The 71,460-nt window shown below is 44.7% G+C and overlaps 2 protein-coding genes across 3 annotated transcripts; one reads left to right on the forward strand and one right to left on the reverse strand.

Annotated features, from left to right (window-relative positions):
- Positions 1 to 16,612: 16,612 nt before the first annotated feature.
- Positions 16,613 to 30,239, reverse strand: LOC148044023 (endonuclease domain-containing 1 protein-like). The gene is made up of 3 exons (XM_087722698.1): positions 30,085 to 30,239; positions 18,469 to 18,781; positions 16,613 to 17,176 (listed from the first exon to the last, which is right to left on the reverse strand). The coding sequence occupies exons 2-3, from the start codon at positions 18,748 to 18,750 to the stop codon at positions 16,634 to 16,636; spliced, it is 825 nt and encodes a 274-aa protein (XP_087578824.1). The 5' UTR covers positions 18,751 to 18,781; positions 30,085 to 30,239; the 3' UTR covers positions 16,613 to 16,633.
- A 15,899-nt stretch (positions 30,240 to 46,138) lies between these two features.
- JOSD2 (Josephin domain containing 2) lies at positions 46,139 to 51,630 on the forward strand. 2 transcript variants are annotated; one of them, XM_087722699.1, is made up of 5 exons: positions 46,139 to 46,259; positions 47,808 to 47,991; positions 50,009 to 50,136; positions 50,535 to 50,729; positions 51,266 to 51,630. In XM_087722699.1, the coding sequence occupies exons 2-5, from the start codon at positions 47,851 to 47,853 to the stop codon at positions 51,366 to 51,368; spliced, it is 567 nt and encodes a 188-aa protein (XP_087578825.1). In that variant the 5' UTR covers positions 46,139 to 46,259; positions 47,808 to 47,850; the 3' UTR covers positions 51,369 to 51,630. The 2 variants fall into 2 exon arrangements, with proteins under 2 accessions (XP_087578825.1, XP_087578826.1); XM_087722700.1 differs by lacking the exons at positions 46,139 to 46,259; positions 47,808 to 47,991 and adding an exon at positions 49,498 to 49,672 and having other exon boundaries at positions 50,011 to 50,136.
- Positions 51,631 to 71,460: the final 19,830 nt, after the last annotated feature.

Consider the following 71,460-nt stretch of genomic DNA (forward strand, 5'->3'; position numbering starts at 1 on the left):
CTTACCTGGAACCTGGCCCTGGCTCATCAGTATCCAGATCTCCACTCCCAAGGGACCAAGGCATTCTTGTGATGGAGCCATCCTTGACAATCTTTGGATCCTTACGGCATCACACTGTTTCAATGCAAAGAAAAAGTAAGAAAGAAACCAGCATCTACTTGCTGAGTATTTGTGGAGCAGAGAAGACCTTGGTTTCAGTGGTGCGCTGGCCTAGAGGTAGAGCTCTCGCCTCACAATCAGGAGGCTGTGGGTTCGATCCTGGGTAGAGGCCGATATTTCTCTCTCTGGGCACGATGCGAATATATCTGCTGAATATAACTCCGCATTGGTGACAGGAAGGGCATCGGGCCAGTAAACACTCAGCTCCATTCAGTTGCCCTGACTCCACCCTGCAGGGGATTATGGGGTCATTAAATAACAAAGAAGAAGAGAGGCTGTTGCCTTCATTTATTGTAAGCTATCCATCCAATCCCCAGAGCCTAGAGTGTTAGAGGATTATTTATCTTAAAGGTGCTTTTTCGAAAGGAAACTGGAGTTTGTTTTTCCTTGATGTGTTTAATGGGGTTTTTTTGGCGGGGGGGGGGAACTGTTCTGACCCCCCCTTGTCCTACACCAGTGGTCCCCAAACTTGGCAACTTTAAGACTTGTGGACTTCAACTCCCAGAATTCTCCCCTGGAGAAGTCTTAAAGTTGCCAAGTTTGGGAACCACTGTCCTACACCAAAGCACGCCGAGACAAAGATACTGCAAGGATTTATTGATACACAGACAGGACCTTGGCAGCAAGCCAGGACAGTCCAGGCCTTAGCAGCAATCCAGCCTGCCAAGCTAACCCCAAAAGTTCTACAGCTCAAATGAATACGTTGACTCCTGCAAAAGGGCATGTGCACAATCATTCCTTTTATAGTCTTGAGAAGAGCCTAATTACCACCAGCTGAGTGCAATTATCTCCTGTAACTGCGCAACTGTTCCTTATGCCTATTAGCTCTTCGGTTCCGGGCATCCAGGAACAACTCCCTTGGCTCGTCCCCACTGCTCCAATTTATGTATTTATTTATTTATTTGACTTATATACCGCTTCATAGGACTTTCAGTCCTCTCTAAGCGGTTTACAAAATTTTTTTTAGCAAATTGAGTCAGCAACTTGCCCCCACAGTCCGGGTCCTCATTTCACCCACCTCGGAAGGCTGAGTCGACCTTGAGCCGGTGAGATTTGAACCGTTGAACTGCAGATCACAGTCAGCTAAAGTGGCCTGCAGTATTGCACCCTAACCACTGCGCCACCTCGGCTCCAATGCATGACGCCCGGATCACTCTCCCTTGTCTCCTCCCCACTGGTCCATGGCTCAGGCGCCTCCTGGTGGCCAACCAGCCTCTCTGCGCCCTGCTCAGAGTCAGAACCCTGTCCAGGGTCCTCCACATCCTCCAGAGCCGACTCATAGGGCCTCTCGCTGTTGGAGTCTGGTGGCAGCTCCAAAGAGTCCTGCTGGGCCACAACAGGGAACTAAGCACCATATTAGGCTGAGGGCTGGCGCAAAATGGGTGGAAGAGTTTACCGTTGGTCCCCACCTTACAACCACAATTGACGCCAACATTTCTGTTGCTAAGCCAGAAACTTGTTAAGTGAGTTTTGCCCTGTTTGTTACGTGAATCACAGCAGCTGCTAAGTTAGCAAAACGCTTGTGTGGACCTCAATATTTCTAAGATCCTCCTCAGATCTTCCAAATGGTTATGGAGACCACGTTATGGCTGAGTACCGATCGGGGAGGTTCAGATGCTGCATGGTGGGGAGGAGATTTTTCTGCTTGGAGAGGGGGATAAGCCAGGGTGAAATGCTATCAGTTCGGGCCAGTTTGCCTGAATCAGTAGTGAAAAAGGCTACTGGTTCACAGAACCGGTAGTAAAAAAATGCTAAAAAAAAGTTTTTTTTAAAAAAAAGGTCCAAGGATCATATGTCGCACAGTTGATCTTCAGAACTTTTTTTGTAACTTTTTCAGCATTTTTGTTACTACAGGTTCTCCAGAAACGCAGGGGGTGGGTCCGTTTTTACTCCCAGCAGGCTTTTCTGAGGCTTGCCAGGCCAAAAATGGGGGGTGGGGGATGCTGAGAAAGAAAAGAAAGAAAGAAAGAAAGAAAGAAAGAAAGAAAGAAAGAAAGAAAGAAAGAGAGAGGGGGGGAGGGAGGGGGGGGAAAGGAGAGGAAGGAAGGACTACAAACCTGGCACTAGACACAGCTTTAGAGGATAATCCAGGGCTGGAAGGGACCTGAAGGTCATCTAGTCCAACCCTGCTCCAGCAGGACATTGTTAAAGTGAGTTTCTGTCTACATAGCCATGCCCACCCAATCATATGACACCTACCTAGCCATGCCCACCAAGCCACGCCCACAGAACCGGTAGCAAAGAATTTTAGATTTTACCACTGGGCACAGGGTTCCACATTTTTAGGAATCTGATATAACTCTATCTGAAAGGTTTCTTTGGGTGTCCCAAAGGTGCTTTTTTTAGGAGGCAACTGGACTTCCTTGTTTTTTCTTTGAAGATGCTTCGCTTCTCATCCAAGAAGCTTCTTCAGCTCTGACTGGATGGTGGGGAACGGAAGGATTGATATTCCTTGCAGACAGCTGGTCATTTGCATCCTTTTAGAGAGTCCTAGAGGCCACTTGAAGGTTTATCTCTGTCCTCAGGATCACCTGAATAGTGCAAAGCCTGAGGACACAGACAAACCTCCATCCATTTAGATAGTCATTGAGGCCACTTGGAGGTTTGTCTGTGTCCTCAGGCTTTGCACTATTCAGGTGACCCTGAGGACAGAGATAAACCTCCAAGTGGCCTCAATGACTATCTAAATGGATGCAAAGGACCAGCTGTCCGCAAGGAATATAAATCCTTCCATTCCCCACCATCCAGTCAGAGCTGAAGAAGACTCTTGGATGAGAAGCGAAACGTCTTCAAGGAAAAACAAGAAAGTCCAGTTGCCTCCTAGAAAAAGCACCTTTGGGACAACCACGACCTGGAGGACCGAGAACCTCTACAGATTTCTTTAGGTGCTACAGATCCAATCCTCCATTTGTTTGTTTGTGTCTTTGTTTTATTTGCAGATCTCTAAAAGTCTGGAAGATTGTGTTGGGCGCCACGGATCTTTCTCGGTTGCCTGACATAGCCCAGGTACGCTCAATAAAACGAATCGTCTTCCACCAGGATTACAATCCCACCACAAAGGTCAACGACATTGCGTTGATAGAACTGGACAATCCTGTGGTTTTCAACGACTACGTGCAGCCCATCTGTTTGCCGCCATTCAGCTTGGACTCCGAAGCCTTCTCCATCTGCTACGTCAGTGGCTGGAATTCAAGCGGTGAGGGAGTCGGAATGGAGGGACACGCCCGGTGGTGGGATCCTCCCAGTTTAACAACAGGTTCGGTAACCGCGTGATTTGTACACGTGCCCCAGTGGTGGGCTCCGGATCCCATCTCAACCGGTACACTGCACAGGGTGCTGGACGTCCTAGTTGTGCACGTGCGCTGCGCATGCCACCGCCCTGCAACACTCCGCTGGTTGGCGGATGTCGCGCAGGTGTCGTACACTGTGTGCGCATGTGCAAGTGGCTGGTTGCATTATAAACAGCTATGGAACGCAGGCGGGCGGGCAGGCCAAATGAGCCACTGTACTGGTACGGTGGCTGCTGCTCCCAGCTACTACCGGTATGGTCACACCAGGCTGTTCCGCCCGGAACCCACCACTGGCGCGCCTGCTCTTCGGGCACACCCATGCCTGGTGTGCGCAGTTAGAAGAAATCTTCACTTCTGGGTTTCTTCAGAGGAGTAACACAGCTGATTCACGTGACACTCTGCTCTGGCGTGCAAATCAGCTGAGAAGATAAAGGTAGGAAAACAGTGTGGGCAGGCAGAAGGGGCCAGCTGATCGTCGGGGCGAACTAGTTTGCTCCCAGCTGATCATCGGAGCTACCTGTTCACCCGAACCGGTCCAAACCGGTAGAATCCCACCCCTGGAGACACCGGAAAGGGTTGGTTCATATCTCAAAGGTGCTTTTTTTTAAAAAAAGGAAACTGGACTGTTTTTTGTTCCTTGAGGAAGAAGTTTCACTTCTCAGCCAAGAAGCTACATCAGTTCTTGAACAATGGCGGTGTGTGTGTGTGTGTGTGTCATGGAAGGATTAGTTCTGATAGGATGGGGATTGGTTCTTATACAGGTAGTCCTCGGCGTACGACTACAGCTGACCCCAAAATTTCTGTTGCTAAGCAAGGCATGTTAAATCAGTTTCTGCCCCATTTTACAATCTTTCTTGCCAAATCTCTGAAGTGAATCACTGCCGTTGTTGAATTAGTAACATAGTTGGTTAAGTGAATCATACTTCCTCCACGGATTTTGCTTGTCAGAAGGTCGCAAAAGGGGATCACAGGACCCCAGGACACTTCCACTGAAATATGAGTTAATTTCCATAAATATGAGTCAATTGCCAAAAATATGTCAATTGCCATAAATATGTCAATTGCCATAAATGAGTAGTCAATTGCCATAAATATGAATCAATTGCCAAAAATATGAGTCAACTGCCATAAATGAGTGAGTCAATTGCTATAAATATGAGTCAATTGCCATAAATATGAATGAGTAAATTTCCACAAATACGAGTCAATTGCCAAAAATATGTCAATTGCCATAAATATGTCAATTGCCATAAATGAGTAGTCAATTGCCATAAATATGAATCAATTGCCAAAAATATGAGTCAACTGCCATAAATGAGTGAGTCAATTGCTATAAATATGAGTGAGTCAATTGCCATAAATATGAGTCAATTGCCATAAATATAAGTGAGTCAGTTGCCATAAATATGAATGAGTAAATTGCCATAAATATGAGTGAGTAAATTGCCATAAATATGAGTGAGTCAATTTCCATAAATATGATTGAGTCAATTACTATAAATATGAGTCAATTTCCATAAATATGAGTGAGTCAATTTCCATAAATATGAGTAGTCAATTGCCATAAATATGAGTGAGTCAATTGCCATAAATATGAGTGAGTCAATTGCCATAAATATGATTGAGTCAATTACCATAAATATGAGTCAATTTCCATAAATATGAGTGAGTCAATTTCCATAAATATGAGTAGTCAATTGCCATAAATATGAGTGAGTCAATTGCCATAAATATGAGTCAATTGCCATAGTCAATTGCCAATTTTGATCATGTGCCCATGGGGATGCCGCAGTGATTGTAAGTGTGAAAAACCGTCATAAGTCTGCACATGTGCAAGATCTAGGTAGTGTATACCAGCACCAAATAATTGTTTTCTATGGAACAGATCACTGTTGTCCAAAAGTTTGGGGATCATTGCCTTAGAAGACTTCAGGTACTCCTCGACTTATGACCACCATTGTGTCCCAAATTTCTGTTGCTAAGTGAGACAGTTCAGTGAGTTTTGCCCCAATTTACAATCTCTCGTGTCACCGTTGTTAAGCGAAATGATGCAGTTAGTAACACGGTTGTTAAATGAATCTTGCTTCTCCACTGACTTCCCTTGTCAGAAAGTCGCAAAAAATGGATCACATGACCTTGTATTCTATTATATTTTCTCCTCAACTCAGTGTCCAGTTTCCAAGTGTCTAAGTTTGATTGCATGATCATGGGGATGCTGCAATGGTCCTGTGTGTAGAAAATGGTCAAAAGTCACTTTTTCCAGTGCTGTTGTAAAACTTCAAACCGTCACTAAATGGATGGTTGTAAGTCAATGACTACTTGTAAGGACCAAGTAATACTAGGATATTCTGTCCGTCTGTCTCTGTCTCTCTTTCTCTCTCTGTTTCTTTGTCTCTGTCTCTCTCTCACTTTCTCTCTCTCTGTCTCGCTCTCTGTGTGTGTTTCTCTGTCTCTCTCTTTGTCTGTCTTTCTGTGAGTGTTTCTCTCTGTCTGTTTCTTTGTCTGTGTGTGTGTGTGTGTTTCTGTCTCTTTGTCTGTCTTTCTGTGTGTGTTTCTCTGTTTCTTTGTCTCTCTCTCTCTCTCTCTGTGTTTCTCTGTCTCTCTCTTTGTCTGTCTTTCTGTGTTTCTATCTCTCTCTCTCTCTGAGTTTCTCTGTCTCTTTCTGTTTGTCTGTCTGTCTGTCTGTGTGTTTTCTTTGTCTCTGTCCCTCTGTGTGTTTCTCTCTGTGTCTCTCTCTCTGTTTCTCTCTGTCTCTATCTCTCTGTGTTTCTTTCTCTGTCCCTGCGTGAATGTGTTTCTCTGTCTCTGTGTGTTTTCTCTCTCTCTCTCTTTCCCTATCTGTCTCTCTCTGTTTCTCTGTTTCTCTCTGCGTGTGTGTGTTTCTCTCTCTCTCTCTCTCTCTCTCTCTGTTTCTTTGTCTCTCTCTCTCTGTGTTTCTCTGTCTCTCTCTTGGTCTGTTTTTTTCTCTGTATGTTTCTCTGTGTGTGTGTGTGTGTGTGTGTGCTTCTCTGTCTCTCTCTTTGTCTGTCTTTCTGTGTGTGTGTTTTTCTCTCTCTCTCTCTGTGAGTTTCTCTGCCTCTTTCTGTTTCTCTGTCTGTGTGTTTTCTTTGTCTCTGTCCCTCTGTGTGTTTCTCTGTCTCTCTGTCTCTGTGTCTCTTTCTCTCTCCCTGCATGAATGTGTTTCTCTGTCTCTCTGTGTGTGTTCTCTCTCTCTCTCTCTCTCTCTCTGTTTCCCTATCTGTCTCTCTCTGTTTGTGTTTCTCTCTCTCTCTCTGTTTCCCTATCTGTCTCTCTCTGTGTGTGTTTCTCTGCTGTCTGTCTCTCTCTTTCTGTTTCTGTCTCCATCCAACTGAAGTCTGTGCTTTGCCCACAGGTATCTCCGCTGTAGTGTATGAAGCCAGAGCAAACATTCTCGAGACAACGACATGCAACAGCAGTGAGTGGTATCACGGGAGGATGAATCCACAAACACTCTGTGCAAGTTTGAAGGACAAGGATGGCCACAAATGCCAGGTAAATATCATTGCCCATCTGGTCTATACTTCATGGCCTTGAAACCGGATCACCGTTGGCTTCAGTGTTGACATAACAATCTCTGTCCAGTTAATACGTGTTCAAAACAATTATTTGGTTAATCGCTGAAGTTCTGTGATCAATGAACATCAAATGGAGTTTATACTGTCCCGGAAATAATCTTATCAGAGCTAAATTCATACAACATGCTTAACTTGGCAAGGAATCTACTGTTTGGCTTTTCCCAATGCTTTGAGCCACGTGATGCTTTAATGTGTTTAGTTTTACAGTTTTAATATTGTTTTGTATTGTTTCCACTTTTGATTGGGTGCCACTCAGAGGTGGTATTCAGCCGGTTCAGATTAGTTCGGCCAAATCGGTAGCAGAAACTGCGACTGGGCTTGCCCGCCCACCCTGCCTCTATGCCGTCCTATTTAGGCACATTTTGGAGGCCAGGCGCATGCGTGGAAGGTTGAGCGCATATGTGGAAGGGGCGCATGTGCCCGGGAAGCGAGCAGGCATCCGGGGTGGGGTGGGGTGAGAACCGATGGTATCAAAATGTGAAACCGAATGCTGGTGCCACCCAAAGTTGTTGAGAAGATGATGAGGATATACAAACCATATACTAAGGAATCAGATCATGTTGGCGCAACATAATAGCAATAGCAATTAGACTTATATACCGCTTCATAGGGCTTTCAGCCCTCTCTAAGCGGTTTACAGAGTCAGCATATCGCCCCCAACAACAATCCGGGTCCTCATTTCACCCACCTCGGAAGGATGGAAGGCTGAGTCAACCTTGAGCCGGTGAGATTTGAACCGCTGAACTGCAGATAACAGTCAGCTGAAGTGGCCTGCAGTACTACACCCTAACCACTGTGCCACCTCGGCTCAGCTAACCTCTCCTTTGAGTTGTGCTCCATTCGGGGTAACAGTCAGCAAGTCAAGTAATGCACTCATAGAAAGCAGAACTCCGAGGCAGATAGATTCCGCAAGGAACAATTTATTGGACGCAACAATCATATTGGCACAACTGGCTGAAAGCTGACTCTGAAAGTTCCCACGGTTTTCACCCAGTTAAAAGTGAAAGTTTCCCCTTTCCCACAAGTCATCCGTCACATTGTCCAATAGAGGTGCTGGCTGGTTGCTTGGTTTCTCTCCTCCCTCCTCTTCCTCCTCCTTTTCCCAGCCACTAGTTGAATGTCCTTGGTTCCCACAGGAAAACTTGTTGTTTTGGCTACAAACCACCAGCTATCTATTTTCCTCTCCCACTCCCATCCAACCCTGAAGCTGTAAAGATGGCCTCAACCAGGTTCGCTTCAGGGTTGACAGTAACTTCACAGCACATAGAATATAGAATAACAAGAGTTGGAAGGGACTTTGGAGGACTTCTAGTCCAGCCCTCTGCTCAAGCAGGAATCCCCCATACCTTTTTAGATAAATGGTTGCCCAGTCTCTTTTTGAAAGCCTCCCGTGATGGAGAAACCAAAACTTCTGGAGGCGACTTGTTCCATTGGTTGATTGTTCTCACTGTTAGGAAATTTCTCCTTATGTCTAGGTAGCTTCTCTCCTGGGTTAGTTTCCATCCATTGTTTCTCTTCTTGCCTTTTGATGCTTTGGAAAATAATGTGGCGTTAGGAGCCCCTCAAATACTACGTCACCCCCAGTGGTGGGTTTCAAAATTTTTTAGAACCTCTTCTGTAGGTGTGGCCTGCTTTGTGGGAATGGCTTGCTGGCCATGTGCCTGGGTGGGCATGGCCAACTTGTAAAATGTGGTGAAACTCACTTAACAACGCTCTTGCTTAGCAACCAAAATGTTGGCTCAGAAACTCTGGCATTTGAAGCATGCAAGTCTTAAAGCTGTCAAGTTACAAGACCCTTGCACCCTTAACCCTTTAGGGAAAAAAAAAACCCAGGGGTGTTCAAACTTGACAGCTTTAAGACTCGTGGACTTCAATTCCCAGAATTCCTCCTCCAGTCATGTTGGCTCAGGAACTCTGGCAGTTGAAGTGTGCAAGTCTTAAAGCTGTCAAGTTACAAGACCCACGCACCCCTAACCCTTTGGGGCAAAAAAACCCCCAGGGGTGTTCAAACTTGACAGCTTTAAGACTTTAAGGTTTAGATAGGACTCTTAAGAGGCGGGCGGGGGGATTGGTGAGCCAGCCAATCGTGAGCGGTGGGCGGGGCAAGCGTTGTGTGGACGGGCGGGGGGAGGGAGCTAGAACTGGTTCTAAACAGCACAGTAGATTTGTGGAACCTCTTCTATAGAAGAGGTTAGAACTGGCAGGAACCCACCCCTGGTCACCCCTAATTCTTCTTTCCATTAGACTAGACCAGGGGTCGGCAACCTTAAACTCTCAAAGAGCCATTTGGACCCGTTTCCCACAGAAAAGAAAACACCGGGAGCTACAAAACCCTTCCTGTGTTAAATGTGTTGTGTAAAGAAATGTGGGACGTGGGGGGGGGGGCTCAGGGGGAGATGATGTGGCTCAGTGGCTAAGACGCTGAGCTTGTCGATCAGAAAAGTCGGCAGTTCGGCGGTTCGAATCCCTAGCGCCATGTAACGGAGTGAGCTCCCGTGACTTGTCCCAGCTTCTGCCAACCTAGCAGTTCGAAAGCACGTTAAAAAATGCAAGTGGGAAAATAGGGACCACCTTTGGTGGGAAAGTAACAGCGTTTTGTGCGTCTTCGGTGTTGAGTCGTGCCGGCCACATGACCACGGAGACGTCTTCGGACAGCGCTGGCTCTTCGGCTTTGAAATGGAGATGAGCACCGCCCCCCTAGAGTTGGGAACGACTAGCACATACGTGCGAGGGGAACCTTTACCTATAAACAAATTCAAAGTAAAAGCATTCACTATTAAAAGCACCCTGATGGTTTTGCCATACCGTTGTAAAAAAAAAATGTAGTTGAAACCTCCTTTATTTTTTTTTATTCCCATAGACACACGGTGGAGGGCTCTTAATGTGCAAAACATTGTCAAAGTCACCGTACTACATCATTGGCATTTCCAACTCAAAGAAGAATTGCCACAGGGCAGAGTACCCGCAAATTTACACCTCCGTTCAGCAGTTCCTGGAATGGATCGCCAGAAAGATGAGAAGCCAAGGGATCCCAAAGGAGAAAACAGACCATACAACTGAAGACAGCAGATCCCTTCCAACCACCGATACCACTAAGGAAACGTTTGTCATCGAACCGCCGTTCGTCCCTCAAGAAACGGTTCCCATGGTTCTAGAACCTCCGTATGTGCCAGAAGAAACAACTCCATCACCTCCAGTGTCTCCCTTTATTCCCACAGAGACGAAACTAATTCTGGAGCCTCTGTCACTTGACAAGCCAAGTCACTCGGGACCCGTTGATAGCTCAATGGGTTATCCCTTTCTAAACACAACTACTTTGCCCCCCGAGTATGTTCCTACCGAAGCAGAAGTCACTTTGGAGCCCCCGTATATCCCTCTCGAGAGCCCTGGTCATCTAGAAGCTCCGTACATCCCTCCAGAGACATCTGTCTCTTTGGAACCCCCATACATCCTTCTGGAAACCACGACTTCTCTAGAGCGACCATATACTCCCCAGGAGACCACTGCTCCTCTGGAAAGTCCATATACCCCTCCGGAGACTTCTGTTCCTCTAGAAAATCCATATATACCTCCAGAGACCTTGGCCACTCTAAAACCACCATACGTACCCGAGGCGACACCTCCATCTTTTGAGGTACCCTACAGTTCTCCAGAGATGACTCCTATTCTAGAACCTCCACATATACTCCCAGAAACTCTTGCTAATCAAGAAAGACCATGCACACCTCCAGGAGATCCTGAAGCGCCGCCTCTAGAGGCTGCCAACACATCTCCAGAAAATCCTGCTCCTATGCACCCTCCATGCATCTCTCCTGAAAGTCCTACTCCTCTACACACTCCCTACATGCCCCCAGAAACTCCTGCTTCTCTCGAATCTCCATACTTATCTTCAATACCACCTACTCCCTTGGAGCCCACATACATCCCTCTGGAAAGTCCCCTCCCACCAGAACAGCCATACACATCTCCTCTAGAATCCCCTCCACTCAAGGCTCAAGAATACTATCCGACAGACCACTACCACTTGGGACCCGCCCTATATTTTTCATGATGCTCCTGTTATTCCTTCAGCGACCAGCAATGTGGAGCCTCCGTATGTTTCTCCAAGATGCAGTCTCAAAGACCTCCATCCATCGAGCAGCCATATATTCCACCAGAGTGTCCATGCTCTCCTCCAGATGCACCTCACTCTCTGGAAGAAAGACCACCTCCCCTCCTAGAAACCTTGCTTGATGGGACCGCCCTTCTAATCCAACATGCTCTTCGCACAGCGCTTGAGAGCGAGCTGCTCCATTCATGCTCCAGAGGAACCTTCTCAAAATGAGGTTCCAGATGTTTCTTTCTGGCCCAGACCTCTCCAGAGGCAGCTGTCCCTCGAGTGGCCACGCTTGTCTTCCCCAGAACCCTTCTTACTTTTAGAGTAACCATGTATGGGGTTTGCTTCTGCACCCCTGAACGACTTTTCTGCTCTTCCAGAATTCTTAAAACAGCTCCAGGGAGCAACCATGATAGATATCATCAAAGTTAAGTTATATTTTGGAACGCATAGGTTTTATTTCTTTGTTTAATTGATTTAATTGATTATTTTATTTATTAAACTGCTCTATCCTTGTCCAAAGTCAATGGGCATCCTTCCTGAGACTGTAAAATTCAAGGAGAGTCATTCACTCTGGAGCAGAGGTGGGTTCCTACCAGTTCGGTAGAACCGGTTCGTCAAATCTACCGAACCGGTTAGAAGAGGTTCCACCAGTGGACCCGGAAAGCAGGCCACACCTACAGGAGAGGTTCCAAATTTTTTTTGAAACCCACCACTGCTCTGGAGGTCCCACCTGAATTACATGGCTTGGAGTTGGTTCAGGTCTCCAAATAGCACCCAAAAGTAAATCAGAGCATTGCTCAAAGTTCCAATTTATTAAGAGAGCCATGTTGACACATCTGGGAAAACCTGAATCTGAAAGTTTCCCGAGTTTCCCCACCCAGTTGAAAGTTCAAGATCTTGTCCCCCACACCCACAAGTCCATCCCATGGTCCAATCTCCCACTGCCATGCTGGCAGTTCCACCCATCCAGGTGCAGAGGTGCAAAGATAAAGGATGACCTTGGCTTTCTAGAAAGAATGTTGTTATGGCTACATATCATCTAACTCTGTGCAATCCCCACTCCCATTTTCCCACCATAGAAAAGACGTAGTAGAATATTAGAAAGTGTGGCAGGCCGAGACTCAAAGAAAAATATGACTGCAGGCCTGACACCGGGTAGTCCTCAATTTATGACTGCAATGGAACCCTGGAATTTCTGCGGCGAAGCAAAACATTGGTGAGGTTGGTCTCATATTACAACCTTTCTTGCCATAGGTGTTCAATGAATTTCTGCAATTATTAAGTTAGTCCAGTGGTGGACTGCTGCCAGTTCAGACCGGTTTGGGCGAATTGGTAGTTCCGACGATCAGCTGGCCCCGCCCACCCATCCATATCCTGTCCTATCTCTCCTCCTTTCTGGCTCAGCTGATTCACGCGGCCCAGCTGATTTCTGTAGTTGTTCTACTTACGGGATGCCTTAGAAGCTAAGCAGCTGCGCTTCCAATTGCTGCATTGTGAACATTGTGCACAAGTGCATTAGCCGTGTGTGTGTGTGTGCAAAACCCACAATCACTGAACCAGTTGTTAAACCAGTTGCAGCCCACCACTGAGTTAGTCACACCATTAAGTGAATCTGGATTCCCCGTTGACTTTGCTTGTCAAGTCGCAAAAGGGGATCACATCACCTCCGGATACTGCAACCGTCTTAAATGAGTCCGTTGCCAAACCTCTGAATTTTGATAACATGACCATGGGGGACGCCGCCATGATCATTGGTGTGGGAAATGGTCACAAGTCACTTTTTTATGACTCGTATTTATGACGGTTGCAGTGTCCAGGTCATGCGATCCCCTTTTGTCACCTCCTGACAAGCACTGTCAATAGGGGAATCGGATTCACTTAACAACCGTCCGACTAACATAACACCTGCAGTGATTTGCTTAACAACTGTGGCACAACAGGTCGTAAAATGGGGCAAAATTCACTTAAAAAAACTTTACATAGCACACAGTTTCACATAGCAACAGAATTTTTGGTCCCTCTCAGCTCTGATTGATAGTCCAACCCCCTCCTCAAGCAGGAGACCTTAAATCAGGGGTGTCAAACTGGGTTTATTTGAGCGCCGGATCAGCATCATAATTCTCCACGGGATGGGCGGGGTGGGGAGACATGCCTCCTGCAGCACCCTGCGTCCCCTCGCCTCCCATTTTGGCCGGCAGAGTGCTGCAGGAGGCTGTCCAGGCCAAAAACGGTGCAGAGAGGCCTTGTGCGGCCTCGTGCAGAGGTGAGTCCTACTGGTTCAGCCGAGTAGGTAGTAAATTGGCTGGCCACGCCCCCAAACTGGTTCTATTAACAGCGCCGTAGGTGCTGCCATCTTGATTTCTGCTTCTGCGCATGCACAGAAGCAATTTTACTACTGCGTATGTGTGCATAGTGCCCCCCCCCCGGAGGGAGTCCCTGAGTGAACTGGCAGTAACAGGAGCCGGAACCCACCCCTGCTCCTGCGCCCCATTTTGGCTGCCAAAGGCACCACAGGCCAGTCCTTTGCTATTTCCAGGTCAGCCCCGAATCCAGATTTAAGCATCCTGCACCCGCGGGCCTTAAGTTTGACACCGTTGCCCTACCTTGTATTTTCAGACAAGTTATCTTATTCATTCGCTTTCTCCCATTTTCCTTCCATGAAATGGATACTGACTGTTCAGGGTGAGAGCCTATGATGATATGAAGCCCTTCTGATGTGTGATTCTTCACCAAGGTGGTTCTCTCAAAGCAGCAAGTCAACAATAGAAGAGACAACCTGGCCACAAGGCTGCAGATGGCCCTCCACTTACAACCACAACTGGAGCCACCATGGCTAACCAAAGTGGTTGTTAAGTGAGCAGTGTCTAACTTTATGACCATTTGTTTTGCCCAGGATGTTAAGCAAATCATTCATCATTCATCAAACCACCCCATAATCCTTAATGGGGTGGAGTCTGGGCAACTGAATGGAGCTAGCAGTGTTTACTGGCCGGATGCCACTCCTGTCACCAATGTGGAGCTTTGTTCAGCAGATATATTCTCAACGTGCCCAGAGAGAAATATCTGCCTCTACCTAGGATTGAACTCACAGCCTCTTGATTGGGAGGCCACTGCACCACTCTTTGTTAAGCAAATAATTGCCACTGTTGAACGAATCATGCAGTGCAACCTTTTGGGCTTCAGGGACCGGTTCCATGAAGACAAGTTTTTCCATGGACCAGAGAGGATGTGGTTTTGTACGCTGCCTACATCCCCTGGATGGGGCTTTCCTTCTTTACGTGGCTCGGTTTTTGGCATGCCATGGCCCAGTGCCAGTCCATGGACCCGGGATTGGAGACCCCTGATGCAGTGGTTAAGTGAATCCAACTTCCCATTGACTTTACTGGTCAGAAACTGGTTGGGAAGCAGAAGTGGTATTCAACCAGTTCTAGTGAACCAGTAGCGAAAATTTTGAGTAGTTTGGAGAAAATACCACCTCTGGCTGGCCTCGCCCCGATCTATTCACTGCCTCCCGAGTCCCAGTTGATTGGCTGGGTCTTCTTCTGTTGCCCTGCCCAGGAGAACGGAGTTGGAAAGCAGGTTCGTGGGGTGGGGAAGGAATGGGGATTTTGCAGTATCCTTCCGCTGCCACGCCCAAGCCAAGCCAAGCCCACCACACCACACTCACAGAATTGGTAGTAAAAAAAAATTGAATCCCACCACAGTTGGGAAGGTCACCAATGGTGATCCACATGACCATGGGAGGACACTACAACCGTTGTAAATACCTGCCAGTTGTCAAATGCCTCAATTTTGATCAAAGGACCAATGGTGAAATTCAATTTTTACTACCGGTTCTGTGAGCGTGGCTTGGTGGGCGTGGCAGGGGAAGGATACTGCAAAATCTCCATTCCCTCTCCACTCTTGGTGTCAATCGTAGGTGGCATTTGCTGGTTCTCTGAACTACTCTAGATTTCCGCTGCCGTTTCTCCAGAACTTGCTGAATTTCACCTTTGCACGGGAGTACGGGACCGCTGCAACGGTCATAAGTGCAAGGACCTATGGACCGCAGCCTGAAACTTTTGAGTCTGTCATCCATGCTTTAATAACCGTCTGGTTTGGTACAGCAACCAAACAAGACAGGCACAGACTTCAACAGATAGTTAGGACTGCAGAAAAATATTATTGAAAGCAGCCTGCCTTTCATGGAGGACCTGTATACTGCAGGAGCCAGAAAGAGGGCTGAGAAAAAATCTACAGACCCCTCACATCCTGGAGATAAACGGTTCCATCTCCTCCCCTTGGAACAGTGTTCTATGGGGCATTTTCGGTCAAAACAATTAGACACCGGGACAGTTTATTCACCCATTCACTCAGTTGAAGTTCTTAATTCCCACAGTACTGTCTTAGGTTTAAGTATAGCTATTATCCGTGTAGTCTGGCTGTGTTGTTATTATCCTTCTCATCTTTTCTAGTACTTTCTCCTGTTGGTATGATTATTGTAACTCTGTTGTTTTGCATATACACAGAAAGCTTCTGCACCGGAGACGAATTCCTTGTGTGTCTATTCACACATGGCAAAATAAAAGTATCCTGTCCTGCCCTACATTATCCTCTATATTCCATTCCATTCTATATTATCCTCCATATTCTCTTCTTTTCTATGCATTCTATTCTGTTTTCTCCATTCTATTCTATATTCTATTCTATTAATGTATTCCATTCTATGTATTCTATTATATTTTCTCCTTTATATTCTATTCTATGTATTCCATAGTCTCCTCTCTATTCTGTTCTATGTATTCTATTGTGTTCTCAACTCTATTCTATATTCTATTAATGTATTCTATTCTATGTATTCTATTATATTTTCTCCTCTATATTCTATTCTATGTATTCCATTCTATATTGTCCTTTCTATTCTGTTCTATGTATTCCATTCTATTCTATATTCTATTAATGTATTCCATTCTATGTATTCTATTATATTTTCTCCTCTATATTCTCCTTCATATTCTATTCTTTTCTATGCATTCTATTCTATATTCTATTCTATGTTCTCCATTCTATTCTATTAATGTATTCCATTCTATGTATTCTATTATATTTTCTCTATATTCTATGTATTCCATTCCATATTCTCCTCTCTATTCTATTCTATGTTCTCCATTCTATTCTATATATTCTATTCTGTTCTCCATTCCATTCTATCTATTCTATTCTATTCTGTTCCTATTATTTCGATTTGCTTCTATTCTCTTTGCCAGAGAATAAACAGTTTGCTGTTTCATTCTTACTTATCGGTTCTCTTACCTCTCTATCCTAACACCTGGATTTTGACGACATAATCCCTGCGCAGATATTTAGGAGATCTCTGCCTGCTTAAGCTTTCTACCACAATCTGCTAGTTTGGCTCCGTGCTGCCCTCTGCGGGAAATCTTAATGCACCCATGATTAAATTCACTTCAGTCAATTTGGCATCTGCCACATTTGTGCAAGAGGGACATAATTTATTGCCGGGGGCAGTCACTGTGAAACAGAGAGACCTGATTTATATTATACAGCTGTGCGAGATGAGCCTCCAACTGGCCCAGAGTGAGTTTCTCCACCACGTTTTGGTCATTCCTGGCAAGGATGGCCCAGGATCGAAAGTGATTGTTGTCTATCACGCAGCAGGCTGCAGACCACATGTGGCTGGGCTTGTTGACCCTCCCTCCAGCTACGTAGGTGTCCCCTGGCACCGCGCCCACCACCGCAAACGTCTCCTGGCATCCTTTGGTCATCTGCACCATGGTGCTTTGCTCGTAGTTGTTCCAGGCTCCGCCGTTGAGTTTGATGAACTGCGGGACGATGTTCGTCAGGGTGAAGGTGGAAGACTTGGCACTGTAGTCCGGCTGGTGCCCGTTGGGGTTCAGGTGGCCCCTGTTGTAATCGCTCAGGTTCTTGTAATCTTCCAAGACGGCCTGGCTGACGTGCAGGGCTTCTTTGGGGCCCTTTTTATTCAGGAAGTCCCATTCTGTTTCCATTTCGGGTTGGAACGAGGAATCGATGAGCTGGGGAGGAGAGAAGAGGGAGCACAAACAGCGGAAGTGAAAGGAAAAGTGATTTCATTTCATTTCATTTTTATTATATTTATATGATCAGACAAAAAACACCCAGCACTACATAGAGCCAAGGTGGCGCAGTGGTTAAATGCAGCACTGCAGGCTACTGCTAGATCAGCAGGTCAGCGGTTCAAATCTCACCGGCTCAGGGTTGACTCAGCCTTCCATCCTTCCGAGGTGGGTAAAATGAGGACCCAGATTGTTGGGGGCAATATGCTGACTCTCTGTAAACCGCTTAGAGAGGCCTGAAAGGCCTATGAAGCGGTATATAAGTCTACTGCTAAGTAAGTCTAGACCCGGGATGGCAAATCTATGGCATGCGTGCCAAAAGTGGCTGGCAGAGCCCTCTCTGTGGGCACATGGACAGTTGCCAGCTGCTCTTCTGCTTTCCGGCACACGCATTTGTTTTCCGGCCTGTTTTTAAGGGCATTTTTGGGCTGGTTTTGGGGACATTTTCCAGGCTGTTTTTGACTCCCAAAATCGACCTGAAAACAGCCCCAAAAATACCCCCAAACCAAGCCGTTTTTCAGGCCATTTTCAGCTATTTGGGGGCTAAAAACAGGCCAAAAAACAACCTGGAAAACAGGCATGCATACCGGCCAGCTGGTTTTCAGGTTTCCGGCGCGCCGGCCGCACACATTCCAGTTTGGGCACGCGGTGCCAAAAAGGTTTGCCATCATTGACATTTACATAACAGGCTGAGCGCCCCGCCCCCAAATCCACCATATTGCCAACTGACTGAGGAATTCTGGGAGTTGAAGTCCACAAGTCTTAAACTTGCCAAAGTTGGAGACCCCGGTCTACATAAGCTACATTCAGTGGTGGGGTTCAAATAATATAACAACCAGTTCTCTGCCCGAATGACCAGGTGGGTAGGCGGGGCTTAGTGGTCATGTGACCGTGTGGGCGTGACCAACTCAATATTACTCAGGTCGATGGGCACTTTGTCTTAGTGTTACAATGTCATAAGGATTAACCAGAGAGGCAGTTTCTGTAAGTAGGGCAATAAAGATTAAGCTAGAAACAACACCAGAATGTTTCCTTCCGGCCTTCCTTACAGGATTAGCCTTGTAAAGCGGAAAAAAACCAAAACAAGATTTCTTCCAACAACTGGTTCTCTGAATCTCTTAGAAAGTTAAGACCCGGTTCTCCCAAATAGGTCCGAACTGGCTGAATCCCACCACTGGCTACATTCAACGAAAAGAAGGGAGGAGAACTCGAACCAGTCCCTCACTTCTTACCTGAGGTTCAACCATCCATTTTTTGGGTCTCTTAGCACTCCCAGGATTATAGACGTACGCCGAATAGACCGGGATGCGGTTGTCTTTATCGTACAACGTGGCAAAACGATACAGGTTTTTGTAACGCTGGCAAATGCGGACAGGGCTCGGAGGGACCCTGATAAGTGGCGGGGTTTCTCGGAGGAAAAACTGGGGACAAGTGTCTTGAAAGGAGTCCACTACTTCTCCACTTGTGGGCATCTGACTCCAGCTCACAGAGAGGAGGATGAACAGCAGCCACATCGTGCGAAAAGTGTGGGATGGAGTTGGGTGTCTGGAAGAGGAAAAAGAAGAGACGCAACAGAGAGACACGCTTGTTAGAAGAAGACCTTGGGAGCAAGAAGTGGGATCTTCTCCTAGCCTCCTTTGGTTTTCTGCCTCTGCTGTCAGGAGTCGAGGTGGCGCAGTGGTTAGGGTGCAGTACTGCAGGCCACTTCAGCTGACTGTTATCTGCAGTTCAGCGGTTCTAATCTCACCGGCTCAAGGTTGACTCAGCCTTCCATCCCTCCGAGGTGGGTGAAATAAGGACCCAGACTGTGGGGGCGATATGCTGACTCTGTAAACCGCTTAGAGAGGGCTGAAAGCCCTATGCAGCGGTATATAAGTCTAACTGCTATTGCTATTGCTATTCCAAAGAGCATCCAAAATAAAATAAGAATCCGAGGCAAGAGATTCCTCAAAGTTCCACTTTATTAAAAGAGCCATGTAACTTTGGTTACAACATAGATCTAGTGGATTGGGAAAGAACTTGGAACACAAATTAAAAACTAACACAATCAGCAGCACTAAATGAAAATATATACAAAATGTTTTATGGTTGGCATTTACCACCAACAAGATTGGCTAAAATGTACCCAAACATGAAGCCGACCTGCTGGAAGTGTAAAAAAGTACAAGGGACTTATTATCACATATGGTGGACCTGCCTGGAAACACAAACATATTGGACAAAAATTTGGAAATGGGTGCAAGAAATTACAGGAGAACAGATAAAATACAAACCCGAAATCTTTCTGCTGGGAATAATCAAAGGGAAATATACAAAGAAAATTAAGTACATATTAACACATCTGCTGACTACAGCTAGAATAGCATTTGCCCAATGCTGGAAACAAAATAATACCCCCTCGGACGAATTAGTGATTTAAAAAAACTTTGGATTGTGCAGAGATGGACAAATTAGCACTGAAATTAAAAGATAAAGAAGAGTCAGAATATTATGAAATTTGGAACAATTGGTACAAATGGCTGCAAAACAAGAATAAAATTAATTAAGCCAAAAAAACCAATGTATATAAATATATATAGAACTGTGTATAAAGGTGTGTAAATATAGAAGCGAAATATTACATACATGTACAGGTATGATGATATAACAATGTTGATGTAATGACTGTAAGGTGTTGTAGAAGGGAAAAAATATTTTAAAAAATCTGCTAAAAAAAAAAGAGCCATGTTGGCACATCTGGGAAAACCCGAATCGGAAAGCTTCCAGGTTTTCCCACCCAGTTGAAAGTTGGAGATCTTGCCCCCACTCCCACAAGCCCACCCCTTGGTCCAATCTCTGACTGCCACGAAGACAGATCCCACCCATCCAGTTCCGGCCAGGTGCAGAGACAAAGATGACCTTGGCTTTCTAAGAAGAATGTTATTATGGCTACACATCACCCAACTCCACATAATCCCCCCCCCCCGTTTTCCCGCCGTAGAAAGTAGACAGGAGAAGGTGTGGCAGGCCTGAAACCTAAAAAGAAAAGATGGCTTGCAGGTTTGACATCTGCTTTGTTCTCTAGGGGTGTCAAACTGGTATCAATGAGGGCTGCATCAGGGGTGGGTTTCAAAGGTGGGTGTGGCCAGCTAAACGTCACTCATATTGGGGTGTGTGTGTGCTAAGGCAGGACGTCTCTCAGACCCTTCCTCCCTCTCATTATTGTTCTGACCCAGGCTTCGTGAGAAAGCATTATTCACAATCTTAGTCCCCCAAACCCTCTTTTATTTATACAGCTGTGAATTATGGTCATTCACAGTCTGCAAAGCTTCACAAACAGCCTGTGAAGATTCCGACAGACGTCTGCTCGAGTTGCCACGGTCTTTCAGGGGGAATGTTGATAAACACCCACCTTATCTCCCTTGGAAGGCTGCCAGAGACCCAATTGCCAAATGAATAGCAAGGCTAAACTTAGCACAGAGTCAAACAGAACTTTTCAAAGCTGGAACCGATCAAATGAAATAATTGCTTCCTGCAAAGGCTCACGTCCTGTTCGCTCCCCTTTTATGTCTTATGAGAGGGGCCAATCATCTCCAAGCCTTACTCCCGAGTCGACCCTGTTTTCCTAATTGTTCTTGCCTTCTGTCAGCTCTGCGCATGTGCACACTGGGAACAGGCTCCCACTGTTCTTCTGCCTCACTGATGTTGGACTCCAGAAGCAGCAAATATCTGCCAGATGGCCTTTGGTCCCCTCTCTGCCTCTATCTATCTATCCTCCCTTCCTACTTTCCTTCCTTCCTTTATTCCCTTTTCTCTTCTTCCTTCCTTCCTTTTTCTTTCTCCTTCCTTCGATCCCTTGCTTACTCTTCATTTCAATGAAAAGAAGCAGAGAATAAATTGCCTGCCTCTCTGAATCTGCACCAGCAGAGGGCAGCAGACGTTCCTCCTTTATGGGGCTTTTGCATCTTGTTAACTTCAGATCACTTTCCATCCCCTGCTGGAAGTTGCCTTTTGAAGAGAGTGTTGAACTGGGAGTGTGTGATGTGCGCCTGCTTTTTTTCAAGGGATACGCAGAGTCCATTCACAACATCTGAGATTACAGCCGGTGACTCCTGGAGAACTTTGATGTGGCTTTCTCCTTTCTTTCCCTTCCTTTCTTTCTCCTTCCTTCCTTCCCCCCTCCCTCCTTCCTCCCTTTTTCCCTTTCTTTCCTTCCCCCTCCCTCTTCTTTTCCTCACTCCTTTCTCCCTCTTTCCTTCCCCCCTCCTTTTCTCACTCCTTTCTTCCTTTCCTTTTCCTTCCTTGCATATTGTCGTCTCTGTGAAACTCTACAGCTGCTCTGTCGCAAACAGGTGTGATTAATCAGTGGCACAATTTTACATATCAGGGTAACTGGGGAAAGTTAAACAGTAGCTTGAATTAAGCAGCTGTGTAAATGAAGCTGAATTATCAACCCTCTTTATTTGCTTTTACACATGTTCTACCACATTACTTTATTGTCATTATTGGTAATCTGGAATTGGAAGGAATATTTCTTTCCTAGGGAAAGGAACCTAATTTTGCAAAGTTTCTTCTCTGGTAGTATCGTATTGCTAACTAGGGCATAGAAAACCAATTCTCAAATACAACTCATCTGTCTGGAATCTACACTGTATATCGGACATTAATATAATTGAGCGAGTCCAGAGATACTTCATGAGTACTACACTCCTCTGCTCGCAACCTATACCGCCAGGCTTGGACAACCTAGAACTACACTTGAGAGACCGCCTCCTGCCAATTACCTCCATGCGACCTATTAGATCACACAGATTAGGCCTCCTCCGAGTTCCATCCGCCAGTCAGTGTCGACTGGCAACTACGCGGAGGAGAGCCTTTTCAGTAGTAGCTCCGACCCTTTGGAACGATCTCCCCGTGGAGATTCGTGCCCTCACCACCCTCCAGACCTTCCACACAGCCCTCAAGATCTGGCTATCCCGTCAGGCCTGGGGTTAAAGATTATAATCCGTCCCCTCCCGAATGATGAATGCATGTTGCTTCTATTTTTAATTACATACTGTCTTTATATGTTGTTGTGTGTACTCCCTTCCCTATACGTTGTAAGCCGCCCTGAGTCCCCTCAGGGAAAAGGGCGGCCTATAAATAAATTTATCTAAAAAAAACACACACAAAAAAACACAACCTACAGTTGGACTTAAGTGTAGTTCACAAAATTGCTACAACGTCTTACCGGTCAATGACTACTTCAGCTTCAACCACAATAATACAAGAGCCCACAACAGATACAAACTCAGTGTAAACTGCTCCAAACTTGATTGCAGAAAATACAACTTCAGCAACAGAGTGGTCAACGCCTGGAATGCACCACCTGACTCGGTTGTCTAGGAATCCCCAAAACCTTAAACTGTCTCCTACTGACCTCACCCCATTCCTACCGTGTTTTCCCGAAAATAAGACAGGGTCTTGTTTTATTTTGACCCACGAAATACGGCCTTGGTCTTATTATTGTGTGTGTGTGGGTGTCTTATTATTTTGGGGACGCAGGAGGCAGCAAGCATGGGACTGTACGTCCTGTCACCCCCCATCACCTCACCTCCCTGTTCTTTGCGCCGGTCGAGCGAGCGGCTGGGCCGCACTGCTCTGAGGTGTTCCGTCACCGCCCTGCGTTGGGTTGGCCTTTCTTTGCGAGGGAGACAATCTGGGAAGAGGGAGATTTAGGAAGCCTGGGTTGACGTGGGCAGTTTCTCCAGTGAAGTGTCTGATTCATCTCCAGGGTTGAGCATTTCGCCTCCACTCTGCCCTGGCTCGGAAGCTGCAGAGGAAGCCCAGCGAGGGGGGGGGGGGGGAAGAGACAACAAGAGACGCCACGTCTCGCTCCATACCTCTCGCTTCTCCTCCACCCCACCTGCCACCCCTCTCGCTAAAGAGACGACGGTGGGGAAGGGAAGTAGCCTGGATTCTGTTAGCATGGGGGCGGGGTGGGAGGAGTTGGGCTACGAGACACGCGTCCTACCCAGGATTTGCAGCTCTGTCGTGTTCCTCGGTTTACAGAGTCAGCATATCGCCCCCAACAACAATCCGGGTCCTCATTTTACCCACCTCGGAAGGATGGAAGGCTGAGTCAACCCTGAGCCGGTGAGATTTGAACAGCCGAACTGCAGAACGGCAGTCAGCTGAAGTAGCCTGCAGTGCTGCATTTAACCACTGCGCCACCTCGGCTCTTTCTTATCTTGTAAACGATTGACAAATCAAATCAATCAATCAATAAAAAAATAAATAACACACAGCCAATCACAAGTGAGTAGCTCCAGAATGGGATTTCCATCCCTCAAAGAACAGAAGGTACATTGTGTTGTTGTGCGTCAAGAAAACAATCCGACTGACATAAACAAAAGATGGATTAGTCACTGAAAGCTGACGCACTCAAAAAGAGGAACTTAAAGAAAGCAAATGACGTAATAGTTCAAACTGGGAGCCTTGCTAATTTAACTCCGGACAACCAGTCTATTCAATGCATGTCAAAGCACTTCTCTTTCTCTGTCAAGGCGACAGAACTGTTTTCTTTGGAGTCTTTCCGATGAGGAAGGAAAGTCATTTTACCCTGTTTAGGATAGCCCCAAATTCATGGAAATGCTTTTCCAGAAAAAAGGAGACCGTGCTCCACTCAGGGATACAGGATGTAGGAAACCTTCGCTGGCCTCTCCAAAGTGTTAAGGGTGCAGCAGATGCCCCAAAAGCCAACACAGTTTTAGGCTGCATCAACAGAGGGATAGAATCAAGATCACGTGAAACGTTAATACTACTTTATAAGGCCACTCTTGGAATACTGCATGTTCAGTTTTGGTCTCCACGATGTAAAAAAGATGCAGAGACTCTAGAAAGAGTGCAGAGAAGAGCAACAAAAATGATTAGGAGACTGGAGACTAAAACATATGAAGAACGGTTGCAGGAACTGGGTATGTCTAGTTTAATGAAAAGAAGGACTAGGGGAGACATTATAGCAGACTTCCAATATCTCAAGGGATGCCACAAAGAAGAGGGAGTCAAACTATTCTCCAAGGCACCTGAGGGCAGAACAAGAAGCAATGGGTGGAAACTAATCAAGGAGAGAAGCAACTTAGAACTGAGGAGAAATTTCCTGGCAGTGAGAACAATTAATCAGTGGAACAGAAGTTACCTCCAGAAGTTGTGAATGCCCCAACACTGGAAGTCTTTAAGAAGATGCTGGATAGCCATCTGTCTGAAACTGTATAGGGTTTCCTGCCTAGGCAGGGGGTTGGACTAGAAGACCTCCATGGTCCCTTCCAACTCTGCTATTCTATTCTATATTCCATTCTATTACCGTAAGTGATGGCAATAAACATTGCTAGGTGGCCCATAAATAAACAGGGCCTCAAAATTAGAAAATGCCAGATTAGTTTCATCTGAATTACAGGCAGTCCCCGATTTACAACAGCTCATTTAGTGATGTTCAAAGTTACAACAGCATTGAAAGAAGTGATTTATCACTGTTTTTTCCACCCTTACGTTAGCAATAGCAATAGCAGTTAGACTTATATACCGCTTCATAGGACTTTCAGCCCTCTCTAAGCGGTTTACAGAGTCAGCATATCGCCCCCAACAACAATCCGGGTCCTCATTTCACCCACCTCGGAAGGATGGAAGGCTGAGTCAACCCTGAGCCGGTGAGATTTGAACAGCCGAATTGTAGAACTGCAGTCAGCTGAAGTAGCCTGCAGTGCTGCATTTAACCACTGTGCCACTCGGCTCCTTACGTTGGTGGTCCCAGAATCCAAACTCAGAAGCTTGGCAGCTGAACTCCTGTTCATTGAGTTACGTGGATCCCCTTTTGCGACCTTCCGACAAGGAAAGTCAAACGGGGAAGCCAGATTCACTTAACAACCACGTTGCCCGCTTAACAATGGCGGCGATTCACTTAACAACCGTGGCAAGAAAGGTCGCAAATTGGGGCAAAGCTCACCACTGCCTCGCTCAGCAACAGAAATTTGGAGCGGAATTGTGTTTGTTCTGTGGTTTTGGTCAACTCACATCACCCTGCGGTTACACCACTTTTCCTAATTTCACTGTTACAATTTCGTGCCAGCCCACTTCCTTCCCCCATTTCCTTATCTGCCCCTTTGAGGACAACAAGCACATTCTTAAGAGCGTGACGGAAAAACATTCAGAGATACCAAATTCAAAATCAAATTCACCATGATGGATTTTTAAAAAAAGAATACAGAACTTCAGAGTGAAAAGGGACCTTTTAGAGGTTTTAGAGGTTTTATTAATATTTGTAGGCCGCCCTTTTCCCTGAGGGGACTCAGGGCGGCTCACAGGAAACCAAGGGAAGGGGAATACAACATTAAGACGACAACATATAATAAAATCAACACCATACATTCAGTATTCGGGCGGGGTAACGGTCCTTATCCCCAGGCCTGACGGGCCTTGGAGATCTTCTAGTCCAACCCCCTACTCAAGCAGGAGACCCCATACCAATTCAGACAAATAGCTGGTCCAGTCTCTTCTTAAAAGGCGCTCCAGTGATGGAGCGCCTACAACTTCTGGTGGCAAGTCGTTCCACTGGTTAATTGTTCTCGCTGTCAGGACATTTCTCCTTAGTTCCAAGTTGCTTCTCCCCTTGATTAGTTTCCATCCATTGCTTCTACTCTTGCCATCAAGGGCTTTGGGAAATAGTAGATGGATCACATCTGCTTCTCTGTGGTAGCTGCTCAAACATTGGAACACTGCTATCATGTATAACACCCTATCATAATATCATAACCCCCTTGGTCCTTCTTTTCATTAAACTAGACATCCCCAGTTCCTGCAACGGTTCTTCACATGTTTTAGCCTCCAGTCCCCTAATCATCTTTGTTGCTCCTCTCTGCACTCTTCCCAGAGTCTCCACATCTTTTTTATATCGTGGCGACCAAAACTGGATGCAGAATTCCAAGTGTGACCTTACCAAGGGATTATAAAGTGGCATTAACCCTTCACGTGATCTTGATTCCATCCCTCTGTTAATGCAGCCTAGGATTGCGTTGGCTTTTTAAAGTACTACTACTGCACACTTCTGGCTCATATTTAAGTCCACCAGGACTCAAAGATCTCTCTCGCTGTTACTGGTATCGGGGCCAAGTTTCGCCTAATCTGCAAAATTGTTATAAGAAAATTTGTTGGTATCCATCCGTGTGTGTGTGTGTGCAGGGCGGGTTTTGCCTGCCTGAAACACACACACACACACAGGGATGGAGAAACATCGTACCAGAAACATCTTTCCGGCCTAAACGGTCCGGACTCATTATGCAGCCACATGAACTATGTGAGCCTGCTACTCCCACACCTGCCCCTTCTCCCCCCTAGGCCACGCAGCTTGTAACTTTTGATTCCCCGTCTCCCCTCCCTATGCTAGGTTGTAACTTTCTATTCCCCCTTCGCCCACCCTTTGCCACGATGTGATTTTCTATTGGTTTATTTGTAGAATGCTGTGAACTTTTCATTAGTTTACTTGTACCATGTGCGATTATATATGCCTTTTGATACGCTCCTTTTTGATGACGCTGTAACTAACTTTTCTAATAAAAGAGACCTTCGATGCTCATTCGAAGCTCGCTCATCCCGAGGATTTCTGCCTGGTGTTTTCCTTTCAATTCGGCCAAGGACGCATGAGCGGCCCTCCAGTGTGGCAACAACGCCGCAAAAATTAAGGGTGCATTTCTCAAAGGAATTGCATCCCTGAAGGTTGAAGGCACTGCCTGGGATTGGCAAAGCTAAACATGGGTGAAATTACTGAAGCTTTTCGAAGGCAAGAGACAAGTTATGCCTTTCGGGGCAGAGTCCCACAGCTCAGTTCAGAATGCGCATTGAAAGCAAGAGTGGGAATTGGAGTTGTGTGCGTGGCTCCAACCAATTGGAATAGAGCAGGGACCCCAAATCTTTCGGACCCCAGGGACCACTAAATCCACAATTTTAAATCCCACGGACCACTAATACGATCTGCCTAATGACTGGCTGGGTTGGTGTGGCTAGGTAGTCATGTGACTGGGTGGGGGCATGGCCAACTTGATGTCACTCATATAGAGGGGCGCCTCTACTACTACCCCGCCTCCCCTCCCAGCCACTCCTCGCCTGCCCGCCCGGGCTCCTTAGGGTCCCGACAAGAAGCAGTTGCTGGAGCTAAGCAGCCCCTAGGAGAAAGAGTTGGCAAAACAGCTCAAATTGGATCTGACCGAGAAGGAGGCTCAGCAGAAGCACCTCACCGAGGACTAGGAGCATAGGCTTTCCAAGCGGAGGGAAGACCTGCGGGAGTGCAAGGCCAGGTGCCGGCGCCTGGAGGCTCAGCGGGCTGAGACGGTCAGCCAGTTCCAGGCCGTGATGCAGTCCCACTGGAACGAGGCCCTCCGGCTCTTCCCCACCAGCCTTCGTCCAAACCCCCAGGAGGCTGAAGCAGAACCCAAGTCGGAATTTCTGCCCCCCTCTGACCCCCACAAAAAGACTCCAAAGGGGGAGACTCTCTGCAGCAACACAAGCGTCTACTGCACGGTTCCACCACAAAACCGCGGAGTACAAAATCGCGCTCGACGAAAGTGCGCATTTGACGTCATCACAGCGCGACGAAAACATCGCGTTGTGATCGAAAAATGTAAAAATATAGCGAAAACCTTACCCTAACCCCCCCAAACCTAACCCTAAACCTAACCCTAACCGTTAACGTAACGCTAAACCTAACGCTAACCCTTAACCTAACGCTAAACGTAACCCTAACGCTCTAAACCTAACCCTAACCCTTAACCTAACCCTAACCCTAACCCTAACCTTTATGTGAATCGGCTTGCTTTAATTTTAATTTTATTTCATCGCGCTGTGATGACGTCACACGCGCGCTTTCGTCGAGCGCGATTTTGTCCTCCGCGGTTTTGACGGGTCACGCTACTGCACGTATCCATCCCAGGAGCCGTAGTTTGAGGACCCCTGATTTAGTGCAATATAAACAATGCAAAAAAAAATTCTGCGGACCACCAAAATTTTCTCCCAGACCATCAGTTCACCAATTGGTGACTGCTGGTTTAGAGCTATTTGTATAAGATGCGATGTTATGCAGGAAGTCCACCAGATTGCAAATGGATGATAAACTCCCATAAACTGCGACAGGGCCGTATGTCCTACTCCCTTGACAAAACATTCCAAATTCAGGATTCTAGTCCTCAAGACCAACACATTTCTATAAATTGCACTCGATTTGCCTAATACTGTAGCTCTCACACATTCTGGCCTGATGCTTACAAATTATTTAGGGCACCCCCCCACCCCCACCACAAAGAGTTGGTTGACATCTATCAATTCTTAGCTATATTAGACCTGAAAGAGAAATGTGGAAATATTTATTTCACTTCATAAGCTTCCTAGGGTGGGTAGTCCTCGACTTATGACCACAATGGAGGCCAACAACATTTCTGGATGTGACGTGAGACATTTGTTAAGTGAGTGTTGCCCCATTTGACGAACCTTTCTCTTACCACTGTTAGCAATAGCAATAGCAGTTACTTATATTCCGCTTCATAGGGCTTTCAGCCTTCTCTAAGTGGTTTACAGAGTCAGCATATCGCCCCCAACAACAATCCGGGTCCTCATTTCACCCACCTCGGAAGGATGGAAGGCTGAGTCAACCCTGAGCCGGTGAGATTTGAACAGCCGAACTGCAGAACTGCAGTCAGCTGAAGTAGCCTGCAGTGCTGCATTTAACCACTGTGCCACCTCGGCCACCTCAGTTGCCAAGTGAGTCACTGCAGTTGAAAAGTGAGTAAACCTGGTTGGTAAGTGAAACCACTGACTTTGCAGTGGTACGATTCAGACGGTTCTATCTGGTTCAGGCGAACCGGTAGCGGTGGCAGTGGGAGGCTCCGCCCACCCGCCTGGACGTCATCACATCGTGTTTTTGACGTTCGGTGCATGCGTGGAAGTAGCGGTGTGGGATTTGTGAACTGGTAGCGAAGGTAAGTTGATTTCACCCCTGGTCATAAGTCACATTTCTCAGCAGCCCTGTTGTAACTTTGAACAGTCTCCAAATGAACTGTTGTAAGTCAAGGGCTACTTATAGTGTCTCAGGGTTCGGTTCCACCACAATACCGCGAAGCCCTTATCCGCGGAGACATAAGCGCGAGGGCTAATCCGCGCCGTCCGAATCGCTAAAGCAAATGCGACCTTACCGCGCTGACATAAGCGCGAGGGCAAATCCGCGCCTTCCAAAGCACTCAGCCTAACCTAACCCTAAACCTAACCCTAAAGCAAAGCCCTAAACCTAATCCTAACCCTTACCTTAATTTAAATTGACTTTCTGCTGTCGCGCTGTTTTAAAGCGCCCTTCTGTCGCCGCGCTGTTGTCGTGGCGGTGATGACGCGTGTTGATGACGTCGCGGCTTTAGCGACGCGGTTTTATCACCGCTATTTTGACAAGCGCGGTTTTGTCGTGCCACGCTCAGGGACCCCCCAGGATTCCCCAGACCAAATTTTGAGACCCACTGGCTTAGTATAACCCGAAAGTAGAAATTAATCTGGTCAGCGCATTGGAATGAGCGAAATACGCAACCCGTTTCATTATTGAAGGGCATTTAATGTCCCAAACATGCAATTATGTTCAATTAAGCTCCATTATGTAAGAATACATGATGCTCTTCTTTAAAAGTTTCTGCCTGCATCAAAAGGCTGTATTTATTCCCCCCACTACAATGGACGGAGAAACTTTACAAGCCATCAAACTTGTCGCGATAGATAAGGCTGCTATAATGAATACCATGCTCGGCAGTCTACTCTCCAGCTTAAATTCTCCTGACTTTTGGGGAGTCTCTAGGAGAAAGTGATCCTACCTGTTGGAAGTGGATGGATTGACGTCCTCGGCGCACTGCAGAGATAGGGCTGTGTTCCAATCCTGGAGTGGCTTAAATAGGTTGTGTCCTAGGGGAAGATGCGGGTTTTCCGCAGTTACTTATTAACTTCCTTTTAAAAAGTTGGTTCAGGATGGTTTCCAGTCCACATGAAACTGGAAACGTTGCTCAAATGTGAATGTGGTTGTTCTGGTTTTTTTTTTTGGGTAGGTTTAAGGTTTAAGGTTTTATTGGGATTTATATGCCGCCCTTTTCCCTGAGGGGACTCAGGGCGGCTTACAACCACAGGGGAGGGGGGTGCAAGGTCAAAAACAAAACAATATGTGCACAAAGAAAAAATAATAAAACACAACTTTCATTCAGCGATCAAACACTCGGGCGGGTAATTGGAAACCTATCCCCAGGCCTGCTGGGAGAGCCAGATCTTGAGGGCTGCGCGGAAGGTCTGGATAGTGGTGAGGGTACGGATCTCCATGGGGAGCTCGTTCCACAGGGTCGGGGCGGCAACAGAAAAGGCTCTCCTCCGTGTGGTCGCCAGTCGACATTGACTGGCAGATGGAATTCGGAGGAGGCCCAGTCTGTGCGATCTAATTGGTCGATTTAGGGAGGTAATCGGCAGAAGGCGGTCTCTCAAGTACCCAGACCCGCTACCATGGAGTGCTTTAAAGATGGTCATCAGTATCCTGAAGCGCACCCGGAGACCAACAGGCAGCCAATGCAGCTCGCGGAGGACAGGTGTAACGTGGGCGAACCGCGGTGCGCCCACTATCACTCGCGCGGCTGCATTTTGGACTAGCTGCAGTCGCCGGATGCACTTCAGGGGCAACCCCATGTAGAGCCCATTGCAGTATTCCAGTCTAGAGATCACAAGGGCTCGAGTGACTGTTGTGAGAGCCCCCCGGTCTAGGTAGGGCCGCAACTGGCGGACCAGGCGAACCTGGGCAAATGCCCCCCTGGTCACAGCTGACAGCTGGTGATCGAAAGTCAGCTGTGGGTCCAGGAGGACTCCTAAGTTGCGGACCCTATCTGAGGGGTATAAAATTTGACCCCCCAGCCTAAGCGTTGGTATATTAGCCAAATTATTGGGGGGGAAACACAACAGCCACTCGGTCTTATCCGGGTTGAGTACCAGTTTGTTAGCACTCATCCAGTTCCTAACGGCCTCCAAACCCTGGTTCATCACGTCCACCGCTTCATTGAGTTGGCACGGGGCGGACAGATACAATTGCGTATCGTCCGCATATTGATGGTATTTTATCCCGTGCCTCCGAATGATCTCGCCCAGCGGTTTCATGTATATGTTAAATAGTAGGGGGGATAGGACCGAACCCTGAGGTACCCCACATGTTAGGGGCCTCAGGGACGATCTCTGCCCCCCGACCAACACCGACTGCGACCTGTCCGAGAGGTAGGAGGAGAACCACCGCAGAACAGTGCCTCCCACTCCCACCTCCCGCAGTCGTCGCAGAAGGATACCATGGTCGATGGTATCGAAAGCCGCTGAGAGGTCAAGGAGAACCAGGATGGACGCATAGCCTCCATCTCTGGCCCTCCAGAGATCATCGGTCAATGCGACCAAAGCGGTTTCTGTGCTGTAACCAGGTCTGAAGCCGGACTGGAAGGGGTCAAGATAGCTAGCTTCCTCCAAGGCCCGTTGAAGCTGAAAGGCCACCACCTTCTCAACAACCTTCCCGATAAAGGGAAGGTTGGAGACAGGACGAAAGTTGTTTAAGATGGCTGGATCTAACGATGGTTTCTTCAGGAGGGGTCTCACCACCGCCGTTTTAAGTACGGCGGGGAAGTGCCCCTCCCGAAGGGAGGCGGTGACAACCGCCTGGATCCAGCCATGTGTCACCTCCCTGCTGTTAGCCACCAGCCAGGAGGGACACGGGTCCAAAATACAAGTGGAGGCACTTACAGCTCGAATGGCCTTGTCCACATCCCCAGAGGCAACTTCCTGGAACTCAACCCAGAGCTGATGTAACAAGTAATCCTCCTGTGACTCAGCTGGACCTACTGCGGTGGAGTCCAAGTCCGATCGAAACCGAGCTACTTTGTCCGCCAAGAATTGAGCATAATCCTCAGCCCTACCCTGCAAGGGGTCTCCCGCATCCCTCCTATTAAGGAGGGAGCGGGTTATCCTAAACAGGGCGGCTGGGCGCGATAGGGTAGGGAGTTTTCAAGGCCCTTTGAACTTGAAACGTTCATTAAATTAATTGTGAGAGAAATCTTCCTGTTCCACTTCTGTTCCTTCTTCTGCATGAGAAGCCGGACAGCTGAATCGGATATGCAAATATTTCTTTTTTTTTTTAAATGCCCCCTGTCCTTCCTCCATGCCTTGACAATGAACTTCAAGGCAGCCTTATTTATTATCGACTTATCAACAGGCTGTCCTTGCGCGAACATTTTGAGCGTACAGCTAGCCCTCGACTTACGGTTCGTTTAACGACGGCTCGTACTTACAACGGCGCTAAAATACCCACTTTTGCACACTTAATGACCACTGCAGCCTCCGCCAAGTCAATGTCAGGGTTCCAAGTAACACCCCCAATGAAAGAAGACTCTGAGGCTCGAGTTTCCTCAAAGTTCCGTTTTATTAAAGGTAAAGGTTCCCCTTGCACATATGTGCTAGTCGTTCCCGACTCTAGGGGGCGGTGCTCATCTCTGTTTCAAAACCGAACACCCAGCGCTGTCCGAAGACGTCTCCGTGGTCATGGGGCCGGCATGACTAAACACCAAAAGTGCATAGAATGCTCTTTCCTTCCCACCAAAGGTGGTCCCTATTTTTCTACCTGCATTTTTACGCGCTTTCGAACTGCTAGGTTGGCAGAAGCTGGGACAAGTCACGGGAGCTCACTCCGTTATGCGGTGCTAGGGATTCGAACCGCTGAACTGCCGACCTTTCTGACTGAACAAGCTGAGCATCTTAGCCACAGCGTCCCTTTTATTAAGAGACGTCATATTGGCACATCTGGGGAAACCCGAATCTGAAAGTTTCGAGGTTTCCCCCCACCCAAACGAAAGTTCATGTCCCTACCCAGCACCCACACATCCGTCACAGGGTCCAATCAAACACCGTCCCAACTGGAGATGCCTCCAGAGTGACGGCACTCCAGGTTCAGGGCTAAGATGATGTCCTTGACTCCCCAAGAAAGGAACGTTATTTTGACTATATCCACCTCATTCCATAGAAGCTTCCCTCCCAGAGAGAAAGAGAAATAGTAGGAAAGGAAGAGGAAGAGTGGGGGAGAGGTTAGGGAAGTAGAAAGAGATAAGGAAAGGTGGGTGGAAGGGAGAAAAAGGAGGAGAGGAGGGAGGAAGGGAAAGAGAAGGAGAGGAAGGAGGAAGGGAGAGAAAGAGAAGGAGAGGAGGGAGGCAGGGAGAAAAAGAGAAGGAGAGAGGATAGGAAGGGGAAGATTCGTATTTATTTTATTCGTCTTGTATGCCGCCCACTCCCGAAGGACTCCGAGAGAGAGGATAAGAGTAGGGGAGAGGTAAGGGAAGAAAGAAGGGGAAGGAGAGGAGGAAGGAAGGAAGAGGTAAGGAGAGGAGGAAGGGAGAAAAAGAGAAGGAGAGAGGATAGGAAGGGGAAGAGAGAGGTTAAGAGTAGGGGAGAGGTAAGGGAAGAAAGAAGGGGAAGGAGAGGAGGAAGGAAGGAAGTAGAGAAGGAAGGGAGAGAGAAAAGAAAAGAAAGAGAAAATAAGGTAGTGTCATAACAGACACTTGGGATGGTAAACAAAACAATCCAAACTGTACTCTTATAATCTCTTAAATGGAATAACAATAGTATAAGATTGGCAAAGAAAAAGAATAACCATGTGAATGTTTACCTAGAATTGTATGTAAGAGAATAAATGATAGCAAGAATATACAGCACATTATAGCTAAACAATATTTGGTTATACGTAAATAGCTAAGTATAAATATAGAATTATACATAAAAATGGATAACGGATAAAGAGACCATGAATGCAAGATAGAAATGTATAGAAGGGAAAACACTAACTGCAAAGAACTGGATACTGCTGTATATATGATGGAACTTCTCGTTCCTATGTTGTCTTAAGTCATGTGTTTGTTCTTGTTGATGTGTTTATGTGTGTAAAATAAAAACTTTAAAAAAAGAAGAAGCCTCCCTCCCAATTTCCCACAGCAACAAATGGGGCAGGCCTGAAGGCCCGGCGCAAAAGATGGCTTCCAGGCCTGACAGTCACGTGATCAAAACCGGGGATGCTTGGCCCAACGGACTCCCTATTTACGACGGCTTCAGTCTCCCGGGGCCATGCAATCCATTTTTGCCACCTGCTAACAAGCGAAGCCAACGGGGAAGCCAGTTAATGACCGTGCTAGTAACTTAACGACTGCCGTTATTTGCTTAACAGCGGTGGCAAGGTCATAAAACGGGACAAAGCTCGCTTAACAACTGTCTCGCTTAGCAAATGGGAATTCGTCGTTCAGTTGTGGTCTACCTGTACTGAGGAGCCGAGGTGGCGCAGTGGTTAGAGTGCTGTACTGCAGGCTACTTCAGCTGACTTGCTAGTTCTGCAGTTCGGCTGTTCAAATCTCACCGGCTCAGGGTTGACTCAGCCTTCCATCCTTCCGAGGTGGGTAAAATGAGGACCCGGGTTGTTGTTGGGGGCAATATGCTGACTCTGTAAACCGCTTAGAGAGGGCTGAAAGCAATGCCCCCTAGAGTCGGGAACGACTAGCACCTATGTGCGAGGGGAACCTTTACCTTTAGATGGAAAAAATCTGTTGTATTCATTGGGAGGGAAACGAATACTTTAACTAGCATGTTTTGTAGAACCTGGGAAACGGGAAACTAAACAAGAAAAGGAAACAGAATCAGAAATGGAAAATTTTTTTAAAAATGATGATGCATTTCTGATTCCGAAATACTGGAAAAGTTTCAACATGTAACCTTGGACTCAAGAGATATAAACATATCTATCTCCAACCTGGAAACTCTCCAAAACAATGAATAATTAACGCTGGATATTTCCTGATTAAAGGATAATTTTACATGGCAAATGACCCCTGACCTTTCACCTACTTAATATGAACCTGTTATGAACAATTTAAGATTCTTATTAGATATAAAATTTAACGGTCATATGAAATATGAACGCTTTAATATTCATATTAAATAGAAGTATCCTAATAGTCATATCAAATATAAAATATTTCAATGCAGGTAGTCCTCGGCACCACCATAATTGAGCCCAAATTTTCTGTCGCTAAGTGAGACAGTTGTTAAGTGAGTTTGGTCCCGCTTTACTTTTTTTTTTGCCACGAATGTTAAGTGGGGCCAGCCAGAGGTGGTATTTGCTGGTTCTCTGAACTATTCAAAATTTCCGCTACCGGTTCTCCAGAATCTGCTCCGGAGCCACATGTGGCTCTTTCGTCACTGTGCTGCAGCTCCCTATTGCCTGCACAATTTGATAGGGCTTTTAGATAGGACAGGTAGAGGAAAAAAGCAATGGATCACTGCAGTGGTGGGTTCTGGGCGGTTTCCAGCAAATCCAGCCCAGAGCAAATAATGAGTTTCACTTAATGACTGCTGGGTTTGCTTAATGACTGCTGCATAGAAAGGAAGGTCTGCCGTGTAATGACCTGCTTTGCAACTGTAATTGCCGGCTCAGTTATGGTCGTAACTTGAGGATTATCACTACTCAGATTTCAACGCTTTACTGCAGTGTAAATAAATAAATTACGTTGCAATAATCAATAGATTATTATTGCATGTAAAGCCTGATTGATGGGGCCAATTGTTGCATAATTTAAAAATCTCCCTCCGGCTGAGCTCATCCCCTTGTGACTATGCGAATGATGATGGTTACCTGGGCTTAGAATTAAGTTTCCATTCCTTTTTGGGTGAATTCGTTTTTTGTACAACTTCTCAGTCAAGACCCTGGCTGGGATTTCCTTGTGGTCTTCCATCTAAGTTATTAGCCAACTCCAACCCTCCTTAAAACAGCCAGTATTGGCCACGAGGTTTCATTCTTAGCAATTCAGCCGTGGGATCGAAGGTTATCTAAATTTTAATCTTCCTCTTTCTCTCCACCCAGCCCAGCTGACAGGGGAAAACAGGAGGAGAAGGAAGTATTAGATAGGTTACCGGCCTCAAGCTATTTATCAAAATAGCAAAAGAAGGAAACAAACAGAACAGAATAGAATAAACTTTATTGTTATTTTAAATGTACACTAATCGGTGTAGATTAAAAGGAAATTTCATTGCATGCAGCTCTCCAAGGAGTCACCTCCTCCAATATACAGTACATTAGGGATGGAGAACCTTTTTGGTATTTGAGTGACCAAACCAGAACGGGCATGCATGCACCAGTGGTGGGAGACAACCGGTACCCCCTGGTAGAGGCGTCACCGACAAAAGGGCGCCCGACAAAACCGCGAGTTCTAAACCGTGCAGACAAATGAGCGCTGAATCGCATCGACAACAGCGCGGCGACAGAAGCGCACTGTGAACATAACCCTAACCCTAAACGTAACGCTAACCCTAAACCTAACCCTTACCTTAAATCGCCCTTCTGTCGGCGCGCTGTTGTTGGCGCGTTGATATCGTGGTTTTAGCGATGCGTTTTTGTCATGCACGCTTTTGTCAGGTCACGCCTGTAGTTAAAAAACCCCTCCCCCCCCAGCCACCACATGCACTAAAATAAGACTGGCCACAAAAATAATTTCTCCCCGAAAACATCGTAACACAGCAGCAGCACCTCAAAAATAATAAGACCTCCCCGGAAATGAGGCCAAGCACTTATTTTGGGGGGGATCAGAAGGAAATAATAAGTTAAAACCAATCCACAAACTTGGAAAACTAACCTTGACCCTCACCCTCCACCCAAACTATTGATATATCCGCCACACCACAAGTTAACTTACCTTTTCCAGTCTACTATTTTGGAAAATGTGAGAAGGAAGCCGAATTCTGGATACATCACAAGCCACACATTCAAAGTATAAGCCTCAAGTAGTCATGTCTTCTCGGCGTTGAGCCTCTGAGCAATTTGGAAACGAGTTTTATCTGGCGCTGTGATAGACTGAACCATCTCTCTTCTGGAGATGCAGTTTGCAGAAAGACATTTGATCAGATCTTCTCAACTCTTTAACGCCTTCTTCACCCTGCAAGTAGCAAAAATTGCAGACACACACACACACCCTATTCATCTAGGACGTTGTATTTTCAAATAAGGGTGTTTCAGCTGTGGTTGTTGGAGGAAACTGTTTATCTCTCCGGTTGAAAAACCTGACCCACAATTTTACTATCTATTGTATCAGCTCCTCCTAAAATCATGAGGCATCATCCCTTTATGGCTTTTATTCTTCTAGACTTAGAATAGAATAACAGAATTGGAAGGGACCTTTGGAGGTCTTCTAGTCCAACCCCCTGCTTAGGCAGGAAACCTTACACCACTTTAGACAAATGGCTATCCAACATCTTCTTAAATCTTCCAGCATTGGAGAATTCACAACTTCTGGAAGCAAGTTGTCCCATTGGTTAATTGTTCTCACTGTCAGGAAACTTATCCTTAGTTCTAAGTTGCTTCTCTTCTTGGTTAGTTTCCACCCATTGCTTCTTGTTTTAACCTCAGGTGCCTTGGAGAATAGTGACTTTCTCTTCTTTGTAGCAGCCCCTGAGATGCTGGAACATTGCTATCATGGTCTCCCCTAGTCCTTCTTTTCATTAAACTAGACATACCCAGTTCCTGCAACCGTTCTTCATATGTTTGAGCCTCCAGTCCCCTAATCCTCTTTGTTGCTCTTCTCTGCACTCTTTCTAGAGTCTCAACATCTTTTTTTACATTGTGGCAAATAAAACTGAATGCCGGATTCCAAGTGTGGCCTTATCAAGGCATTATTCTTCTATGTGTTGTGCCAATTATAGAGATTTCCAAATTCTGTGCCAAGGAAAACTGGCACCAGCTGCTGCAAGGACCGAAATACGCAAATAGAGATATCCTTGTCTTTATCTTTTCATTTCACTTCATCCTGATGTTTACAGTTCTCTCCCTCCAAGCCTGGCCGTTATCTTATTTTTGAACGTGCATTGCCTTGAGTTACTTATAAATTAATAAAGGTGGGATGGACATCTGGTATATAAATCAAGAAGTGAGGCTGTGATCCAAGAAACCAAGTTTTGTAGGCTAACAAAATGATGTTACAACGAACCCAAATATGATAATTCACAAAGAACCTGACCGGACGTGAGCAATCTAGCACCTGTTTTCCACACACCATTTAGTCTAGTGGTTAAGGCCCAGGCTAGAAACTGGGAGTCTGTGAATTCTAGTCCCACTTTAGGCATGAGAGTTAGCAAGGCGACTTTGAGCCAATCAAGAAGAGATGGTGAATTCTAGTCCCACCTTAGGCACGAAAGCCAGCTGGGTGACTTTGGGTTATCACTAGGAGACTGGGAATTCTAGTCCTGACTTAGACAAGAAAGCCGGCTGAGTGAACTTGGGCCATTCACTCTCTCTCTCAGCCCAACCAACCTCACAGGGTTGTCGTTATGCCTTGTCAGTAAACTCCCACCATCTTCTATCGATCAAACCATTCTACATATAGAAGTCTCGCTGGCATTATCACTTATAAAAACAAAGGGGTTTTTGTCAATCGGTCCCCAAAAACATTTCCGGCTACAGTTGTATATTAATCTATAGAATCTTCTGAATTTGTGCATTTGAATCCATTTTTAAAAAAGCGTTTTTTTTACATATCCACCAAGAGTCATCATCCCCTCTTGTTCACATTTCCACCGTAAATATTTTTATATACATCCATTTTTCCAGTGGCAAATACCAACAACAGATAACCTTACAAAAATTAAGACTATAATGTAGTGTGGATTTTGGTTTTTTCCATCCGTATGTTGGTTTTTGTTTGAATTAGTGCATTTTTATCTTTTGCATTGTTATGAGCCACCTGGAGTGGGGGACACCAAAATTGAATTAAGGTGGAAAGAAGACACATTTTATGTCAAAACCTGTATTTAAAAAAAATAGTAATTAAATTTAATCTGAATTTAAAAGAAAAAATCTTCTGGAACAAAGTGATTGGTTTCGCCCAACCTCAACTCAAGAGATGTCGAAAGTGTCTTTTAATAACGCACATTTAAAACGGTCAACATTTCACTTGCAATGTCTTAGAGCTGCCGTTTTGACATTTCTGACCTACATTGATGAAATGCAAGGACTTTTTGTCGATTTATCAGCCAAATGAACAGGCAGTATCATCGATGCACTGAGTGGGCATACTTTCTAGCCCAATTATTATTATTTGAAGGTAGTGGAGTTTACTGCTGTGTTGCAGGATTTATTTAAAGGAACTGCACTCACGTGCAACTGTGCACACGAGGAATGCAATGTGCACCCAGTGAAAAATGCACAGTCGTCGGGGTTGAAGGCAAGATAATTCGGTCAGCAGAGAATAAACAGCTCCCTTGTTCACCAGCTCAGATTTTGCATTGCAAATTGCAGTGTTTCTCCTCCAAAGAGAGGAAGGGAAAATCTACTTGTGCAGAGCAATTGCAGTCTCAGCAAACCCCAGCAGACAATCGCTTTGATTTGAGAAGCTTTCCCAGAAAATCAGGGCAAAATTCGGACTATCTTTCCTCTTTTTGTTTTTTTGCTTTGCACGCAACCCAACCGACCGTTAAAAGTCCCCATTAGAATTTGCGACTTCTTCTTTACGGCAATTGCAAATAGGGCCCGGGCTGGAATTTCCCAAATAGTAATTGAGGTCGCGGGCGGGGGGGGGGGAGGACAGCTTGCAAGTCAAACTTCAGCTCATGAAATAAAATATGCAACGAGGTTGGAACGACTCACAATCTCTTATCAATGTAGGTTCATTACAGCGGTCAGGCGATTTGGCTGGAAATGTCCTTTTCAAGATAGTTGAGAAAGTTTTCTCTCTCGAACCCCCCCCTTCATTTTGAAGTTGGTATAGTCCCAAGGTATATTTTGCTTGCTTTGCCGAGCCAGCTTTGCTCATTTCAGGGCGGGCGGGGCAGAAGAAAGCCCGGGCTGGAATTTCCCAAATAGTAATTGAGGTCGCGGGCGGGGGGGGAGGACAGCTTGCAAGTCAAACTTCAGCTCATGAAATAAAATATGCAACGAGGTTGGAACGACTCACAATCTCTTATCAATGTAGTTTCATTACAGCGGTCAGGAGATTTGGTTGGAAATGTCCTTTTCCAGATAGTTGAGAAAGTTTTCTCTCTCGAACCCCCCCCTTCATTTTGAAGTTGGTATAGTCCCAAGGTATATTTTGCTTGCTTTGCCGAGCCAGCTTTGCTCATTTCAGGGCGGGCGGGGCAGAAGAAAGCCCGGGCTGGAATTTCCCAAATAGTAATTGAGGTCGCGGGCGGGGGGGGGAGGACAGCTTGCAAGTCAAACTTCAGCTCATGAAATAAAATATGCAACGAGGTTGGAACGACTCACAATCTCTTATCAATGTAGTTTCATTACAGCGGTCAGGAGATTTGGTTGGAAATGTCCTTTTCCAGATAGTTGAGAAAGTTTTCTCTCTCGAACCCCCCCCTTCATTTTGAAGTTGGTATAGTCCCAAGGTATATTTTGCTTGCTTTGCCGAGCCAGCTTTGCTCATTTCAGGGGCGGGCGGGGCAGAAGAACGTTGGAGCATGTTAAGCTCAAACAATCGCTTTTTATTTTCCTGTTGCGTTAGGGGACCGTTTTGCAATTCTCTTTTCGTTATTTTCGGTTCGTTATGAGATGGGGTTTTATTGAGGGAGCCTGAATATCTATTTATCAAGAAAACCATTGTTTCTACAGCTTTTTCCTACGTTCAGTCTCAATTATTGGGAATTTTTCTTAGTTAAAAGTGGAAGAAAAGGCTTTTTATAAACAAGAGTTTTTCCGGTTTTTTCCTTCAAACCCAGATGTGTTTTTTTTTTCTAAATCTCATGCTGGGTTTCTATATCTTTTTTAAAATTCAACCAAGTTTAGGCTTCTTAAATCTCTTACTTTAAAATTCAACTAGTCTTTTCTGCACGCCACATTATCTTGTACGTTTAAGCCGGGTAAAACCAAAGTCAGTTCAAAGCTGGTTTATTGCGTTTTTTTATACCTGAGTTTTCTGTAGAATTTGGGTTTTTTTGGACCAGAAAAGCTTAGCATTTTTTAAAATAACGCTGTTTTTCAGTTAATCCTGCAAATGCCACTCCATGGGGAAAGAAGTTGCAGAATAATTAAAAGCAGAATTTGAAAGCAATTTACGTTAAAGTTCTGCAAGTTTTAACTACATTTAAAGAGGTCTCTGCTCGGGTGCAGTCCACCTATTTAATTTTTGGGAAAGGGGATGGTTCAATTCTGCTTAAATTGAGAAACTTCGATGAGATAAAAGGCATGAGATAAAGGCGCTGTTAAAGCAGAAAAAAATAGGCTTCTAACACTTTTCTGAAGCACAAACTTTTGCAAAACTTCTCAAAGATGAAAAGGGGGGGTTGCTTTGTTAAAATTTACTAAAGGATTTGTGTGGGTTTTTCAAGAGAACTACATGCTTCAACTTAAATGGCTGCCTTGCTTGTTTTTAAGGGCTTTTCAACATTTAAATTAAATTTCCTGAGAGATACACATACACACACAAAGGGATTGTCCTTAATTCCCTAGGCCAGTTTCTATTGCCTCGGGTTCATTTTGCCAAAATACCCTCCCTAGTTTCCTTGCTTTGTTCTACAGAACTACAAATTCCTTTCCCCCCCTTCATTTCTTCCTTTTTAAATTCATTAAATTAAAACGTGGGTAGAAAAGGAGAGGCTTTTTCAAACAATTCTACAGTGATGGCAGGCGCTTCGTTGATACGAAGTGGGACACTACCTATATTAACAAAAGGGAGTAAGCCTTTGAGTTGAAGTATGACATTTATTAGGTTTTTATACCACCTTTATATTATATAGAGCAGCAAACCTACTTAATACTCCTTACTCATGTTTTCCACACAATGATAGATGTCCATTAAAAAAAAATCTTTCAAGCAACTTTTTGGCCGGGTCATTTTCCCCACTTGGAACTAAAACCAGAAGAATTTTTCTTCCAACAAGAGTTAAATCCTTGTTTAGTTAAATTAAACTTTAAATGTGTGGGGGGGGGAGCCTTTTCAATTACGGATGCTACTGCTGGGATTTTAAACCAAGATTCTGGGTTTCTTTTAAAATTAAATGAAGTCTAGCCCAACATTAACTTTCTATTTCAGTTATACTGTATATGAAACATAGTAGTTCAAAACTGATTTAAGTTGTTATCTGGGTTTATTCTGAACACAGTTAATGAGGGTTTTTTTAAGGCAACCCTGCTTCTAAGTTATGGGAAAGGAAATGCAGCATAGGCCTAAAAACAGTTTGAAGCCATTAAAAGTTTTACTGAATACATTTATTATAGCTGGCCTGTTTGAACCTCCATATTTATGGCCAAGTGTACGTTTCAAATTTTTGAAGTAATTAGGGGAATGCCCAGGTGATACTTAAGCTCTATTTAGAAGCTTTGCAAGGCGTTCCTCTTGAGTTTTAAGCAAAAAAATCTGCAGTTGGGACTCCTAGTGCTTAATTTTCTCCAGCAGAGGGATTTACAAAAGTTTTTTTCTCTTAAAACATGGGGAATCGGTTGCTTTGCTGGGCTTAAAAGAAAAAAAATATCGGGTGGCTTTCTCTGTTGGACGGCAACCTTTTATGAAAGTCAAATCTTCAAACTTTTTTTAAAATAGCTGTTACAACTCTTAACCAGAAAAAAAATAAAGAAGTTTGGTGTCTGAGCAGGCAGGGCAAAGAGAAATACAATGGTTTTTTCCCCTGTTTTGGATAACTATTGGTTTAACAAAATATACATACTGCACAGTTGGCAGTGTGGAAAGTTATCAGCTAAGTTGCCCCTGGCAGAAATATAATGTTTTATTGCTGCAGTTAAAAAAAAACTACACATTTAAGACCAGGAGCGTGCTCTCTGCATATGCTATATCAGCCTTAAAAGAAGAGATGAGAGATTTGCGATCTCCGGAACTTAAAATATATTATCCACTTAGCTTTTGTTAGCCTCTGCTAACGTTGGAGTGTAAAAACTACCATTGAAGAGATATCTGCCTTTATGCATCATTGATCAATTTGGCCGTTGCACGGTGGTCCATCAGCCTTAATTAGCTCTGGCGTTTTTTGCTTCAGACATGTTAATCGATGGAGGTTTAACTCCTATTGCTCCCTTCCCCATCGCGCACAGTTTGGGCTGTTCATGCCCAGGGAATGACACTTTTTAGATATCCGTGGCATTTTCTCTGGACCTCCGCCACACATCCCTCCTCCGTTATCACAGGCACATCTGATATATCAGTTTGTTGTTTTGCCCGTGATCTTGTAACCGGACCGGTTTGTTCCTCATTGTATATCAGCCTTGTATACAAAATTCAGAAGGCTTCAAAAACTTGATAGTAATTTCGTAATTCCTTTCTGCTTGAGCAACAGTCAGTATGGGCGACTTAAAAGCCCCTTTAACCTTTCTAAAAACCCAAGTTTGCTGAGATACAACTTGAAGCTGTCATTCGTCTGAATAATTTTTATAAGGAAGTCTGCCATTATGAGCTTCTTTGTTGCATCAATCCTAGGTGTGACTTGAAATATACAGGACTTAATTAGTACCCAATTTCACAATCTTTAGGGCAGTAACTTCATTAAGTCAACCTGAAGGTCCTAATAGGTCAATTTGGAGAGCTTTAGATCTCCTAAATTGGCTATTACATAGTGATACTGATCATTTAATGTTGTTATAGTAGTCAGAATAACACTGCTTAATGAAGAAATTAAAACACTTTGCTGCCTATTAAAGTTATGAGACATCCCACTTATTTCAAACATCAAAGGAGAAAAATAGTTAGAGGATGTCTGAAAAGATTGTTCAGCGCTACCAAATATCCTTGAGAATGTATATATGTTATGTGTCTGTCTATATTGCAGGATTACTTCATTTTAACAAAACATCAGTTCAGAATCCTTCAACTATGCTGAGGTTGCAAATTCCGAAATTCAAAATGTGAAAATCTAAGCTGATCTTGATTAAATTCAGAAATTTTAGGCTGGTCTGGAATGCTGAAAAGCACCCTAGAAAGCAGTGGGAATAAAATATTACTACTACGGTGTTACCAAGAAAACTTGCACTGGCCATATCTAGAGATCTCTAGGTCTCAAAAGGGATATTTCTGTACAGAATTTGCAGAAACTGGTAAAAGAATGAGGCCCTTTTCAGCCTTTTAGCTTCAGAGGAGATTTTTTTTGTTTATTTAAGGAAATTTAAAGAATGGATGCCTTTTCAGCATTTTACAGCATTGTATGAAATTAAGACAAAGGGTAGCAACTCTTTTGGATAGATAAGTGTAGTTAGAATTTTGCCAGCATGTCATAAATGTAGACAAAATGGCTGATGGAGGAAGCTCATTCATAAAATGGCTGCCACAATGGCATAAAAACTATTAGTAGTACTCGGAGAAGCTTTTATCTTGGTTTGCTTGGATGTTCTCTGCCTCCACAGTAGGACACATTTCCAAGCAAAGTCCTGGACTGAAATTATAACCACATTTTTTATTTTATGAGAAATGTTTGCCGATGCCAGGGGCATTCTTGTAAATGTGATTGTAAAACCTGGCATTCAGCGTTTCCCTTTTCTATTTTTCTTTTTTCAATTAAAAGATTAAATGATAAGATCAGGTTGAGCTAGAAGCTATGCAGACCTCATGTGTCGAACATATCTGTACTCATAGCATACTGCTTATTCCTAGATTAGGAGCTATTGCCTTTTTTTTCTTACCAGACAGAAACCCAACAATATATATATACCATTAAAAAAGTTACAATGGCGGGTTACTATATATCTAGAACATCTCCCACACTTTTGGACTATTATAAGGAAACTCTACATGGGTTGCCTTTGAAGATTAATCAGTAATTTTAAAAAAACCTACTGGAAAAAAAGCATTTCCTGAATAATGACATCAAGAATCCTTGAATGAAGACAAATCAATCAAAGTTCTTGAAAATAACAAAGGTTGAAGGCTGAATATAGAAACAATTAAAAATTATTTGTTAATTAGAAGCCTAGGTCAATATATGGTCAAAATTTGAAGGATATAAAAGGAAAAGCTGATAGAAAAAAACCCCACATGGAAATTGGTTATCAGGAATGTTAAACAAAAAAAATTTGAAGGCTTTATTTTAATGTCTCAGAAAGAAGCTTTGCCATTAATTGAATGAAGGTGAAAATTCTATATGTAACAAACAACAGAAAATGACTTGGTTGTATAAAAAGGATAAAACAACCATTGATCCAAAGGCTGTGGTTGAATGTCACAAATTTATTACAAACAGTATCATAAGCAAAGTTGCTAAGTCTGGTTTTGAATATTGTAAAAACTATTGAGACTATCAAAGTGAGAAAGTTTTGGAAAATGAGCAGTTCCATAATATGCCTTACGTTGAAGGGGGAAAGTCTGGTTCATTGATATTGCTATTCTAGGTGATCCAGGATTGAAGAACAACAATTGGGGGGGAAAAGATGAAATACTGGATTAAAGTTGACCGCTTATGGGAAAAATCTGTTGCTATGCCAACTGACATTAGTTACCTAAAAGGATTTCCTCAATATCAGGACATAGGAATTTTATCTTAACATCCTAATTTTATTTTTAAACCTCCTGGGTACGGTCCATATTCTTAGGTTCTATAATATATATATATTATAGAACCAGTCCAGAATGTTTTGAACGCAATGTTTTGTACCAAGATTGCAAATCCACTTGTTTTCCAGTTATAATATTACTTATCCACCGGTTGGAAACTCTACTGTAATCTTTATCTAAACTTCTTCCTCAATCTGTGATCAATACACTCCGTCTCAAGGTCTCTTTCAAGGGAAACAAGTCGGCAGCAATTGCCTCTCCCTTTCGTTGCATTCTGGGAAATGTAGTTTCCTACCGGCTTTCCGGTCAAACGCGTGAAGACCTACTGGGAATTGTAGTTCTATCGTCTTGCCCCAAGGCTTGCTGGGAAGAGTAGTTTCTCTAACTGCACAGTCAGCCTGGCCTTTTTAACAGCCGTTTCTGGGGAAGTCATGGTGGGGGGGACTGTTTATTGGACTTTCGCTTTCCCCCGGGTAAGTTTATTTTCTCTGGGGGTTGTTTTCCCAAACTCCTCTCTCCTCCCATCCTGAAACGCGTTGGTCATTGGGAATTGTTGTGTTTCTCGGTGGAAAAACATTGAAACATTCAGCAGGGTATGGAAATTAGATTTGCCAGGGATGATTTTCAATGTTAATCATTCCTAAAGAATGGTACCTTTTGAGCCATGCACAGAATGCAGCTGTGTTATAATAAGTACGTTTTCATTTGTCGCACCAGCTTATGGAAGCAAATTTGACAGTTTATGTAGGAGTATCATTTTTAGTCTGTCTTTAGCTAGCCTATTTTGACCTACAGCTTTGAAAGTTTTGATGACAACTGTACGCTACCTTGTAATAAGTCCAGTAAACTGCACCTGTCTTTTTGGCATGTGATAATTAATGTACATTCTAAAACACATACAATGGTATCATAAAAGTGGAGCATTAATGTTTTACTGCTGTAATATTGCTTGTTTTAGAAACTTAGCAGCAGAGTATTAATAGGTTTTTTTTGTGGTGATCAAAGCCACATTTCCTGATCTTTTAACTATTATGTATGCTTTCTTGACGGCTGTAGAAAATTATTTCCTTTGTATATATGCTTCAGAAGATTTTGAGTGAATGATCTTCCGAGGAAGGATAATTTTGACATACCATAGCCTTCCCATACTTGTCCAATAGGTTTATTGGATTCAACTTTCCATAATTTTCAGAAAGTTAAAATTTATCACATCTGAAGTGCAGTTGGCTAGGAAAAGCTGGACTGCCTTCATATTGTTACACTATGGATAACTATAACACACAATTTCCTAACAGAAAGATCTGTGTGTACATCTTAACAAAGTGGCTGTATTCATTCCGATCAGTATAGATGATCGAAAATAGAAATATGAGATGGGCAATCATGTTCCTCTCCTTAACCCCTCTCCCCATAGGGTGTACTTATTTACCACTGCAGTGATTAAAATAAAGAGACATTTGGCTGCTTCTAGGTCTTTTAAAACTTTGATGTATTATTTTTATTATTATTATTTTGTTTTCAATCCTATAGTGCTTAAGAATACCCATAATTTGCTTGGGCTTCTGGGAAACATTTAATATTGTGATGCACTCAGGGCATTTGTGTTGCCAATAATGAACAAAGCTTTGGTCAACAATTGGCTGGGCTTCCCTAGCATCTGACAAGGGCGGGGCAGCCAGGAGAATCTTGGATGAGCTGTGATCCTAGAGAAAGCTTAGCAGGCGTAAGAGCTGGAGAAGGAAGGGACAAGAAGAGAAAACAAAGCAGGGGAGGTTGAGAAGACATGAGGTCTATCTAACAAAATTGGACTTTGAGAACCAAGGATGTTCTACAAGGAAGAGGCTTTGAGGACAAGAATTGCTGTGAGACCCAACTACACAAAGGGAGGATCTACGGGTGCCTGGAAGGGCCAGAAGTGAAGCTAATGCCATTCCTTGTTATCTGCTGGTGGGATTGTACTGATGGGGGATACATTCTCTATTCATGCTTTTTCTTAATGGGGTTTTTTTATTTGTCTCCAGGGTTGATCTCCTGGGAACGGCCTTTCAGGCCAGTTTGGATGTGATGTCTGGGAATCTGGCCCAAAATGAGACATCTACAGTTTATCATGAGAGGCAGCGCCTGGAGCTGTGTGCCGTCCACGCCCTTAACAATGTCCTGCAGGAGCGACTCTTTACCCAAGAGATAGCTGACGAAATCTGTAAAAGTTAAGTTGTTTGGGTGGTTTAGTTTGCCTCTCTTTGGGACTGATTATTCCCATATTTAGGATCTTTAGGGGAGCATCATCTCTACAAGAGTCAAGTTGCTCTTAACTTTTTTATACCAATCTTAAAAAACATCAAACCTGGAAAGGATCTTTTTATGGATCCAGGTAGGAACTAAAAGAAGTGAGTCAAAATGAAGAGGGGGGAAAAATATCCCAAGGTTTTAAAACTTTGGGCGTCAAATTAATTTATCTTAACATTTATGCCAGTGAGTTTGATATGTATACATCGTCTGTTTTTATGATGTAAGCCTACTAGTTGAAAATTCATTCAGAAACATGATTGGAGCTCTCTGTTCAGCGAGAAGTGTTTAAAATAGCTTCTGTATACCCCAGAATATCACTTTAGGAAAGTGGAGAAGAAGGATGGAGTTTGAAATGTTGATTTTGTTTAATTTAAATATCTTGTCTATATTCAGTCTTAGAATTCCATCTTTTCCTTAGGAAGAAGGATGGTGGTTTGTTGGTTTGAGTTTCTGTGGCGCACTCTTAACTGACGAGATAGGTGGGGTGAAACTGTTTCATGCCCTTTTTCCGTTGGAGATTATGAGAGCTATAGACTCCCCAAGTTCCATGTGGAATTGTGCTTGAAATGAATTATACATAAGCTTTTATCTTAGGGAACCCCCATAAAAGTACTCTATTGCTGGAGCCAAATCTCCTTATGCCCTTCCAGGTCTCCTGGCTTATTTAATGCAAACTCTGCGGGTCTCCTGATAGTAGCGGATGGATAATTGAGCTTGTCAAATCTTCAGTAATATAAAGTGGCTTCTCTTTTTTTTAAAAAAGTAAAAGCTATTTAGGAGTACTAAAAAAGGCTCCATCACTTTTTGCTTAACTTGCATTTTTCAAGCGCCTGAAAGAGGAACAACACCGCCTTCTTTTGTTTCTTTGGAAACTTGACTAATTGTGCTCAGGGCAAAGCAAGGTTTGATGGAGAAGGAAGATTTGACCCTGGATAAATAAAATAGACTCTTCCAGCATGAATGGCTGGGAATCTTTTTATGTATTCATTTAAAACTATTGGCATTATGACACATTGTTTAGTACAATTAAGATAATATCTTAAGATTTCAGCAATATTTCAGTGGAAGCTACAAGTAGGCCTCAAATATTGGATCTGCTTCAGTCGAGGTCGGTTGATTTATTGTTCATTTATACCACTCTTACTCTGGGGCAAGTAGGAATCTGCGGCTTCCCTAGAGTATCCTATGTCTCTGGAAAAGCCCAAGGCACTAGCTGAACCCTTCGGGATTGGGCGGCCTATAAATTTAATAAATAAATACATATATAAAGAAGTGTAACATCCTTTATTAATTTTTTCCTGAAGTAGCTCCTTAGGAGTATTAAGATTTTGCCAGCTTGGCATGAACAAAAAGTTAATACATGAAATGTATTATTAATACATGAAATTATTAATACATGAAATTAATATTTCAGGACTTTTTCTGTTAAAACCAGATACACATGTTGCATTTGTAACCAGAATGATGTTAAAGTACGCTCCTTATGTTTATTTCTCAAGAATCCGTCCGTACCCCCACCAAAAACTCTTCCCGTACCCCTGGGGGTACGCGTACCACACTTTGGGAAACACTGCCCTATGGCTCTTGGGGGTCTCATGTATGCATCTGAGAAAATAAAAGACGACAGGTCATTGCAATTCAGTACTTTTTTTTTTTTTTTAGAAAGAGCCTCTTCTGAAAACAAAAAAAGCTAAAGTAATTTAAGGAATGTAATACGGAGCATACTGGTAGCCTCCATGGGGGGGGTATAAAAAAGATACTCCCTAAATAACTTTTCTAGCAATTGGATCAGCCCATGAATACAGTGGAAACCATTTGTGAGCGAGAGTCCCTATTATACTCTTTAAGCATTCCAGATGTGCTCCTGATGCTTAGGGGAGGCCCTCTTTTCCCAAACCCTCTCCGGTGATGTCTTTCCTCTTTCCACCCCCACAGGCTGGCTCCTGATGCCAGGTGGAACCCACACCGTAGCTTTCTGGGGACAGGGAACTATGACGTTAATGTCATCATGGCAGCTCTTCAGAGTGTGGGGTTTGAAGCCGTTTGGTGGGATAAACGAAGGTACTTTTTCTAGATACTTTTTCTGAACAACTCTGAATTAACCATTCTATTTTTTCTTAAGAGCAAGCGTCTTGTCATTCTCTTACTTCTGTGTTCTTCTCTTGCTAACTATCCTTGCTGATTCCTCCCCTCCCCTTCACGCCTCTTTGCTTAAGGCAGCTTATAATTTAAAAACGACATTGTGCCGTAGCATTTTTGAGGCGTAATTGCTAATCTTTTCTTTTTGGTGGTGCTTCTTCACTGATTGACTAAGCTGGGAGCTGCTTCCTATGATGTGAGGCCATCCTTTTCTGGCCATTTCAGAATTGTGTGTGTGTGTGTGTTTTTTTTTTTTTAAATCTTCTCGCCAGCTTAATCTACTTGCTCTGCCAAGCTCCTTTTCTCCCTTTGTCTCATAGACCCCTCGAGCAGTTGTCCCTGGCGGGGCTGGTTGGCTTCATTGTGAACGTCCCTTCCAATGTGTGCCTGGGTTTTCTGTCTCTCCCTGTGAGGCGTCGCCACTGGATTGCTGTGCGTCAGCTTGATGGCATCTATTATAATCTTGACTCCAAACTGAAGGCACCAGCACCAATTGGTGGTGAAGCTGACCTCAGGTACCAACGCGGTGGCAGTCAAGATGTAGCTGCAATGATGTCATTGCCTCCATTTTCTTGTTTTACTTCCATATTATCAGTGGTGGGTTTCAAAAAACGTTGAAGCGTCTTCCGTAGCTGTGGCTTGCTTTCCGGGTCCACTAGTGGAACCCTCTTCTAACCGGTTCGGTAGATTTGACGAACCGGTTCTGCCGAACCGGTAGGAACCCACCTCTGCATATTATGAATTCAAAGTGATTTATCTAAAATATAACACAGGATAGATACATAAGCAATACCAAATACCGTGTAATAAAACCCTACTGAATATAAAAGTTGAAAGTTGCTAAAAGGATTAAAAACTGACTGCTCTTAAGTAGCCACATCTCTGCCTACTTTTGAGCAACATTCCACAATGCGTTTTTTAGGATGAAGCTTGGAGAAAGCTAAAAGTCCTTGGAGAACTGTGCTGGGATGGTGGGAATGATGGTTAGAAGGCTCACTCACAGGAGACCCTGCTGGATTCCTGACGTCGTGTTCTTGTTTTGTCCCCACAGGGTGTTTCTCCAGGAGGTCCTCTCCCAGGGCCCTTGTGAGTTGCTGTTGGTTGTGCCCCATGAGGCAGGCGAAGCCAGGCCTTGGCTGAATACTGTGAGGTGATCCCAGGCCTCCCAAAAGATACTGCCTGGTCTATGAAGATCTTCTTCTCCCTGCCTGCACTCTCTTGCACCACCTACTGCATGTAATGGAGGGGAAGAAGAAGGGAGCACTCCATTCCTGTTTATACTGCTACCCTGGGTGCCGATGAAAGAATCCATCTTACCTTCTCTAAGAAATGATCCTAACTTCCCTCTTATTTCTTGCTTTTTAAAGGCTTTTGGCTGCTTCTGGGATTATGTGAAATAAAGGACATGGCACCTAATGGTGAAGGGTCCCCCCCTATAGCCAATTTCATGATACTTAGGCCTATATACAATCTTCCTTGCAGACAAATAGATCAAAGTTGGGAGTAAGTTTATGCACAGGGCTTGATGGGGATGCCCATCTCTTTATTTTCAGCCTATGATATAAATGCAACAGTAAAAAAATGTGGGTCTCAGTAGACCTGGATGTTGTGCTTTCAGTATTCTCCTATAAAAGCCATTCTGCTAATATATCCAAGAGTTCCTTGGATGAAACAATTTGTTGGACCATTCCTTAAATAATTCACATTTGATTTTGGTGGCGCAGTGGTTAAATGCAGCACTGCAGGCTACTGCTAGATCAGCAGGTCAGCGGTTCAAATCTCACCGGCTCAGGGTTGACTCAGCCTTCCATCCTTCCGAGGTGGGTAAAATGAGGACCCAGATTGTTGGGGGCAATATGCTGACTCTCTGTAAACCGCTTAGAGAGGCCTGAAAGGCCTATGAAGCGGTATATAAGTCTACTGCTATTGCTATTTTGGAAAGGGCTGTTCTGGAAAATTGAAGAACCAGATGGGAGAATGAGATGCTTAAGAACTTATTTAAAAAAAAATATAAGAACTGAAGGGTAACTTTTAGTTTGGAAGAGCTATGCAGAAAAGACCTGCCTTCTATCTCAGGTTTCCTTGTGAAACTGAAGGAATATGCGAGGTTTAAGAATTCTAGGGTAGCTGTGGTTGATGTTAAAGAAAGAAGTTGAGAATAATATTCCGCTAGAAACATGATTTAGGAGAAGAGAGTAATAATTCTGTTACTATATTATAGACTCTTAAGGTGCTTCTGTGCCTTTTAATTTATGGCTAACAAATTCAATGGGAAGATTTTCCACAAAATTGATGTCTTAAAATAGTGGCCTTCCTGATCCTCTTGTTTCCAGCATCCTTCCTCATTGGATGGGAATTGTAGTTCAATGCTATTGGGAAGGGTACTAGGAGTACTTGTGCCTATTTAATTTTTGGCTGCCACATAATGAGTAAAGGACAATCTGGCACAGTGGATAAAGAAATGATCCTCCCAGCAAGCGAAAATATTTGCTTTTTCTTCATTTCTTTTATTTCTAAAGGAGAAAAAATCCTACTTGTGCCAGAGAAAAAAGTATATAGTGAAAAGGTCAAATATTAAAATGGGACAAAACAGTGGTCGGGGCATGGGAGACTAATGCACTACCCAGTTATTTATCCAGTTTTATGTGTTTTTATCCTTTTCTAGGCTGCGTTGCCTATTTTGTGAATTAGAAATAAATACATATGCTTTCCAAGTTTTATGTTTTTACCAAAACAAAAAACTTACCTATCAACAACCCTAAAAGGGTAGAAACAAAATGGTGCAATACAAATAAATGTGTGTTTTAGTTTATATATCTGGTAGAATGTGATTTGCGGGGTGGGAGAAGAAGATTATATCCCATTTGTGTAGAAAGTTGCACTGACCCACCAGCAAGCCACTGCCGTCACTTTCTATATAGAAAGTTAAAATTAAGTGAGCACAAAACCCAGTAAAATGCTTTTGTTTCAGACATATCAAAATAATTGTGGGCAACTGGGTTGATTTGAAAGTTGGGGCAAAAGGATGGGAAAAGTTTTCTCATTCACCATTTCCACAAGTGAATAAAAGTATTTGCGTAAATGTCCCATATGAACCATCAAAAAAGATTCTGTGGAAACAGAATAGTTGCAAAAGAGAAATTGGACCATAACGTGAAGGACATCAACCAATTCAACTTAAATCACCGAGCTCCCAACGGAAAGTCTGTTATTGTGGAACTCCCCACTTGTCCCCACATTTTTTACTCTTCCGCATGTCCAGAAGAAACAAGTCTTTAGCCTCTAGCGTCCTTCATTCCTACAGAGATAACACTAATTCTGGAGCCTCCGTTTGTTGAGCCATTTCTCTTGAGATCAAACTCAGCTGATAGCTCAATTAGGGTGCCTTTCAAAGACAATTGCTTTGGTCCCCCAATGTTCTTCCACAAGTCATGCTGGAGAACCCCCGTACATTCTTCTATGGAGCCTCCATAAGATTCCTCCGATGACCACTTCCTCTTGAAGCCACCATTTTGATTTCTTTCTAGTTGTCCCCAATTAGGGTCCTTTTCAAAGACAATTGATTTGGTCCCCCAATGTTCTTCCACAAGTCAGTCATGCTGGAGGGCCCCCGTACATTCCTCTAGCAGACATTTGTCTGTATGGAGCCTCCATAAGGTTCCTCTGATGACCACTTCCTCTTGAAGCCACCATATCTCCTCTGAAGCCCACTTCTTTTAGAGCCACCTTGCTCCCATGTCTCCCCCAGTCATGAATATTGTTAACACCTTTTTTTTCTTGGACCTTCTAGTGGTGTCCAGTTGATTGTGGTTTTTGCTGAATGTTGCTCATTCTTGTGGACTCTCTGCTTAGTGTCCTGTGTCCTTGGGCAAATGTTTTGATTTTGATTTCTTTGTAGTTGTCCCCAATTAGGGTGTTTTTCAAAGACAATTGCTTTGGTCCCCCAATGTTCTTCCACAAGTCAGTCATGCTGGAGGGCCCCCATACATTCCTCCAGCAGACATTTGCCTGTATGGAGCTTCCATAAGATTCCTCCGATGACCACTTCCTCTTGAAGCCACCATATCTCCTCTGAAGCCCACTTCTTTTAGAGCCACCTTGCTCCCATGTCTCCCCCAGTCATGAATATTGTTAACACCTTTTTTTTCTTGGACCTTCTAGTGGTGTCCAGTTGATTGTGGTCTTTTTCTGCATGTTGCTCATTCATGCAGACTTGTCTGCTTAGTGCCCTGTGTCCTTGGGCAAATGTTTTGATTTTGATTTCTTTGTAGTTGTCCCCAATTAGGGTGCTTTTCAAAGACAATTGATTTGGTCCCCCAATGTTCTTCCACAAGTCAGTCATGCTGGAGGGCCCCCATACATTCCTCTAGAAGACATCTGTCCGTATGGAGCCTCCATAAGATTCCTCCGATGACCACTTCCTCTTGAAGCCACCATATCTCCTCTGAAGATCACTCATTTCAGAGCTATGTTGTTTGGCTGTTTCCCAGTCATGAATATTGTTGACACCTTTTTTTCTTGGACCTTCTAGTTGTATCCAGTTGATTGTGGTCTTTTTCTGCATCTTGCTCATTCATGCAGACTTGTCTGCTTAGTGCCCTGTGTCCTTGGGCAAACGTTTTGATTTTGATTTCTTTGTAGTTGTCCCTTAGAGGACAATAGATGCACCCTCATTTTTGTTTTAATTATGGGAGGGAATAACAGCCTCCGCAATTGCTGAGTCAAGGGTAGAGGGCAACCCTTGATTGGTGGAAGGCGGCTTCTATTCTGGTCGTTGTTATTTACAAGGGAAGCTTTTCAGGAAGTCTGTGAGGTTTTTGGACCTGTAATAGCCTATTCTGGAAGTCCCATTTTTCCTCCCAAGTTTGCTGTTCTTCCTCTTTTAATTAATTGAAGCCTTAGAAACCTTAACAAATATTACATACATTAAATTGAAATTGAAATTTAATAAATTTGTATGCCGCCCAATCCCGTAGGGCGGCTTACAGAGACAATAATAAAAAATTAAAATTAGGAATAAAAAGATACAATTTTAAAACAACACACCATCCATTCTCTCTAGATGGGGCTGGACGTTGTTCAACAGCCCCAGGCCTGCCGGAACAGCCAGGTTTTGGTGGCTTTTCGGAAGGCCGAGAGAGTGGAAAGGTTCCGGATCTCCACGGGCAGATCGTTCCACAGGGCTGGAGCAGCCGCAGAGAAGACCCTCCACCGAGGGGCCGCCAGCCAACATTCTCCGGCTGACGGCACTCGGAGGAGGCCCAACCTGTGAGATCTTATTGGTCGTTGGGAGGTATGTGGCAGGAGGCAGTCTCTCAGATAGCCAGGTCCTTAGCCATGTAGGGCTTTAAAAGTAATGACTAGCCCCTTGAAGCGCGTTCGGAGACCCAATAGGGAACCAGTGCAGCTCGCGGAGGATGGGTGTATCTTGGTGCACCCGATATCGCTTGCGCGACTGCATTCTGGACCAACTTTAGTCACTCTTCAGTGCTAGAAAATCCATAATAGTTAACACTGTTCTTGCTTTTCTTGGAGAATGGATCAGTGCAGGGTAACCTGATAACTCTGGACATAAGGGAGAACCGTACAGGAGAGAAACCCTATAAATGCTTGGACAATGAAGGCTTTTCATTGTTGAGTAAGCCCCTCCCCTCCTAAGAGACCCCCCACTCATTCGCTATCTTCATTTTCTTGGGTTCAAAAGTTTTATTTCTTTTAAAACAAACATTTCATCATTCCTCAATCAGTAAGACATCGGAGTACAATTTTTTGTTTGTCAAAATAGTTCTAGTTTACCACCAAATTCTTGTCTAGCCTAATGTATACCCCTCCCTCCCTCCACCCAACCCCCCTCCTCCTCCCCCCACCCAACCCCCCTCCTCCTCCCCCCCCCAACCCCCCTCCTCCTCCCCCCCCCGACTTCCCAGAACCCGTACACGGTATGGATTTTTAACAAACACAGTCTAAAATCTATTGAGAAAGCTATCTTCATTTTCATATGCTCTCTAGGAGGCATCTGTCCTCGTGGAATATCCATGCATCCTTCTGGAAAGCCATGGCTTCTCCTTAAGGCCCATCTGGAGATCACCAAATGTCCATACACTTCGAAGGCAACTCTGCTTTGCTAGAAAATCCATAATAGTTTCAGAAACCACCTCCAGTCTCTGGACCCAACAAGGGCCGTATTCTTTTGAATTAATCTGTATTGCAGATTTCAAACGGCGAATTTGTGGCTGCCTTAAAAGTCGTTGCCCGCAGGATAGGGAAGGGGGCAAGGAGGCTGGATTTCCTGCAAATTCCATCTGGCAAACAGTTTTGGATTGTGAGGGACACTTTGTCCAGAAGTTTTCCAGTCTCGAATGACTTCCAATTGTTGACTGGTGTTTGCTTGGATGGTACAGTATCTAGCCACCGTATAGGTGGCCGACCTCATTTTCTTTTTAACCACGGACTGAGCATAACTACGTTTTCCAGTGAGTTTGATGGCATGATGTGGTGGCTTTGATGGTATCTAGTCACCATATTTTTATAACCTCATTTCCTTGGGCCACTGAGCAATAGCATAAATGCCTTACCCATGGAGTTTAATCTCATGGCTTGGCCAAAATGAGGTGGAATGTACTGAGGTTTCTTTTGGGAGTGGCTACCAGCGATTTTCTGCTCTACTTGCTTTTATTTCACCTTTACTTTCTAAGGATTGTGGTTGTTTTTCTTTGTATGGAGAGTACACCTCGCACAGCTCGCTGTGAATATTTGGCCGTGAAGGAAATGGAAGAACCTCCGTAAAATGGTTCCTCCATTTTGTTCTGACCCCCTCCCTCCCTCCGATGATTAACGCTGACATAGGCTTACGGTTAGCCAATCTTTATTCACAGCATTTACAATCCTGTTGGCTGAAAGCCCACACACGACTCACAGGCAAGACGTTGGCAGCAACCCAGACTCCCACAGAGAAGAGATACAATACAAACAAGAGCTTTCCCAAATTGTTATGAATGGTTGTATCCTGCAAAAGGACTCCTCCCAAAGTCTCTTCTTATATACTCTCTTGGGAGGGGCCACGCCACTGTCCTCTACCCGCTACCTCTGTTTTTCCGCCCTTCGTTGCCTGGCGTCAGAGACAAAAACTCCCTTTGATGTTCCCCACTGCTCCATTGCCTGGCGTCAGGAACGAACTCCCTTTGATTTTTCCCCCCTGTTCCATGCCTCCTGGTGGCCAACCAGCCCCTCTGGTCCCTGCTCTGAGTGAACCCTCCCCAGGGTCCTCCACATCTCCCATAGCAGACTCATAGGATTCCTCACCATTCGAGTCCATCGGCAGCTCCAACGGCTCCTGCTGGGCCATAACACATTTGCTACCCCTTTTGGGCTGAACTGGTAGAATTTCTCTCCTGCATCCAGTGCATGGCACCACCTTCACAACCAATATTAACATTTGCAGAATCTCCCAATGGCCTTTCAAGTGTTGGTCAATGCCTTCATGAAATAGGCCAGATTATCTGCAATCGCTTAAGCAGGTCAGCCTGTTTTTGAGTCTTTTTCTTGGATGATGTGATGAAGCTTCCATCACATTCATCTTCATCCTCAGTAGTCAGTTTTTCTTCTTTCGTCTTCAAAATAGAGTCGGCTCATGCTACCTGGAGCTGTTGACCTCAAAACCTGACCATAAGAGATACCGTACAGGAGAAGAAACCACATAAATGCTTGGACATTTATTGTTGAGTAAGCCCCTCCCTCCTAAGACACTCCCCACTCATGGCGCCTCTAATACATAGCTGCAAGAGGCATCTGTCCTCATGGAATACCCATTCATCCTTCTGGAAGACCACAGTTCTCTAAGCCCCATCTGGAGATCACCAACTAACCAAACCCCCTCCCCCCCCCAAGATTCAGCAGCAATTCTTCTAGGTGCATTTGCACACAGTTTTTGAAGAAACTCGGCTGGTAGGTTGTTCCAAACATCTTGGAGAACTAACCACAGATCTTCAGTGGATGTAGGCTTTCTCACACCCTTCTGTCTCTTCATGTAATCCCAGACACACTCGATGATGTTGAGATCAGGGCTCCGTGGGGGCCATGCCATCCCTTCCAGTACTTCTTTACACTGAAGATAGTTCTTAATGACTTTGGCTGTACGTTTGGGGTCATTGTCCTGCCGCGGAATAAATTTGGGGCCAATCATACGCCTCCCTGATGGTATTGCATGATGGATCAAGTACCTGCCTGTATTTCTCAGCATTGAGACCACCATTGATCCTGACCAAATCTCCAACTCCATTTGCAGAAATGCAGCCCCCAAACATTCAAGGAACCTCCACCATGCTTCACTGTTGCCTGCAGATACTCATTATTGTACTGTAGCTTTTGTTAGCCTCTGCTAACGTCATCGGGGTGTAAAAACCAGCATCGACGAGGTTGCTTTTATGCTTCATTGAAAAGACTTCAAAAACTTGATAGCTAATTGAGAAATGAGAGAATGGGGAAGAGAAGAAAGGAGATGGAGAAGAAAAAGAGGAGGAAGGAGGGAAAGACCCATTTCCCACAGAAAACACGGGGAACCCCAAAATCTGGGTAGGTGTGGCTGGAGAAGGTTCAATTGGCCACGCCGACTCAGGTTTTGTTGGAAACTGGTCCAAACGGCTAAGGTTGTGGACCTCTGCCCTACCACAACACTCACGTATGGTACAAGAACCAATTTATTCAAATTCAACAATGTATTCAAATATGTCATCTTCTGGAACCATCATCAAAACTCCACACCCCGAATTCCAGTCTGACTTTCTTGCAAGTCCATTTTGTTTAAAACCATGGGTCCCAATCTCCTTAAAAGAGTACCCTCTGTCCATATATCCTGCTATTATTGCATTTGCCACCCAGTTGTCGGTAATTTTGTCCCAGGCCTTTCTTGACCCAACTCACAAACTCCGGCAAGCTAAGCGTCACGACATTCCCACGCTCGTTTCTTGCCAGTCTGCTTTCAATGTACTCCTTTACTTCGATGTGGTGAAGGTCCCTGAACAGCTTGTTAAATCACTATGTCCAGTGTCTGCAGGTATCCTGTCATTCTTGCGAGTATCACAATTTGGTCGAGTTTGCCCTGGGCAAGAAACTTTGTCCTATCCTTGGTACTGTGGGTGTTGACTGAATCCCAACCCATCCTACCTCTTTTGACCAACTCCCACAACAAGTGGGAGCATTATAGCTGCACCTATACTTCCTTGGGTGCACCAGGCCTCTTCTCAGTTTCAAGGATATTAATCCCTGAAACCCTTTCGATTTTGCTTCTCTTTCCTTTTGGTATTATTAATGGTTGCGGCTTTGCTTCCATCAAGATGAATTATCAATATGCATGTAGCCACGTGCACTTTACATATTGTAATTGTAATTGTAAAGTTTATTTATAGGCCGCCCTTTTTCCTGAGGGGACTCAGGGCGGCTTACAACTTACCGGGAGGGGAATACAAACAATAATATATAAACACAGTACATAATTAAAATATTAAAATATAGAAACAACATTCATCATTCGGGTGGGGACGGATTACAATCTTTACCCCCAGGCCTGACGGGATAGCCAGTTCTTGAGGGCTGTGCGGAAGGTCTGGAGGGTGGTGAGGGTACGAATCTCCACGGGGAGATCGTTCCAAAGGGTCGGAGCTACTACTGAAAAGGCTCTCCTCCGCGTAGTTGCCAGTCGACATTGACTGGCAGATGGAATTCGGAGGAGGCCTAATCTATGCGATCTAATAGGTCGCGAGGAGGTAATTGGCAGGAGGCGGTCTCTCAAGTATCCCGTGGAGGGAATATAAATGGATGTGGCACCCCTCTGATCAATAGTTTGAGCTCCTTGGCCCATAAGGACTGCTGTTTCGTCCATGACAAAAGAGTTTTCAATAAAACATTTGGCGAGCTTGAAACACTGCCTCGGATTTATTTCAACACCCCACTTTTTACTTTGTATAAGGCAGTGAATATAATTGATACTCCTTTCTATTTCCCCCCTCAACAGATGCATATATATATATATACTAAGATGTCCAGGAAAGGGAGTTGGTTGTTTACTTCTGTTTCCATGGTGAACTGTATTTTGGGGTGTAGGCTGTTGAGGTGTGTAAGGAAGTTGTCCAGTTGTTCTTTCCCATGTGGCCAGATTATGAAAGTGTCGTCTACATATCTGAGCCAGAGTTTGGGTTTGTGATCAGATTTTTCTAGAGCTTGGGTTTCAAAGTTTTCCATGTAGAGGTTGGCAATGACAGGTGAGAGGGGTGATCCCATGGGTGCTCCTTCTATCTGTTTGTATTTTTGTCCATTGTAAATAAAGTATGTGTTAGATAGGCAGTGGTTGGTCAGATCAAGGATGTGTTTGGGGGGGGGGGGTTGTATTTGTTTTGGATAGCTGTTAAGGCTTCTTTGATTGGCACTTGGGTGAAGAGTGATTTGACATCAAAGCTCACGAGTAGGTCACTGGGCTGTAAGTTTTGTTTCTTTATGATCTCTATGAAGTGGAAAGAGTTTTTTACTCTTTATATATATTTATTTTTGGCAAGCAAACATACTTAATACTCCTTCCTGTTATTACTCTGTAGTAAATCCTTAAAAAAAAACTTGGATTGGTAAGAAAAGAATTTTATTTACAAAATAAAAGAAAACAAAAGGCAGTTTGCAAAGTGCGGTGAGCTTGAGCAAGACTCAGCTGTAAATTCTAGTCCCAAGAACACACTCCTGGATTCAAAACTAAAGAGTTTTTATACCCGGTCCCTAATGCCGTTTGGTTCCATTGGATAGGTCCTCGGGTTACAACTTAACCCTTCCTGCCCATGGTGCAGTTGCAGTTTTAATCCCCAGCTAATTCCCAACAGTCAAGAGGCTTTCATTTTTGAATTTTAGCATTCCCTACAGCAGTAATACAATGTTTTATTGCTGCAGTACAAAAACTACACATTTAAGACCAGCTTTGCGTCACTGTGTGTTTCTGCTTGCTCTCTGCAGTACTCAAACCAAAACTCTAATGTTTTTCATTAATGCTCGCAATGCAAAACGTCGGTCTGAAGGCTACCGATTCACACTCGAGAACTTCTAGTTCTGCAAATGCCGTTTTACAAACAGAAGAGCAGCAGAATAGAGTGTAGACAGTTCGTAGTAAAGCCTCGATGTCCTTCATCAGTGAGACGTGCTTACACACATCATCAATCCCCAGGTCTTCTCGATGTGCCACACACAGTGCTGTTCAAGCAAATGGGGATACATCTGGACAAAGATGAGCCAGCCACACCATTATTCTTACCCAGCATCACAGATGTAAACATGACCATCTTTTGAATGTCGATGTTGTTTGTAGCATATCTCGTGGAGGGGAATATTTTAGTATTTTTAGTATTTAGTATTTATTGTACATTTATAGGCTGCCCTTTTCCCTGAGGGGACTCAGGGCGGCTTACAACAAAAGGGGAAAGGGAGTGTAGGACAAATACAAAAAGAAATGTGAACGAGAATAAATCAAACAGTAAAACACAACATTCACTCGACATTCGGGAGGGGCGAAAGTAAAAACTTATCCCCAGGCCTGACGGGCTAGCCAGTTCTTGAGGACTGTGCGGAAGGCCTGGACGGCGGTGAGGGTACGGATCTCCACGGGGAGATTATTCCATAGCGTCGGAGCCGCAACAGAGAAGGCTCTCCTCCGAGTAGTCGCCAGTCGGCACTGACTGGCGGATGGAATACGGAGGAGGCCAACTCTATGCGATCTGATGGGACGCAGGGAGGTAATTGGCAGAAGGCGGTCTCTCAAATAGCCAGATCCACTACCATGGAGCGCTTTATAGGTGGTGAGTAGGACCTTGAAGTGCACCCGGAGATCGACAGGTAGCCAGTGCAGCTCACGGAGGATCGGTGTTATGTGGGCGAACCATGGTGCGCCCACGATCACTCGCGCGGCCGCATTCTGGACTAGCTGAATATAAATGGATGTGGCAGTTTTCTGAATCATGAGGACAGTTGTCTGCATTTTTAGTGTGGAACCTGATTTCTCTACACTCCGCATACTATCTATTGATCTTTGATTCAATGGAGATGATGTCGTGGGTGTTGGATTTGACATTGTTTTTTTCCCTATTTTTGTGATGGTCATTGTGCTTATCACTTTCACAGCCCGAAAGATATTTTTCCACAATAACATATTGACATATTTGCAGCTACTTGTTTCTCTATAGGTTATTCTGGATAATGCATCAGACGCTGTTTATCTTCTAAACGTAACAAAACATAGTTTTAGTCAGACGGGCCACCACTTAAAATCTGTAAATAGAAACGATACTTGGCTCCATTTGCTGAATAATTTTGTTAGAAGTAACAAGTTATTGTAATGCAAATCCGGAACTGAAAATCACGTGCCAAAATCCTTAAGTTCAACTTTTTCCTCCCTTAACTGTCTCTCATCACTTGACCTCTCCCCCAATGACCAATCAGGTTCAAATATATTGTAAAGACTGAACAGCTTTGCTTCTTCCAAACTTTTAATGCACTTCAACATGCCAATGAACTGGAAGGGGGGGAGGAAATGGCATGTGAATAATGTACGCGGAAATAAGAGTTTGGCCAACCATCAAGGTCTCCACTGCAGGTGCTTGAGAAAGATGGACTGTTCCCATAACAAAAGGATGTCTCATGACAATGTGATCACTTGGGGTGGGGAGAAAGGGCAAGCTATAGTAAAAACTGGGCAAGCGTCTCTGCAAGAAAACCAGAGCTGGTTTCGCTTATTCAGTACCAACGTAGTATATCCAATGAAGTTTTACTTTTGGGAATTTGAGTCTCCTGAGAATGATTCCTTCTTTTGGGTTTGCTAGTTGGACAGCTGACGTGTTCCATTGAGGTGGAGATAGCATCCAGGAATGGGTTGACTTCGTCTGCTCGCTTTCACCTGACACTTCGGTCTGTGGTATGGGTGGGGCATATACCTGCGGGCTTGCATGTCTTCGTGCATGCAGTTAATCCATCGCTTTATATTATATATAAATTGCATTTTGTTTCCACTTTAGCATATGGTATCTACAGAGGTCACCCAATCACTCATGAATCCAATACAACATGTATCCCCTATATGTCCAGTATCAAAGTACTGAGTCTCACTCTGTTTGATTCCTACTGAGAGACGCTTGAACGGCTTGCAATGTGCAAAACATTGCCCAGGTCACCTTACTACGTAGTTGAAAATTTCCAACTCTGGGAAAGGACTACCAGGAGAAAGTACCCAATAATTTACACCTCCATTCAGCATTCCTAGATCGGAGCCTAGGAAATGGGTGGAAACAGAATAGTTCCAAAAGAGAAATTGGACCATAACATCAATTCAACTTAAATCACTGAGCTCCTAATGGAAAGTCTGTTATTGTGGAACTCCCCACTTGTCCCCACATTTTTTACTCTTCCGCATGTCCAGAAGAAACAAGTCTTTTGCCTCTAGCGTCCTTCATTCCTACAGAGATGACACTAATTCTGGAGCCTCCGTTTGTTGAGACATTTCTCTTGAGATCAAATTCAGCTGATAGCTCAATTAGGGTGCTTTTCAAAGACAATTGCTTTGGTCCCCCAATGTTCTTCCACAAGTCATGCAGGAGAGCCCCCGTACGTTCTTCTATGGAGCCTCCATAAGATTCCTCCTATGACCACTTCCTCTTGAAGCCACCATATCACCCATTTCAGAGTTGTTTGGCTGTCTCCCAGTTTCTTTTTGACTTCTAATGCTTTTCAGTTGATTGTGGTCTTTTGCTGAACGTTGCTCATTCCTGTGGTCTGTCTGCTTAGGGTCCAGTGTCCTTGGGCAAATGTTTTGATTTTGATTTCTTTGTAGTTGTCCCCTATTATGGTGCTATCAAAGTCAGCTGATAGCTCAATTAGGGTGCTTTTCAAAGACAATTGCTTTGGTCCCCCAATGTTCTTCCACAAGTCACGCTGGAGAGCCCCCGTACATACCTCTAGAAGACATCTGTCCGTATGGAGCCTCCATAAGATTCCTCCGATGACCACTTCCTCTTGAAGCCACCATATCTCCTCTGAAGCCCACTTCTTTTAGAGCCACCTTGTTCCCATGTCTCCCCCAGTCATGAATATTGTTAACACCTTTTTTTTCTTGGACCTTCTAGTGGTGTCCAGTTGATTGTGGTTTTTGCTGAATGTTGCTCATTCCTGCGGACTCTCTGCTTAGGGTCCTGTGTCCTTGGGCAAATGTTTTGATTTTGATTTCTTTGTAGTTGTCCCCAATTAGGGTGCTTATCAAAGACAATTGATTTGGTCCCCCATTGTTCTTCCACAAGTCAGTCATGCTGGAGGGACCCCATACATTCCTCTAGCAGACATTTGTCCGTATGGAGCCTCCATAAGATTCCTCCGATGACCACTTCCTCTTGAAGCCACCATATCTCCTCTGAAGATCACTCATTTCAGAGCTATGTTGTTTGGCTGTTTCCCAGTCATGAATATTGTTGACACCTTTTTTTCTTGGACCTTCTAGTTGTATCCAGTTGATTGTGGTTTTTGCTGAATGTTGCTCATTCCTGCGGACTCTCTGCTTAGTGCCCTGTGTCCTTGGGCAAATGTTTTGATTTTGATTTCTTTGTAGTTGTCCCTTAGAGGACAATAGATGCACCCTCATTTTTGTTTTAATCATGGGAGGGGATAACAGCCTCCGCAATTGCTGAGTCAAGGGTACAGGTCAAACCTTGATTGGTGGAAGGCGGCTTCTATTCTGGTCATTGTTTACAAGTGAAGCTTTTCAGGAAGTCTGAGGTTTTTGGACCTCTAATAGCATATTCTGGAAGTCCCATTTTTCCTCCAAGCTTGCTGCTCTTCCTCTTTTAATTAATTGAAGACTTAGAAACCTTTCCAAATAAATAAGATATAAATATATTTCACATTTTGACTCGATCAGTCCAGAGCACCTGCTGCCATTTTTCTGCACCCCAGTTCCTATGTTTTCCTGCATAATTTAGTCGCTTATTCTTGTTCCCGTGTCAGAAGTATGGCTTTTTGGTTGAATCTCTTCCATGAACCATTTCTGGCCAGTCTTCTCCGGACAATAGATGGGTGTACCTGGGTCCCACTGGTTTCTGCTAGTTCTGAACTGATGGCACTGCTGGATATCTTCCGGTTTCGGAGGGTAATATGCTTGATGTGTCTTTCATCTGTGGCACTAAATTTCCTTAGCCGACCACTGCCTCTACGATCCTCAAGATTCCCCAGTTTTTTGTGCTTCTTCTAAAGAGCTGGAACAGCACATCTTGAAACCCCAGTCTGCTTTGAAATCTTTGTCAGGGAAAGACCTTGTTGATGCAGTATAATAACTACCTCGTGTCTTGTTGCTGTGCTCAATCTTGCCATGACACGAAACTCTTTTTCAACCTCCACCTTGGTAAAACCCACCCAGTTTTAAGCCTCCTACACAGCTGTTTCAGTTCACGACTGGGTGTCAACCTACCTGTGACATTGATCGTTGGCACCTCTGGTATAATTGGTTGATCGTACACCTGACTATAATCCTACAAAATCCCTGATATTCTGCAAGTGTACCTAGGAGAATGGATGCTGGTTTGAAGGCAAAAGGTAGTAACGCCGAATATTGATTTGATTTAGAGTTTTCTTTGGTTCGCTCACTTTGCATTTTGAAAATCGATAAGAGTTAAAAAAAAATCATTATTTATATTTCTGAAAGCATTCTTTGTTTACAGCATTTGTTCACACCTGCCTAAAACTTTTGGCACAGTGCTGTATTATCCACTTAGCTTTTGTTAGCCTCTGCTAACATCATTGGGGTGTAAAAACCAGCATTGATGAGACTGCATTTATGCTTCATTCAAAAGACTTCAAAAACCTGATAGCTAATTGAGAAATGAGAGAATGGGGAAGAGAGAAAGGAGATGGAGAAGAAAAAGATGAGGAAGGAAGGAAAGACCCATTTCCCACAGAAAACACGGGGAACCCCAAAATCTGGGTAGGTGTGGCTGGAGGGGGTTCAATTGGCCACGCCCACTCAGGTTTTGTTGGAAACTGGTCCAAACGGCTAAGGTTGCGGACCCCCTGCCCCTACCACAACACTCACACACAACAGTCCCAGTTTCTCATATAGACCCTTGGGAAATTTCCACTCCTGGTGTAGCTACTGGTATGAGGTCCAGTTTCTGCAGTAGAACTTTGCCCAACTTGTGCAACGTCCAAGCTTTGCAATGGCCAGATTTCCTTCCTTTTGTTTTTTTACCCATGCTTATTACCTTTTCATGGAGTGATTCCTGTAACTTCAGTTTCAGTTTAATAAAATTTGTATGCCGCCCACTCCCATTGGGACTCTGGGCGGCTCACAAGCAAGATAAAAGCATTTAAAATTTTTAAGAAAGATACAATTATTAAAATTAATACACCATCCATTCAGTCAAGTGGGGCTGGATATTAATCAACAGCCCCAAGCCTGCCGGAATAGCCAGATCTTGGTCGCTTTACGGAAGGCCGGGAGAGTGGTAAGGGTCCGGATCTCTACGGCAAATAAATAAATACAAATAAACTTGTATGATTGCCACCCTGAGTTGGATAGCCCACCTCTTTTTTTTTTCCTGTAAAAGTTTTTATTTTCAATTTTTTCATTTTCATACACTCACATATATACTGTGTGTAGTCGGAGCCGTACAACATTAAACAATAATCACAGCAATTCCTCTTGTCAACATTACCCCCCAAAATAGAAACCCAATATACCTCTTCCACTATCTGTACACCTCTTCCTTCCGCCCCCCTCCAACTTTCTATCTTCACTCCATCATCCCCCTCTACCCTACTTCCCCTCCTCTCTCCCGATCCACTCCCTCCCTTCCTTCTCACCCTCCCTCCCATCCTCTCTCCCGTCCTCTCTACCCATCTTTTTTCTATCCCATTCCTCCTCCCCTTGGTGTATTTCCACTATATGTCAATGTACTTAACTTGTCCTATTTTTACAGAGAAATTAAAGTAAAACAGTAATGTTTGTAATGTTTATTAACATTTGTAGGCCGCCCTTTTCCCTGAGGGGACTCAGGGCGGCTCACATAAAATCAGGGAGGGGAAATACAAACAATGACATAGACACATATAATAAAAGTAATAAGCAACATACATTCATCATTCGGGAGGGGCAACTATCCTTGTCCCCAGGCCTGACGGGCTAGCCAGTTCTTAAGGGCTGTGCGGAAGGCCTGGACGGTGGTGAGGGTACGAATCTCCACGGGGAGTTCGTTCCAAAGTATATATGTGAAATCGCATTACATTGAGATCTAACACGTCGTATCTAACCTAGTATATATCCCTCCCTCCCCCCTCCCCCCCCCGACTTCCCAGATAGCCCACCTCTTTTGTGGATAGCCCACTGTTGCCACCACGTTGTCAGTGGGATCAAAAACATGAGCGCCAACAAAAGCATTTACAGGCTACTACTCGCTGCTGACCACTCCTGCATCGTTCCCCACTGCTAACTACACCACCAACCATTCCTCCCCCTTCTGAGTCATTACTACTGGAGAAAAAGGGCCATTTTCTGGCTGCTTTAGGCTGCTTTATTTCCACATAGTGACACCTCCTACGAACTACCACCCCCCCCAACTGACTCAAGATGACTTGTGCTGCCAATGTTGCAGAGCTGATGATACTGTGGATCAAGAAAGGCAGAATCCATTAACTGATAACTGTTCTGACTGAGGCTTCCCCAGCTGCACGAAGCCGAGTCCTCATCCCGATTAAACCCCTTTTATTTAATTTGCAGTGAATTCCTTTCCAGCAAAGTCCCAGCCGACAGCCTTCAAAATAGTTCACAATTAACGACCCGTTATCAGGCTCAGAGAGTGGCCAGGCTGATTCCTTTACACCGCAATACTTGACAAGAATGCAGGGATGAACTCATTGTCTCCTGCAAACTCCCCTCCCCTTTCGCTCCTCTTTTATTCCCTCTGGGAGGAGCCATTCACCGTCCACCTGTGACTTTAGTCCCAAGTTGACCATTGTTCCTTAGCTGTTCCCTTTGTTAGGCACTTAATACGTAATATTTTCCTGGGCTCTCCTGACTTTTATTGTGGTCAACTATACAAGTCTCTGGTGATGAAGCCAGTGGCAAGTAGGCCAACACTCCCTGCTTAGCGACATTTGTTATTTCTAATCATTCTTTCGAAGTAGAGTGCACGTGTGTTTGGTCTAAGGCCTCTGCGTAACTTCCGTCACACTCATCATCATCAGTAGTCAGTCCTTCATTTTCATCATAAGAGGTAATTACTTCATTTGTCAGTAACGAAATGATGCCAAAATGGAGGGCCCAGTCAGCTCCTGCTACCTGGAGCTGTTGATCTGAAAACCTGACATAAGGGAGAACCGTACAGGAGAGAAACCATATAAATGCTTGGACAACAAAAGGCTTTTCATCGTTGAGTAAGTCCCTTCCTCCTAAGATACCCCCCACTCATTTGGCACCTCCAATAGATAGCTGCAGGGAGGCATCTGTCCTCGTGGGATATCCATGCATCCTTCTGGAAAACCACGGCTTCTCTTAAGCCCCATCTCTGGAGATCATCAAACCTCTATACACCCCAAAGGAGACTTCCTATTGTGCTAGAAAATCCATAATAGTTAAGACTGTACTTGCTTTTCTTGGAGAATGGACCAGTGCAGGGTAACCTGATAACTCTGGACATAAGGGAGAACCGTACAGGAGAGAAACCATATAAATGCTTGAACAATGAAGGCTTTTCATCGTTGAGTAAGTCCCTTCCTCCTAAGATACCCCCCACTCATTTGGCACCTCCAAAAGATAGCTGCAGGGAGGCATCTGTCCTTGTGGGATATCCATGCACTGCTCACCTTGGGAATGAAAACTAAAAATGCTGTAGTGATACTGGAAGAAGCAGTTGCTCTTTGCGTGGAGTAGTACACCTCACAAATCTCCCTGTGAATATTTTGCTGCGAAGGAAACGGAAAAGAACCTCCGTAAAATGGTTCCCCCGTTCTCAATCCCTGCGGTCATCCAGAAGAACACAAACCACTGAGTATATCAAATCCTCAGGGGTGGATATTTTCTTCTCTATTTCTGCTCCACCACAGGTCGCCAAGACCCTCGGGAACAAACTCACATCCTGAAGCCCTGCTTGAAACGAGTTCACATACTGTGATTCCTCTAAGGTTCTGCTATTTCAGACCAGTCACTTCATGTCCGAAGACAATTTACAATTGCTGCGGAGAACGAGAGCGAGCCTAGGGGCTAACCAGGACAGTTGGAGGAGGCAGTCCCGGATCCCTAGCGAAGGAGAGGGCGCAAGATGACCAAGCGCCGGCAGGGGGGGGGGAGGGCAGGCAGCAGAGCAGAGGGACTACGGGGCTCCTGCAATTGACTTGACTTAAGTCTTTAGCGTCGGTACGGCATCGCCAATCCCTTCGCTGTAGAGTCGCGTGCATCCCGAATCAGCGGGATCCATGATTCTAGGCTGAGTACTACTTGAGCTCGCCGGGCCCAAGAGTCGACAGAGCCCCTTCTGTTGGAAAACGGTGGGCACCTCGAGAAGGCAGGGGTTGTCTTGATAATGAGAGGCTATATTTTGCGCGTCAATTATCCTTGCCCACCTGCAATGAGCAATTACCTCCCCCCTGCCCCATGAGCAGGGAGAATGGCAAGGCAGGATCAGTGCAGGACCAACCCGATAACTTGGGAGGAGAGCTCGCTGTCCCTCTTCACGCTGCTCACCTGGGGAATGCGACCTAAAGAGAGGTTGTTGGGAGAAGGGGGGGCCTTTGGAACAAGCATTTGCCTTTTTTCTTTTCCCAGTCTCGCATGCTGTTACCAACGTCTGGCTACTTTGCTGTGTGCGTTGTCCTTTTTTTCCTTGCTTGCCTGGCCTGGCTATGTGCAAATTCGCAGTGATACAGTTATACTCTGGGTTGTGCTTCAGTCCTATTGACACGCCTGAACCAAATCAGAACTGCTCCACCTGTGGACTAATAGTCAGGAGGTGCGTGTTTAGAGATTGGCTCCTGGATTTGCGGCTCATCTGACTCCCCACGGTCATCGGTGAGGTCCTCCCCCCCCGCCCCCGATTGGTAAATCGTGTTTTTTTTTCCTGCCGATGGCTGCAAACTGAACTCTTGGCGGCTCCTCTGGAATAATAGCAGCCAGGAGGTGCTTGTTTAGAGGTTGGTTCTTGGATTTTGATACAGTTACACTCTGGGTTGTGCTTCAGTCCCAGTGGACACGCCTGAACCAAATCAGAACTGCTCCACCTGTGGACTAATAGTCAGGAGGTGCGTGTTTATAGAGATTGGCTCCTGGATTTGCGGCTCATCTGACTCCCCACGGTCATCGGTGAGGTCCTCCCGCCCCCGATTGGTAAATCGTTGTTTTTTTTCCTGCCGATGGCTGCAAACTGAACTCTTGGCGGCTCCTCTGGAATAATAGCAGCCAGGAGGTGCTTGTTTAGAGGTTGGCTCTTGGATTTGCAGCAAACGTTGAGCGCTGGGACTTTACAGAGGAAAGTTGGCGCAATAAAGAGGAGTGAAGCCTTTGTTCTGTCTGTGTTGCTTCCGTGTCCAGCACCGAGTCACCATAGTGTCCCTGGCCAAAGCTCAAAAGTAAAGCCAATCTCTTCAACAGCCAAGGTGTCCTATTCCGGCCGTGTGTTCACACACACACAAGTTTACTTGGAAAGGTTTTCCAAGGCAATTACTTGGCAAGGTGTCAGGAACAAGATATTCCCCCTAATGAATTGAACTAATTGTCTCCTGCAAACTCCACTCCCTTTTTGCTCCTCTTTATTCCCTATAGGATGGGCCATTCACCGTCCACCTGTGCCTTTACTCCCAAGTCGGCCCTTGTTCCTTAGCTGTTCCCTTCTCCTGGCAGCTCTGTGCATGCACACATCTGGAACAGGCTCCAGCTGTTGTTCTGCCCCACTGATCTCTGACTCCGAAGGCAGTTGATAACTGTCGGATGGCCCGTGTTCCTCCCCAACCTCCTCACTGTTCAATTTCATTTCATTTTCATTTTATTAAGTTTGTATGCCGCCCTATTCCCGGGAGACTCAAATCTGCTGCCAGATCTTCTGGCCGGCACCAACAACCGGAAGTTGGCAAAACTCCTGAGACACTCTGGATTGCCTTTGTCCGACATTAAGTCAGAAAACAATCGGTCCAATTTGCTCATCTTCTGAGAGAAGTTTCTGTACCAGAATCCTCAATCCCTCCAGACAGCTTGTAATG

The sequence above is a fragment of the Thamnophis sirtalis genome, unplaced genomic scaffold (assembly GCF_051295495.1).
Source record: "Thamnophis sirtalis isolate CommonGarterSnake01/CBP01778 unplaced genomic scaffold, rThaSir2_p1.2 scaffold_9, whole genome shotgun sequence".
NCBI classification, from domain to species: domain Eukaryota; kingdom Metazoa; phylum Chordata; class Lepidosauria; order Squamata; family Natricidae; genus Thamnophis; species Thamnophis sirtalis.

What these genes read in the sequence shown, in the direction of transcription:
- JOSD2 (XM_087722699.1), top strand. Translation starts at nt 47,851, where the DNA reads ATGTCTGGGAATCTGGCCCAAAATGAGACATCTACAGTTTATCATGAG. An exon ending in TAGCTGACGAAATCTGTAAA is followed by an intron (nt 47,992 to 50,008) that starts AGTTAAGTTGTT and finishes TTCCACCCCCAC; the next exon opens with AGGCTGGCTCCTGATGCCAG. An exon ending in GTTTGGTGGGATAAACGAAG is followed by an intron (nt 50,137 to 50,534) that starts GTACTTTTTCTA and finishes TTTGTCTCATAG; the next exon opens with ACCCCTCGAGCAGTTGTCCC.
- LOC148044023 (XM_087722698.1), bottom strand. Translation starts at nt 18,750, where the DNA reads ATGTGGCTGCTGTTCATCCTCCTCTCTGTGAGCTGGAGTCAGATGCCC. An exon ending in AATGGATGGTTGAACCTCAG is followed by an intron (nt 17,177 to 18,468) that starts GTAAGAAGTGAG and finishes TCTCCTCCCCAG; the next exon opens with CTCATCGATTCCTCGTTCCA.